This window comes from Primulina eburnea, chromosome 10 (assembly GCF_022965805.1).
Source record: "Primulina eburnea isolate SZY01 chromosome 10, ASM2296580v1, whole genome shotgun sequence".
Classification (NCBI taxonomy): Eukaryota; Viridiplantae; Streptophyta; class Magnoliopsida; order Lamiales; family Gesneriaceae; genus Primulina; species Primulina eburnea.
Window position 1 is genome coordinate 8,185,115 of NC_133110.1, and position 72,089 is coordinate 8,257,203.

General features: G+C 37.8%; 4 protein-coding genes across 4 annotated transcripts; 2 read left to right on the top strand and 2 right to left on the bottom strand.

The window, feature by feature from the left end:
- The first annotated feature begins 13,117 nt into the window (after positions 1–13,117).
- LOC140803695 (EG45-like domain containing protein) lies at positions 13,118–14,194 on the top strand. Its single transcript, XM_073159588.1, has 3 exons — positions 13,118–13,364; positions 13,653–13,929; positions 14,057–14,194. The coding sequence occupies exons 1-3, from the start codon at positions 13,262–13,264 to the stop codon at positions 14,061–14,063; spliced, it is 387 nt and encodes a 128-aa protein (XP_073015689.1). The 5' UTR covers positions 13,118–13,261; the 3' UTR covers positions 14,064–14,194.
- A 21,317-nt stretch (positions 14,195–35,511) lies between these two features.
- On the bottom strand, positions 35,512–36,036 carry LOC140803979 (EG45-like domain containing protein). Its single transcript, XM_073159826.1, has 2 exons — positions 35,909–36,036; positions 35,512–35,796 (listed from the first exon to the last, which is right to left on the bottom strand). The coding sequence occupies exons 1-2, from the start codon at positions 36,011–36,013 to the stop codon at positions 35,512–35,514; spliced, it is 390 nt and encodes a 129-aa protein (XP_073015927.1). The 5' UTR covers positions 36,014–36,036.
- A 1,593-nt stretch (positions 36,037–37,629) lies between these two features.
- Positions 37,630–40,920, top strand: LOC140842852 (uncharacterized). Its single transcript, XM_073211045.1, has one exon. The coding sequence runs from the start codon at positions 37,630–37,632 to the stop codon at positions 40,918–40,920; it is 3,291 nt and encodes a 1,096-aa protein (XP_073067146.1).
- Positions 40,921–65,205: 24,285 nt separating this feature from the next.
- LOC140803021 (VAN3-binding protein) lies at positions 65,206–67,713 on the bottom strand. The gene is made up of 8 exons (XM_073158696.1): positions 67,254–67,713; positions 67,092–67,163; positions 66,724–66,792; positions 66,291–66,648; positions 66,005–66,172; positions 65,874–65,923; positions 65,690–65,747; positions 65,206–65,590 (listed from the first exon to the last, which is right to left on the bottom strand). Exons 1-8 carry the CDS (start codon positions 67,446–67,448, stop codon positions 65,373–65,375), a joined length of 1,188 nt encoding a protein of 395 aa, XP_073014797.1. The 5' UTR covers positions 67,449–67,713; the 3' UTR covers positions 65,206–65,372.
- Between the last annotated feature and the right edge of the window lie 4,376 nt (positions 67,714–72,089).

The window sequence follows — 72,089 nt, forward strand, 5'->3', positions numbered from 1 at the left end:
TCTAGGGTTGAGGAATGCCTAAGGTTGTGGTTAAGGGCTGGAGGCGGGAGGGGTTACATGGACTGCAAGGGTCAGTGCATAAAGCTTGGGGCTCGCAGTGTGCAGGCAAGGGCAGCGGCTTGGGGGTAGATTTTAGGGACGTCCAGAATATGATGAGATGTTGAGGGCTCGTCCAGGGGCTGGTAGGTGTCTTAGGAAGGTTCTTAGGGCTTGGTTGTGTCCGGGTTCGAGTCGGGAGGAGCTAGAGCGAAGGATATATGCGTACGGGTCGAAACAAGGCTTGGGCGGTGTAACGTCTACTCGTTTTAAAAGTGCTGAAATGTTTTTTTTTTTTTTTTTTTTATAAAGCTAAAAGTTCACATTTTGGAAATAACATTTAAAAATGATCTTAAATATTTGATAATAAAAATAGCGCAGTTTAAAATAATCAAACTCATTCAAAATCTTACGTAAACATAAACGAGTAAAAATATTAAATTCATCATCGTAAGAAAATGTTCATCTCCTCTCAATTTCATAAATCATAATGCGGAAAACATGTGGTCCTCGGGTCATGTCACCGCACCAGGTCTGCCTACTCAGAGTTCGGCACCTCAAGTATCCTCATCATGAAGCTCACCTGCATCACACATGCCTAGTGAGTCTAAAGACTCAACACACCTGCACCGTTAATAGCAAATACATATACATAGCACACAGCAGTGAAAAATATCATACTCAATATACCTTTCATGAACTTAAAAGCATTCGTGTCTGCAGTTAAATCATATATGTAAACGTGTCCTTTCAAAACATGGTAATAATCATGGCATGTCATATCATGTCATCATATTCGTAAACGTGTCGTGTAAAATCATATCGTATTAAAATCATGTCATCTCATGTCATCATATACGTATACGTGTCGTGTAAAATCATATCGTGTAAAATCATGTCATCTCATGTCATCATATACGTATATGTGTCGTGTAAAATCATATCGTGTAAAATCATGTCATCTCATGTCATCATATACGTATACATTTTCTTTTTAATTGAATTCAGTTCATTAGCTGTGACTTTCGTATCATCATGTCATCATGTCAGTCGATGGATCCATCTACGTGTAACCGTGGTACCCGACGGCGGGGGACATCAGCGACACTCTCACCCGTCAACTGAGCCCGGGCCTATCATATCATCATATCATGTCAATGGAAATACGATCGTCGGGCTCCCTCTGGGGCCTTTTCCCGTAAACGGGCTCCCTCTGGGGCCTTTTCCCTCACGATTACTCCAATCATATCATCATGTCATCGTATCATCGTGTTAGTCACAACTAAATCACTTCCTTCAAAACGTCTCATCATATTCATCACTTAATAAAATCATGCATATACGTAATTTTTTTCCTTTAAACCAAGCATGCAACGTATTTATCATAATTACGTAAAAATCGTAAACATGATGCATAATTGCTTAAAAATCGTAAATATGATGCATAATCATTTAAAATATCATGAATTTGTGCTCAGGGCGCTGCCAAGACCAAAATCTCACCCGAGTGCAAAATGACCATTTTGCCCGTGGAAACCCAAAAATTACCGTTTTGCCCCTAGACGTAAAATTTCACCTTTTTGACATTTTCTTAATTCCATTGACCCTAACATGTCCCAAATAATTATTTAAGCCTACATGAACTTTCTCATATTTTTATTTGGCTTAAATCTATGACTTTTAAATTAATCTTTAACTATAACATATTAATGCGTTTTAATCCCGAATTAAACCAAACCTTAGCATAAAATTCCCAAATTAAAAATTTAGACTTCTAATAATTATTTGAGGCTAAATATAATTCCCATTATTTTTATTAAGCTTAAATCTAGACGTTTCCATTAATCCTTTAATTAACGTTTCGTGCGGCGACTAAATCCCGGATAAATCCAAAACTCATTATTTTCATCCGAAACTTACCAAACTCATTAAAATGTCCCAAAACATAATTAAAAGCATTCTTAGACGTAAACCCGAGCTCATTTCATAACTTAACCGAATTGTTTTAAAACTTGGACTGGAGTATCAGTTTTAACCCGAATCGACTCGAAACTAAACCAAATTTTTCCCACATTTGTTACCACTCTTAAATCACTCATTGCAGCCTTTAAATCCTTCATAAAGCTCCTAATTCTCGGTCTATCCTACTGCCTTCCATAAATTCTCGGCCACCCCCACTTGCCACATCATTTATCCAACACATGGCTCCACCCCTTCATTCCTTCGGTCCACTCTCCTACCACCATAATTCAGCCTTTATGACTCACCAAGGAACCACCTAAACCAAGCCTAACCGATACATTTGCTGCTGCACAAAGCCATTTACAGAAAATTATCGAATATTGCCTACACAACTCGATCGAGCTACCCTCCCAATGATCGAGCTCCTCCCTCAACCACACACCCATGGCTCACTCCTAGCATATTACTAGACCCTACTGGACCTACATGAATCACGGTTACAGCCCAGTGCAGCCTAGACTCTGCCAACAGCCGCAAGTCTCCAAGGAAGCACTACCCGCGGCGGTTTTCTACGATACCCGATCGTTTGGCTTTATGGGCAGTTCCAGCAACGTTTGAGTCATCCTAAGCCATGTCTCAGACCCACCAGGGTCTGGTCTAAGGCTCGGCGAAGTCCTTGAGTTGCTGGCCGACCCTTGCACGCTCAAAACCCAAAGAAACGAGCCACCCTAAAGGAAACTCTCCTCTCGTCTTTCCCTTGCAGCGTCCAGAAACCCTTCTAAACCTCAAGACAGCATCTTGACATCACCAGCAGCCCCTAAACAACTAAAAACAGCAGCCCCTTGCACCGTAGAAAACAAAACGTGAGATGTATGCAACAACATACGGTTTTCGTGCCAACCAAGATCATAAAAGCTTTGCTATGCCAATACCGAAAAATGCATAAACATAACACACATGACAGCACATATATGACGTGAATGATGCAGAAATAATGATACAATGCGTGCCTGATAAATAATTTGCAAGATAACCGAAGAACGAGTATCGTGAATTAAGCCGGAGAATTTTCTTCTTTCCAATGAAATGATCACCGAAGCTTGGATGTGGATGGAAGGCTGAAACCGATAGGATTTTATTGGGGAAGGGGGAAGGTGTCGGCTAGTGGGAGTGAGGGTGTCGGTTGGTGTAAAATAATAGATGTAGGGTAGCTTTAATTAGTTATTAATAAAATAGCTAATGGTCTTTAAATGTTTTAATTAAAAGCTTAAAAGAGTTTTAAGTCCAACGAGCTTAAAAATTGGCTCATTAAATCCAAACACACTCCCGAAAAATATTTCGTGTTGGAAAGTTTTTGAAAATATTAGCCGAACCCTCAAAAAGTCTCCCGATTTGATAAAATTTACGCATCGTTAAAAATTAAAATCTTGTGGGTAAAAATATCCAATAAATCCCAATTTTTTTGTAAAATAACTTTAAAACATCTTATATTAATTAATAAAAATTAATCGTGTAATTAAAATAATTTTCTTGAAAATCTCCCGGTCTCCGCTCCTCGTTCGTACGCAAAATGAAACTTAAAAATCAAAGTGCATGAACTTTTAAATTTCATGAATTAAATCTTATCATGCAATAATAATGCATAAAATACATAAGAATAATTAAACACAATTTAATAAAATAAGAATACATTTTATGATTTATTATAATGCGGAAAACATGTGGTCCTCGGGTCATGTCACCGCACCAGGTCTGCCTACTCAGAGTTCGGCACCTCAAGTATCCTCATCATGAAGCTCACCTGCATCACACATGCCTAGTGAGTCTAAAGACTCAACACACCTGCACCGTTAATAGCAAATACATATACATAGCACACAGCAGTGAAAAATATCATACTCAATATACCTTTCATGAACTTAAAAGCATTCGTGTCTGCAGTAAAATCATATATGTAAACGTGTCCTTTCAAAACATGGTAATAATCATGGCATGTCATATCATGTCATCATATTCGTAAACGTGTCGTGTAAAATCATATCGTATTAAAATCATGTCATCTCATGTCATCATATACGTATACGTGTCGTGTAAAATCATATCGTGTAAAATCATGTCATCTCATGTCATCATATACGTATATGTGTCGTGTAAAATCATATCGTGTAAAATCATGTCATCTCATGTCATCATATACATATACATTTTCTTTTTAATTGAATTCAGTTCATTAGCTGTGACTTTCGTATCATCATGTCATCATGTCAGTCGATGGATCCATCTACATGTAACCGTGGTACCCGGCGGCGGGGGACATCAGCGACACTCTCACCCGTCAACTGAGCCCGGGCCTATCATATCATCATATCATGTCAATGGAAATACGATCGTCGGGCTCCTTCTGGGGCCTTTTCCCGTAAACGGGCTCCCTCTGGGGCCTTTTCCCTCACGATATCTCCAATCATATCATCATGTCATCGTATCATCGTGTTAGTCACAACTAAATCACTTCCTTCAAAACGTCTCATCATATTCATCACTTAATAAAATCATGCATATACGTAATTTTTTTCCTTTAAACCAAGCATGCAACGTATTTATCATAATTACGTAAAAATCGTAAACATGATGCATAATTGCTTAAAAATCGTAAATATGATGCATAATCATTTAAAATATCATGAATTTGTGCTCAGGGCGCTGCCAAGACCAAAATCTCACCCGAGTGCAAAATGACCATTTTGCCCGTGGAAACCCAAAAATTACCGTTTTGCCCCTAGACGTAAAATTTCACCTTTTTGACATTTTCTTAATTCCATTGACCCTAACATGTCCCAAATAATTATTTAAGCCTACATGAACTTTCTCATATTTTTATTTGGCTTAAATCTATGACTTTTAAATTAATCTTTAACTATAACATATTAATGCGTTTTAATCCCGAATTAAACCAAACCTTAGCATAAAATTCCCAAATTAAAAATTTAGACTTCTAATAATTATTTGAGGCTAAATATAATTCCCATTATTTTTATTAAGCTTAAATCTAGACGTTTCCATTAATCCTTTAATTAACGTTTCGTGCGGCGACTAAATCCCGGATAAATCCAAAACTCATTATTTTCATCCGAAACTTACCAAACTCATTAAAATGTCCCAAAACATAATTAAAAGCATTCTTAGACGTAAACCCGAGCTCATTTCATAACTTAACCGAATTGTTTTAAAACTTGGACTGGAGTATCAGTTTTAACCCGAATCGATTCGGAACTAAACCAAATTTTTCCCACATTTGTTACCACTCTTAAATCACTCATTGCAGCCTTTAAATCCTTCATATTAAGCTCCTAATTCTCGGTCTATCCTACTGCCTTCCATAAATTCTCGGCCACCCCCACTTGCCACATCATTTATCCAACACATGGCTCCACCCCTTCATTCCTTCGGTCCACTCTCCTACCACCATAATTCAGCCTTTATGACTCACCAAGGAACCACCTAAACCAAGCCTAACCGATACATTTGCTGCTGCACAAAGCCATTTACAGAAAATTATCGAATATTGCCTACACAACTCGATCGAGCTACCCTCCCAATGATCGAGCTCCTCCCTCAACCACACACCCATGGCTCACTCCTAGCATATTACTAGACCCTACTGGACCTACATGAATCACGGTTACAGCCCAGTGCAGCCTAGACTCTGCCAACAGCCGCAAGTCTCCAAGGAAGCACTACCCGCGGCGGTTTTCTACGATACCCGATCGTTTGGCTTTATGGGCAGTTCCAGCAACGTTTGAGTCATCCTAAGCCATGTCTCAGACCCACCAGGGTCTGGTCTAAGGCTCGGCGAAGTCCTTGAGTTGCTGGCCGACCCTTGCACGCTCAAAACCCAAAGAAACGAGCCACCCTAAAGGAAACTCTCCTCTCGTCTTTCCCTTGCAGCGTCCAGAAACCCTTCTAAACCTCAAGACAGCATCTTGACATCACCAGCAGCCCCTAAACAACTAAAAACAGCAGCCCCTTGCACCGTAGAAAACAAAACGTGAGATGTATGCAACAACATACGGTTTTCGTGCCAACCAAGATCATAAAAGCTTTGCTATGCCAATACCGAAAAATGCATAAACATAACACACATGACAGCACATATATGACGTGAATGATGCAGAAATAATGATACAATGCGTGCCTGATAAATAATTTGCAAGATAACCGAAGAACGAGCATCGTGAATTAAGCCGGAGAATTTTCTTCTTTCCAATGAAATGATCACCGAAGCTTGGATGTGGATGGAAGGCTGAAACCGATAGGATTTTATTGGGGAAGGGGGAAGGTGTCGGCTAGTGGGAGTGAGGGTGTCGGTTGGTGTAAAATAATAGATGTAGGGTAGCTTTAATTAGTTATTAATAAAATAGCTAATGGTCTTTAAATGTTTTAATTAAAAGCTTAAAAGAGTTTTAAGTCCAACGAGCTTAAAAATTGGCTCATTAAATCCAAACACACTCCCGAAAAATATTTCGTGTTGGAAAGTTTTTGAAAATATTAGCCGAACCCTCAAAAAGTCTCCCGATTTGATAAAATTTACGCATCGTTAAAAATTAAAATCTTGTGGGTAAAAATATCCAATAAATCCCAATTTTTTTGTAAAATAACTTTAAAACATCTTATATTAATTAATAAAAATTAATCGTGTAATTAAAATAATTTTTTTGAAAATCTCCCGGTCTCCGCTCCTCGTTCGTACGCAAAATGAAACTTAAAAATCAAAGTGCATGAACTTTTAAATTTCATGAATTAAATCTTATCATGCAATAATAATGCATAAAATACATAAGAATAATTAAACACAATTTAATAAAATAAGAATACATTTTATGATTTAAAAGAATTTAATAAAATACCAAAGAATATAATAATTTACATGCATGTGGTTCACATGGACTTTTCGATTTTCGAGACGTTACAGGCGGAGTCGTTCATCGTCGAGTCATGGGCTGTGTCGAGTCGTGGGCTGTTGCAGTAAGTGTAGATGTGTTATAGGTTGTATGGTATTGTTTAGAGACGACACGGGTAGAGGTCGAAAGTATAAAATCAATAAATGTAAAGTTTAGAGGTTTTAGGAAACATTCCGAGCAAATTATATAATCCCACTTTACATAAGCAAGAAAGATTCGAATAGTCTCTAATATGGCCATTGGAGCAAAGACCTCGTCATAATTAATTCCATATTCTTGTCTGAAATCTTGTTCAACCAGTCTAGCTTTGTTCCTGATTACAATGCCATTTTCATCAAGTTTGTTTCTGTAAATCCACCAGGTTCCAATTACTGTCTGATGAAACTGTCTGGGTACCAAGTACAAAACCTCCTTCTTGGGAACTGATTTAACTCATCCTGCATAGCTTCAATCCAACTATTATCTTATAAAGTTTCATCAATTTTCTTAGGTTCTAATTGTGAAATAAAATTAGCATGCAATAATTCGTTAATCATTTGTTGTCTATTTTTGAGAGGTGCAAAAGGGTAACCAATCACCAGTGAAGGTGGATGAGTCTTACTCCATTTATAACTTGGTCCAAGTTGATTATTTTCACTACTGAATTGAATAGAATCAGTTAGATTCTTCTCATTCTGGTTCCCTTCAGCTAGGTTCTCAATGGTTTGACTATCATCATCTTGGATGACACCAGTCTGGTTCACGTCAGCTTGGTTTAGATTAATTTGGTTCATCAGTTTTTCATTCTTTTGTATAGCTGATTGATATGAGATTTATGGTTCATGTGACTAATGAATCCTCTTATTTACATTGATTTCTCCTTCACTGTCATCTGTCATATCAATAACTTTCACTAATTGCACAAATTATCTAGATTAGTTTTATCATCGATAAACTCATTTTCATCAAAAACCACATGAACAGTTTCTTCAACATTTAAAGTATTCTTATTGAATACACGGAAAACCTTACTGACAGCTGAATAGCCAAGAAATATTCCAACATTTATTTAACATCAAAAGCATAAAGATGATTTTTCCAATATTATGAATGTGACATTTACAGCCAAATGCTTAACAATATGATAAGTTACTTACTCTCATTCTATATTCATATGGAGTTTTACCAGCTCTTTTTTTTATAATAGATATGTTCTGTGTATTATAACATGTATTGATTGTTTATGTCCAAAATCTTCGTGACATACTAGAATCTGCAAGCATCGCCCATGCAGCTTCCTTCAGAGTCATGTTCCTTATTTCAACAACTCTATTATGTTGAGGTGTTCTTGTTGGAGAGTATTCATGCTGAATTCCTTCTGATAAGTACTCATGCAAATATTAGTTAGTAAACTCAGTACTTCGACCACTCCTGATATTGATTACTGGGGTTGATTTCTCATTTTGAACATCCTTAAGAAATTTAATCAGTTGGGTACTAGTGTAATTTTTACTACTAAGAAATATCACACAAGTAAATCGAGAGAAATCATCAACAATCACAAGTGTATATCTCATTCCTCCCAAACTGATTACATCTATTGGCCCAAACAATTCTATATGCAATAGTTCTAAGCACTTATTAGTCAGTTTGCCTCCTTTATTCTTTAAAATCAATCTAATCTACTACCTAACTGACTTGGTGATCACACATGATTTTTAACAAATTCAATGATAGATAACCCATCAGCTATGTTCAATTTACGCAGATTATCAATAGATCTGAAATTGCGATGGTTAAGTCTTTTATGTCATAGCCACTATTTATCTTTATTAATATCAGCAAAATAGGTCGGTGAGACTAAATAATTATTATTCCAATCAATTTGTAAGTGTTACCGTTTCTAATTCCAGTTAATAATATTTGATTACTACTTGATTAAGAAATTGTTTAAACAAAATTAAACTAAACAGCTATTATCACAGAGTTGATTAATACTAATCAAATTATAGAAAAAAATTTCAACCAATAAATTACCATTAATTTTCACATTTCCATAGGCAATATTACTCTTACCCATGGTCTTACCCTTAGAATTTTCTCCAAAAGTGGTCATGGGTCCTTCATAGTTGACTAAGTTAGATATCAGTTTGTCTTTACCAGTCATGTGCCTTGAACATCTGCTGTCCAGGTACCAACCTAAATTTTTTAGTTCATCTCGTTCATTGTTCTGCATTCACAAATTAAATCAACTGGTACTCATTCCTATTTGGGTCCAAAAGAGATTAATCTCTTGGGAACTCATAGTTGGATCAGTTTGTGAGCTTGGCATCGTCGTTTGTTCTTAAGGCTTGTGCATTAACATGAGTGTGCAATGCTTGGTGTCTGTGTAAAATGGAATGTTTTTTAGTATTTCTGTTTCCTATATCTCTTTTGAACATGCTTACAGTTGTATTAGTGATAGGGTTTAGCAATTTTTGAGTTGTGTCTTGCCTGACTGAATCTGTGATCAGACCAGTTGTGCTTGAAAAATGAACTCTCTGGTGTATACCTAATACCAAACTTTTTGTCTTTCTCAATTAGTTCGACAAGTTTCTCAACTTGATTAGTTGGCTTCTGATGTTCATATATCGTACTAGACTTTACAAATTGAATATATTTCCTTTTGCACATGTTCAGTTTCAAATGGGTACTACAGTCAATAGGATTGCTATCATTACCGCTGAAGCCGAGACCAGTTTTGTCTCCTGAGTGCTTCTGCGGCTCTTGAATTTTTGAAGACTTACTGACGACTTATTCCAAATGTTAATCAGTTAAGCTAGTTTCTTATTTTCAGAAATAAGCCATTGATGATCATTCAGTATTCTTTCATTATCAGTTTTCAGCTTTGCAATTTTTTCCTTAAGACCTAATACTTCAACTAACTATCCCATTTAAACTCAACATCATTGTCAGTTGGGCTTACTTGCTTTGTTTTCACTTCTTCGAATGATTGAGAAAGTCTCTTGTACTTTATTACCATGTTATTGAGTGCATTGATGAGATCATTTTGTGCAAAATCATTTGAGCTAAAGTCAAATACCTCATCATAGGTAGATTCCAACTCAGCATCAGCCATGAGACACCGTACCACCTCTTCATCACTTTCACTAGTGGAGCAGTCTGACTCTGATGAATCAGTCTCAGAGTCAACCCACTTGGCTTTGCTATCTTTAGCAATAATATTTGCTGATTTCCTTTCTTTCCGAATGACCTCTTGTCATCCTTGTACTTTTTGTTCTTGTCATGAAGTCGACCTTCTTTGTTAGTTGGCCTACTCTAATCCTTCAATGGCTTGGGATAGTAGGCTATGAAATGCCCGTCTTTCCCACAGTTGAAACATGCTTTGTCCTCACTAAATTGCATCTGATTAGGCTTTGTAAGTTACCTTGATTCTTTCTTAAGAACTTCCTAAATTTCTTTAAAAATAGTGACATTGTATCACTGAATTGCTTAGCTGAGTTATCTTTTGAGGCACTTCATTCAGTTGCGACAACCAGAGCCTTTATCATTTTTATTGAAGATTCATCACCAGTTCTTGTTTCCAATTCAAATTCATATGCTTTGATATCTACAAACATATCATGGAGTTCAAGCTTGTTAAGATCTTTTGATTCTCGAACTATTGTTTTGACATCTCATTCTCTTGGGAGTGCCCTCATAATTTTCAACTTTATTTCTCTATTTCCATATTCCTTTCAAAGAGCAGCCATTTCAATAATAATATTGGTCACACTTTCATCGAAGTCCAACATGGATTCTCCATCCTTCATCTTGATACTATCAAATTTTTGGATTGCTAGAGACAATTTATTCTCCTTTTTTTATCATTACCTTCGCATAATTATATCAGTTTATCCCAGATATCTTTGGTAGTGAGACACATTTTGATCTTGGTCTTCTTATCCAAAGTTTCTTATAATATGTCCTTGAGCACTTTGTCCAGATCTGTCTTTTTCTTGTCCTCACTTGTCCATTCCATCCTTGGTTTTTCAATCATCTGACGAGCACCATCAGAAATGACAATAGCAATGTTTGCTTTCACGATCCTCATTGGTTTGTCTATGATATATCATCTTGAACAGCTAGATGAGTCTATATCCTGATCTCTCAGTCATAAAAATATTCTTTAGAGAACATTGTTGTCTTGCTGAATATTCCATGTAGAATTTTGTGTTCAGAGACAAGAATAAACTGCTTTGATACCATTTGTTAGGATCAAAAATAAATTTACAGAGGGAGGGGTGAATAAATTATCTCGAAAGTTTTTCGGTTGGGTTTTTGAAACTGGTTGAACAAATGACTTATTAAGAAAATCAGCTGGGTTTGCTGGTATGTAGAAAGGTATGTAGACTGAAAAATAAATAAGCACCATCTTGTTTTTGAATTTTCAGAATTTTCAAAACTCTGACGTCATCCATTCTTCTTCTCGGAAGGTTTTCACTAAAATAATTTGGTAATTACAAGAAATTTGAAATTACCCACTTCAGTAGGACTTAACACTGCACAACTAAAATTCTTAGTAAAACTTCAATCTAAACACTTTGAGCAGTAAGAATTCTTACTCTCAAATTACACAGATTTCACATGAACATTTTGAGCAGTAAGAATTCTTACCCTCAATTAAACATGTATCATCATGTGCTGCAATTTAATTTTGGCTCACAGAAAGCTTTTTCAGATAAAATCATTTTTTTTTATAATCCAGATATAGATGGTTTAACTGTGTAACCTTCATATCTTGTTCAAATGATCTATCTATAGTTTAATCTGCAATACTAATCTTTTCAAAATGTATCTGTTTCCAAATACAGATGTCGTTGTCATGTCATCGTCCTTTATGACATGTTTTGGTAGTGCGCCGAAATCTAACATTCTGTTAAGGTTTAGTGAATGTTAGTACGAAAAGTTTATCCGCTATTTCAGCTGGGCTATGATTTTTATTCACAGGTTATACTGCTTTTTCAAGGAATGTATAGATATGGACTGACTGATCAACTGGATAGACTAACAATTGGGCTTCATCAGTCAATGTTGAATCGGTTTTACTATCAGTACCTTCTTATGTTTTAGCTTTATGGCTTTGTAATCAATTAGACTTCTTAAGAAACTTTTTCTCATGAAAATTCATTTTTCCTCCTCAAATTCAGTTTGGTTAGGTTCTGTAATTATAAGTTGGATCAACAACCTTGTTCAATCATCAAAACTTAAAATGTTCCAGCAGCGCCAATGTCCATAACTTTTGAACCATAAAACGTTTTTATAGAATAGTTGTCCAAACACATATTTATTCTTAAAAAAAACTTTAAAAATATTTTATAATTTTTTGTAAAAAATTTATGTAAAAACGTTTTATCAAACTTGTCCAAACGAAAAACTTGTCCAAACGAAAACTTGATTTTATAAAAGAAATTCTGTCACATTCGAGATATTTTTGTTTTGACTTTAGTTTGAACCCATAATTCTCTTGTTTGAGAGAATTATATCACTATATCATTAGCTATAATGACATTTACTAACATTTGCAATGACTAAGTTCTCATTTTCATTGCATAAATATTTAATTTAACTAGTAATATCATATATTAAAGTTATTTTCGACTGTTCGCTTAAATTATTTAATAAGGTGAAAATAATTTCACAAACAGACATCATGCGTTCGTTTTAACACACACATAAAACAATTGCCAAAAAGTAAAATATTTCAGGGTCATATTTATCAACTTATATTATTTTATAATCTATTATTCTATCCCTTTCTTGTAGGCTCACAACACAAATTTACCGATTAAAAACAAATATGTCCCCTTTTCTCGCCATTCATAGTTGAATTTTCACCACGATATCATGTGCAAATTCTAGACCTGAAAATTCTAGTTGAATAATCAGTCCTCTTTGAATCGATTGAAGCAGAGAATTCCATACGCAATTTATTCCCGGTAAAAGAGGGCACTGATGGCTTTTTCTCCTTTTCAAATCAAACCATGCAGCCTGATTCTATTAACCCAAACAGGGAAAAAAATTATTTTGCAAAATAACTCTTTGCCTTTGTAAGGAATAAAAATATTCAACGTTGAATAATCTAGAACTCCTGTTAAAAGTTCACGATATTATTAAAGGGAAAAACCAAGACAACGTGCGGGGACAGTTAACTGGGTGGTTTCAAGTGCTGAAGTGGCTATAAATAGGACAGTATTTCTATGTACTAGCACACAAAACATTGCCACATTTCTGTAAGATCAAACACATACACACAACTAGCTAGCATAAATTTCATATATCTTCCGATGGCGATCGAACGAGTTATAATCTTGGCGCTAATCGCCGCTAGTTTAATCTCTGTGGCGTCGGCCATCGCTGGAACTGCGTCATACTACACTGTTTATGTTCGTAAGTATCTTTTTCTTAGCTCAGAGGGTATAGGGTTGTCTTATAAATTGCTCTTACGAAAATTTGCCTACAAGAAGAGAAGCGCGATTTGGCTTGTGTTGTGAAAATAGCAAAGCCTTAACCCCAACCCAATAAATTAGCTAGAAGTTACAAAATTTTGACATGGAATATATATATATATAGATACGCTATTCTTGGTAGATGTTAGGGTTCAACTGCGACTATCATCATAAATTTTCGAGCTTTTTATATAATCGTAAACTCGTTACTCTTTGTAAATGGTTGCAGCATCTGCATGCTATGGATATCAGGACCAGGGGGTACTGGTAGCAGCTGCTAATAGAGCCCTTTACAACAATGGTGCCGCATGTGGAAGATTCTATAACGTCCGATGCACCGGTCGCACTAACCTAGGTGTACTACAGCCTTGCAAGGACGGTGTAGTCCGGGTTAAAATCGTCGATCTTTGCCCGGGATGCGTCGATAATCAGCTTGACCTTTCTCAAGAAGCTTTCTCTACGATCGCAGACCTCAACGCTGGAAAGATCCTAATCGATTATACCCCGTGAGCTGCTAACTTAATATTATACTAATATAGTTATAATCATCATTGAATTTCTTTGTCTTTATTTTAATTTAATCAGAGTTTATTTTTTTTTTATTGATGATATTCGTTTTGTATTAAATTGCAGGGCATAATATGGAAGTTTCAACAGAGAACAAATACATATGTCCGCACGTTGAATAAATGACCGAAGATAGAAATTAGTACTGTCTTGGCCTTGTAATATATACTTTCTTCAGAAATAAAACAATCACATTTGCTTGTTTATGTTAAGCCTACCTTTGGTGCCAAATTATTTAAATGATTTCAAGAGAAATAAATACAACAAATAAGAATGTAAAATATATATTTCGAAAACACGCACACATATATATTTACAGAAATTTAAAGACAATTATCATGAAGTCAAGATGAAACAATTTTTAATTGAAAATAAAAAAAATTAATAACAAATGAAGCTGCAGTGTAACAATTGATCGGTCTTTTAAATTCAATTTTATTCGGATTTTCTATGTTTTTGAGGAAAAAAGCTAAAGCTTCCTCACACTTTCTTTTAGTTTATCGGTGGAAGAATTTAAAGACATATTTTGTTATGAAAATATTGGTTTTCTTGAATTCTGGATCAGTTCGTGGCAGGGCCGTCTCCTAGGCTATATTTTAGGAGAAGGTCTTATATAATTTTTTTAAATATAAAATATTAAATATGAGCTGATAATTAAATACACGTAGTTATCAAAAATATCCAATATCCTACGTACATTTATTAAATTATTTAAATACACATATAAAAAAAAAAAAACTTAATGAATTAACTCTCTGGGCTTAATCTCACGAGTCATAGATGAATATTTAAATACACATATAAAATAAAAAACTTGATGAATTAACTCTCTGGGCTTAATCTCACGAGTCATAAATGAATATATGTAAAATACAAACAAAATAAGAATTATTAAGATAAAGATGCATAAATAATTGATTTTTGTCACAAAACAAATTTAATTTAAATATTAACAGATGCAAGAAATAACTATGAGTGAATTGATTAAAACAAAGTCCACGAGTCAAATAAGCAAATTACAAGATTATAGAATCTCGGACACAAAAACCAAATCAATTAAAAACAAAAAACCAAAAAAAAATCACATTCAATAAAAAACGGCACGATATATAATTGACCCGATTTGAGAAACTTTACTTAACTGAATAGAGCAATTTAACGAAGGAGAAAAGTTTTTTTTAAGAAGAAACAATATTCTTTCGCTAAGAAAAGAGGAGCAACGTTTGAAGCTCTTCCACCTCAAAGGAGGATAGTTTGAAAAATGACCTCGGTCAAATGTTCCTTATAATTATTAATCATTCTTCAATTTTTTTAAAAAAAAAAACTAAAATAACCTTAAAACATATAGGGAAAAAAAAAGACCAAGTAATTGTTAAAAATTGAGAAGGTTATATTTTAGAGAGAATAATGCTTTTTTGGTCCGGTGTGTTTGTCTATTTGCGATTTTGGTTCTTTATGTTATCAAATTTCAGTTTTAGTTCGCTGTATGTTTTTTTGGAAATTTTAATCATTTTCCAAATTTCTTTTGACGTGAGACCAATACAGTGTTGAGGCGGTTTTCACGTGTATATTGACACTAACGTGTATATTATCACATCAACAATCCTCATGAAAAATGACTAAAATTACCAGAAATCAGAAAATATATAAGTAAAACTGAAATTTGATAACATAGATGACTAAATCGTAAATTTACAAAATAAATTGCCATAAATGTATATGAGCACCAAAATATATCTACTACATGTGTCTAAATCATACCAAAGATAAATAATTAACCTCGCATAGCATCAAATTTAAAAACATGTTTTATTGTGCCCTTTAGTTCCACATAAAAATCTCATTCGGTTTTTTTTTTTATGTGCTATATATGCAGCTTACTTATTCTCAATCATTTATATTTAAATTTCATTGTAAGATATACTTGTCAAGAGCACATAAAAATTCAACCTCCAAACCTCTTTTCAATATCCTTAAGGAAATCATTAACAATAGTTATATATATCTTTAGAAATATTGCCCTAATAATTCCTGAATGACTTTCTTTATGATCATCACACTTGAAATTTGATTTTCCCCACCTCTACATATCTCTCTTTTCATTAGAGATACTTTTATTTGTTAGAGGTGCAAAAGAATCAATTCTTAGTACAATTTCTTAGATCAATTACTCCAAGAACTATCAAGATATTAGATATTGTCTTTTCCACAACTTGGAAGTAAGAACCATTTTAATATAATAATATTGTTTATTTTGGCAGCAATAATAATAAGAGTATTCACAGCTGAACAATAAAACTATCAACAAATTAAGGACACATGTTGACCAAGGTATCTACCCGGAAAAAAAAACATGTTGAATATTCTCTTAAAATTAACTGAGGCTAGTATGTCTGCTCGAGCTTCGATGATTAGATATCGATTCATTTGATTATGATACATGCTCGGTGGATGAGCAATTGACCTGATAGATCCACGATATGCATGCATTTAATTTTATTTCATGTCATATATTATTTTATAGATACATGTTGTACTTATTATAGTTGTTCGTATTCTGACATCCCCCCCCCCCCCCCCCCCCCCCACACCAAGGCGGTTTGTTATTGTCGTCATGTGTAAACAATGACAAATACCACGTGTTATCATGAGATTAGAGAGGGGCTTCTGGAGGAAGTCACATATGAGTTGAGATTGGGTCGTCTATCCCAGTTATATATCTATATGATTGGATTTTCTATCCACTGGTACACAGTATATATTGAGATATGTCATATGTCTCGGAGATATTCGTTATTTATATGTATTTGATTTCAGTCATATGTAGGCATGTTTTATACCTTGATGTATTTAGACGAGATTTTATCATATACTATTTTTAGTATTATAATCATAGTTTTTTTACTCACTTTTTCGGTGTAGTTAATTAACTAATAACAAATTACATGTTAAAAATGATTAGAGTTAAGGAAACATGTTGGTATTGATTGTTTTAAATTGCAGGGCTTAAAATTTGGAATGAAAGATCGAAAACAAATAAAGTTGATCAAGTTAAGCTTTGATAATTTAGCATTTTCCTGGAGGAAATAAATAAATGTGCCGTACTTGAATTAAAATGCAGGGTACAGAAATTTATCTGCTAACGTTGTGAGATGTATCATTACGTTGTAATACTTCTCTGACAACATAATCAATTTAATTGAGCTAGTTAAATATTTGACGATTGTAATTTTTTTAAGGGTAACTTAGGTTTCAGTACCCAAAATTTTTCAATTTTGGTTTTAGTACCCAACTTCCCAAAATACCCTTTATGCTTTAATTTAAATAATTGATTTTTCTTTTTAAAATAACGGCCCATCATGCTTCCGTAAAATAAATTAAATCTTATACCTCTTTGACCGGAGTACCGCCGGGTTATATCCACCGTATTTTACAGACTGCTCCTCACAGCCCAACCACGCGATCGCAACCGATGGTTACTGACATAGATTCCTTCAGCAGCACTGAGCACAACTCTAATTCGTTTCCTACCTTAGAGTGTACAGTATAAAATAAAATTTTGAAAATAATACATGAGAGGGGCTAAGAGCAAAGATCTCTTTTATTCAAACACAAACATTTATTTATTACATAGTAACCTCCTGTAGAGGAGGAGAAACTTGTTTAGCTACTCACAGTAGTTGAACTTACTACACACATAAACTTGAAAGAAATATTACAAATGAGTTGAAGAAAAATGAAGAGGTTGATCGATGCCTTCATCTTCCTTCTGCCCTTTTATTTATAGAAGGCTTTCTTCGGATTTGAAACTCGGACTTCAAATCTTGATAAGTCTTTACAGCTTGCATATGGACCATGTAGTGGTTGAGTGGTCCTTAAGATGGTCCCTCCATCTTTCTTGATTTGTCTTCTTCTAGATTATTAATCTAGAAACAGTCTTTTCTTGCAATTTTATCTGTCTGCATAAATAGTTTATATGCACCTGGATCAGATCAGCTTGTATTTCTCTTCCTGTTTCTTTGAGCTTCTTTTGATATTCTTTGAAATTTTTCAGCTCTTTTCTTGTTCCCTTAATCCTTCTCCTGGAAACTCTGAGATATGCAAAATACATTTTGTTTCCAGGTTTGGTTTAAGTCTGGTGTGAGTTACTGGTTCCCATTTGGTCTTATTTATAGATTTATTTGGGTCCAGTTTCTCGTCCTTTTATTAGATTTCCTTTATCTTTAAAGATAAGGAATCCATTGTCTTTTGTCCTTATCCACCGATTATTGGTGGTCCTTGAATTCCACTCATATGCTTTTTCACATGGTGGTTCTTCTTTTCTTGGTTAGTGGGTAAGTCACATGTCCACTATTAACTTTGTCGAGGAATCTTTGGCTTTCGGTTTCCTCGAGGAAAACGTGAAAGTGGTCCTTCCCCACTTGTACTGGTATCGGTAAAGTGTTTCCGATCAGATCTCGGCTTGAATCCTTTACCGAATTCCGGTTCCTTCTGGTTTTGGCATTCTGGACAGATGTTTTCAGACCATCTTCCTACATGTGCCATATTACAGAATTTCCGACGAGTTTCTTTACTTGCCGGCAGCTTGCTATTCCACAAAAGATTTCTCTTTTTCTCGAATAAATCTTCTGCAAAACTTGTTGTTTTTCCTGTCATGGTATTTAACAGGAATGATCCGTTCACTGAATGATTATAGAATTTGAACGGAAACTTGACTTTGTCCATCTCAGTTAGACAGACCCATAGACCCCAAGCTCTTCTGGTAGAAATGTCATCTTCAGTGATTGAAGCAACCAGGGGTGTTTCTTCTGTTGGAGATCCTTGATGAATTTTTGGACATTTGTATCCGGCCTCCTTAGCTTGATGAAATGAAAGGCTTCGTGAGAACCTTTCCCTGCTGGTTCTGGTGCTGTACTAAAGAAGTATAGCTCCAAAACATCTCCTTTGGACAAATAATCATTGTTTGCCCAAGTCTCGTGAACAGCTTCCTGGATCCATTTTGGTAGACCTGATATTTCCGGAAAGCTGGGTGATGTCGTATAAACTGAGGCAAGAGCCCCGAATTCATACCATGCCTTGACCTCCTTTGGATATGAATTTTGTTTCATCCATACCCTTGGATATTTTCCTGAAACATCAACCCTATTGGTAGCTGGGTTAATGCCAATTCGTGTTTTTAATTTCTCCCAATTCTGCTGATAGACCTGAAATTGAGAAATTGTTGGTTCGTTAAGACCAACCTTAGATTTGCCTTTGTCAATACGAGGCCTAAGGTTGATCTCTCCCTCTTCAATCCCCGAGGTGAAGGGTTGACTTGATGACTCAAGATAATGATCAGGAGTCTCAATTTTTGTTTCAGCCGACTCATCTGGTGATGATCCCGACTTAACACTTGTGCAAGGGGTATTTGAATCCCCCGCTACAGGTATAGAGTCCTGTACTCGAAAACTTTCCATTTGGGAAACCAGTGGCTTCTCAATGCCTTGGAGGATAGACCTTTGCATTACAGACCATAACTGAGTATATGCCTGTAAACAACCTGTAATTCGATCAGAGACAATTCTCTTATCAGCTTGTTGTAGCCTTCCCGCAACTTCTGCGTTAACGGCCAACTTGTTAAACTCGGTTTGAAGCATTTCAAGGTGTTCCCTCAAATGCCTCTGCATCTTGATAATAGCATCAATGTAAATGCTGTCCATCTCTTGTTAAAAAATCTGCAAGAATATTTTCATGAGATTTAATTATCACAATATCAAAAATATAATTCTGACATAGTGCTTGCCATCGTAATAATCTAGCCTTCTCAGGTTTAGACTCAATTCTATTCCTTAAAAAAGCTTTAACTTGAGTGTTATCAACTTTCAAAGTGAATTTCTTTGCAAGTAGAAATAATGGCCATTTTTCAAAAGGCCTCTTTACTGCATAAAATTCTTTTCGTTGATATGCCATCTTATGACTTCTGCATCTGAGAATAACCCACTACAATATCTGCATGGTTGTTCTCCATCTGTGGTGAGCTTAGTAAGAACTGCTGCCCACCAATGATCACTGGCATCAGTATATAACACCAGATCATCTTCATCTTGAGGAATAGCCATTTTCGGAAGATTTTTGCAAACCTCCTTTAAATGTATAAGTCCTTTTGTGTGTTCGTCTGTCCATATAAATCTAGCATCTTTTTTCAACAATGGACTGAACACCTTCCTATGTTTTGCTAGGTTTTTGATAAACATCCCAGCAAAATTAACAACTCCTAAGAAACTTTGAAGTTGCTTCTTGTCTTTGAGATTTTCTGGAAAATTCTGCACTTTCTCCACTATGTGTTCTTGCAGAATTATTCCTGACTCATCGATTTCAATTCCGAGGAATTCAATCTTTCTTGTAGCAATGACTGCTTTCTTTTCAGATAAAACCAGTCCTTCTTTCTTGCAAACATTAGAGAAAATCTCCAAATGCTTAACATGTTCATTCATATCTTTAGATGCTATTAAAACATCATCAATGTAAACAAACATAAACTTAAAATAATCTTTAAAAAGATTATCCATTTTTCTTTGAAATATCTGTGGTGAATTAGCCAATCCCATTGGTAATACCTCCCAAATATAATGTCCTTGAGGTGTGGAGAAAGCTGTGAATTTCTTGCTTCCTTCCTCCATCCGAATCTGATAAAATCCGGACTTACAATCAAATTTAGAGAATATCTTTGCATTGCGTATGCAACTGATTAGATGTTCTCTGCTTGGTATAAAATACCCATCAAACTCCAGAATTTTATTAATTTCTTGATAATTAATAACTAATCTGGGTTTACCTCGTTTAATCTCACCATGATTTCTTACCAGAAAACCTGGACTGCTATATGGTGACATACCTGCTTTGATCAAACCAAGGTCCAAATGCTCCTTGATTATTATCTGCATATCCCTTTGATCAATGATATTCATTGGGATGGGCTTTGCAACGGACAAATTCATACTCTTTGCCTTCCTTAATCTTAAGGCAAGCTCTGAGTTGATTTCTGTCCCACCATGCCAAGGGATCTTCATTATAATTTTCTTTGATCCTTTTCTTGACATCTTCCAATGATACCTTAGCTTCAAACTCTACTTCATTTGTCTGTAGAGTTATCTTAAGGCATTCTATATCATCTGGTTGGAGTTCTTTATCTGCTCTCAACTGGAGCATTGTTTCTCCAAACCGTCTTGAATCCTTCATTTTTGGGTTCAGAAGTTTTCCTGAATCACCACGCTTGCTGCGAAACTGGATTGGCAGTTTTCTGTAAAATGCCTCTCGTAGTCTCTGGACTATGATTTTGTGAGCACATGGTGTTGTGAACACTAATCTCCTAGTCTCATTTTCTTGTGTATAGGACTTGAACATTTGTAGGAAATTATTTCCTAGCAAAATGTCAGCTCCTGTATCATGAAAATAAATTGGTGGTGTCTTTACCTTGTACCAGGTGTTTGTCCAGCACCTCCAATCATAATTTCAGTCATCTTAATCCCTTTACATAAGATTAAGATTCTTCTGGAAAAATCTCTTCCAGCAATCTTTGGTAATTCTTCCTCCAAATTATTTGGAAAAACTCCTCGTTTTGCTGTGCAGATTCCAGCCCCTGAATCAATATAAGCAGCAAAATATTCTGCCTTATATTGTTCATATAACATTCCTACTGGAATGTATATGGAGAATGGACTTGTGGTCATTGTACTTTCCACATCTTATCCTCTGCCATAAACTCCATTCCATACTCTAGACGTTTCCAAGGTTTGTGTTCCTCAAGAAACTCTAGTCCAAGAATCAGTCGATCTGATTCTTTACCTGGAATCCCTTGGATATGGACTTCCAATTCTCCGATATTAATCATTCCTTGGTAAGTTCCTATCGTAGGCTGTTCCAAATAGTATATTGAATTACTAGGAAATTGATTCCTTTGCTTTGTAATGTCAAATACTATTTCTACCTCTTTCCACCCATCTGGGCATCTAAGTTTTCCTATTGTAGAAAAACTTTTTGGCTCCTGTTGGGTTTCTAAGACAAGCGTCTTTCCCCACCTGTAACTTGTTATTCTATCTCCCTGAAAAGATAGTCTTCTTGATTCCAATCTAATACTTTGATTCCTTTGTAGAATCGGTTTGTCTTGTATTTGGATATCTGTTTCCTGTATTAACGGAAACTCTACTCGTTCTGGATAAATTGCCTGAGCAACTTTTCCAAATATCTCAGGGATTTCAATAAACTCATTTCTAATAAACAGTTCAGAATGATGTGTATTAGATAGAGCATATGAAATTTGATAGGTAATAGAATATGGCCTATTACCTTCTTTCATCAGCCTTTTTTCCTTGAAGTTCTGATGCAATGTCAAGGCTCGACTGAAATCTCGATCTGCCAGGTTGTAGGCTATCCTTGGATAGATTACTCCTACAATTTTTCCTGCACAGAGGTTTCCTGAGATTGTTCCCAGTACTGAATCTTGTAGATTCCCCATTCTTTTGTCGCATATAGCAATATCGATTGGTGAATCTATCCCTTCTTTGAAAGTAGCCTTTATCATAATCTGGATTGCTCCGATATGAATCCAGGACATAGTCCTTGCTACTTCTATCTTGAGTTTTTGTAATTCCTCCTTAATTTCTTCGGAAGGAATTAACTGCATCTCCATTCTATTTCCTGTAAGTTTCATTGGGATTGCCATTTCCCTTCTAGAAACTTTATAGATTAGATGATGCTTTCTGTTTCTTAGGCCAAGACTTCCTAAGAATTTTTCTACTTGTCCTGTAGAGAAACCTTGATATCTCTGTAGACTCGGATTTTCTCTCATGATTCTTTGAACCATGTTATGAGATATTGTAGTCTGACTGAAAAATCCAGACAGATCTTCGTTTGTTTCGTGTCGAAACACCTCGTCTTCAGTCAGATTCCGATTCTGTTCCATCAGATTCTTCTGACTTAAAACTCTTCTTCTTCATATATACTTTCATCTGAGGCAATATCCTCAAATCGGTATACTTGAATAAGATCTTGGTAATAAACTGCTTCTTCAATATCCGGGGTAGGATCAAAGCGTTTAATACCTCTTTTTCATTTTCTGGACAGTTGGTCGAGATATGTCCTCTTGCTCCACATGTCCAGCAATTGCAATCCTTGAAACTTTCATTGGCTCGAGTATGAGCTCTTCTGAAAGTTTTCTTCGTAGGTGTTCTTCTGTGCTTCGAGATGTACTCGATGCTTGGGATGATATCCTACTTCTTGATGGTCCGCTTCTTTGTCCAGATTTATAAGATCTGGCTTTCTGTCTAGACCAAACAGTTCTTGGTTTCCAAGAACTTCTTCCACTTCGGGCATAAGGATGAGTCCTAAAACTTTTCCTCTTATGCATTTGTGGTTTACTTCCAATAATTGTTGGAAGATCATTTTCTTTACAATACAAAGGAGTTCTTTTGTTGATACCCCTTAATCTTTTGTAATTCTTTTGTAATGCTGCCAGGTGACACCATTCTGCCAATTTTCCTTTAAGGAAAGAGGCTCTTCTTGCTAACGTATCTGGATTACCAGGTACGTATTCCCTTATGAGCATTTCTCTCCAAGGGCTTGGCATTTTCGCGAAGAAAAGCTGCATAGCTATATCTTCTTCGACTCCTGAATTCCATCTATATTTGGTGAATAACATAATGTATTCATCTACCAAACATATATCATGTAATTCAAGACTATACAGAGCTTGAGTATATTTCTTCTTCTTCTCTGTATCTTGACTGTTGAAATAGTCTACTCCTATAAAATGTGCTTTCAATAGGGTAGCCATTTTTCCAGCGATCTCACTAAGAGATTCACTAGCTAGGACTGACTCCTTCATGTCTAATGAAGTCATGTCCCAAGCAATTTTCACTGATCCCATAAGACTCATTTCCAAAAGTTTAATGAATCCTTCTTTGTTGAGATCAAGTGTTCCTGCTGCAATTCTCATAGCAGATGTCCAATCATCTATGAGATCTTCCCTGTTTTTGAAGTCTAATACATCAAGGTTAAGCATAACCCCGTAAGGATGTATAGGATCTAAAACAGTTTTCCATAGGGTGTTTGGTGCAAAGGAATTTGAGTTCTCCTTGCCCTTGTCCCTGCTGGATGTGATCCTCCACCAGTATGGAAATCAGATTGAGCTTCTCTCATGTTTACATTCTGAGATCCCACACTTTCCCTGGGTGGTTCCTGAGAAGATGACCAGGTTATAGCAGATGGTGTTTCACCTACTGCTGTGTTCATCTTTAGATCTACTACTTTGAGATTTGCGAAAGATTCCGCAAGCTCTTGTAGATCCTCTAAACTAATCCTTTCTAAAGTTGTCATCAGATAAATTTCTTTTCTGAGACAGACTTGATTAGATTGATCATTTTTTCTTCTTCAGTCAAAGGTTTTGACACCACTCTGGCCTTTCCTTGTTGATGTGTAACAAAGGTTCAGTACCAAAAGATGGTGGTAACCAACCTCCTGAAGTTCTTCTACTAGAACTTGGTTGTTGTTCTAGTTTCTGAATTCTCGTTTGTATATCCTTTAATATTCCAAGAATTTCTTCTTGGGTTTCAAGGATTTTCTCAACTCGTTGTGGTACAAAATATAGCATATTGCCATAATTTTGGACTGTCTTCTGAATTTCTCTAAGATCTAAAGAGAGCTTAGAGGAATCTGGAACTATCTCCAGAAACTTATTATTTTGAATCATAAGTTTACCTGGATTTTACCTGAGGGTGCAGTAGCTTCCCTTTCTGTTTCTGATATCTAACAATAGTTAGATGTACATGTTTATATTCCAAAATATTGAATATTCCTTGTAAATTATTTTCCTTGAACCGAAGTTCAGATCCATAATTTTTTCGATATTCTCCTTCTCATACAATTAGTTACTAGTAATAATAAAATTTGTGTTTGAAATAAATCAACCTTTGGCTCTGATACCATTTCCGGGAGCGCGGGGATCAATTAAAATCAAATAAAAGACAAGGGCAATTTTGTCAATTTTAAACATATTTTCTCTCACCAGGTACCAAATCACAAGTCTTTTTATATTGGGTACTGATACCCAATTAACCCTTTTTTTAATGTCTTTATTTGACATTTTGATTAATGACATTTTATTTTAAAAGAATACTAAATGTATGATGATTTTTTGATGGAGAAAATTACATTTTTTGTTATGTAATTTACATTTTTTCCATTTTACTAATTGTTTGTCACGAAATTTCGCGGACGTGCTAGGCACTTGTTCGTGCCAAATGTGAATTAATCTGACTTCGTTTTACCAAGCGTTGCGGGTCTCGATTCGGTCGTTGGTTCTAACTCCTTCGAAATGGCTCAAAAACGTAAACACGAAATAAGGAATATGACAAAATTATAGAAGGAATCCATTAACAACATCAAATTTAATTACGTTGCTATGAATTTGAACGACGTTATCACAAGAAAGTTGGAGGAATATGCGAAATATGAAGAAACTAAAATACTGGAAATTGAAAAATGAGCGTGCAATTGACGATAGAATTCTGCAGAGCTTTTACTGTTGATTTTTTTTGTGTGTAGTTGTTGAGCGCGTTTTCTGATCGTCTTCACCCACTTTTGTTCCAATCTGTACGACAGTTTTCCCTTCCCCCGTCACTCCACGTTCGTCCACTTCCTTCCACGTCGGTCCGTGGCAGCGAACTGCTATCACGTTTCTTCATTGGGCCACTGTATTTTTACTTGGGCTTTTTCTCTGTTTGGGCTGTATCTCTTGGGCTCCCAAGACTTTGGCTAAATTACTACAAGTTGGGTAATGGCCCATCTATTTGGGCTAAACAATTGCCCCCCGTAGCCAATTTGGCCCATGGGCCAATTTGGCTATGTGTGTAATAATTCCAATGTATTAGCTCATTTATAAGTTGGGTCCAAGTGCTAATACGATATATAGGATGAGGAGGCAGATGAGGAGAAAAAGAAAGATAGCAGTGTGGTTTACAGCACCATTCCTCCTAGACTTCTTCCTTGCCTTCTTCTCCCAAAATCATCCAATTCTTCTTTGCTTCTCACAACCGATCCTCTTTCACTTTGAGAAAACTAATCAACCCCTCACGGAGATCCCATATCCCACATCAACCAAGTTTCTGAAAATTGCCATCATCAACATCATTCCCATCAAGCCATACTATCTCAAGGTAAGTATATTTCACCATTTTTCTCAATCCTCCATCATAAAAATATTGTAGAATATGTCACATTTCATATTGCACTCAAGGTGTTTGTGCATATGTCTGAGTGAGATTTTTATGAGAAATACCTTGCAACACCACTGCATGATATCTTAGATAATATGCCTTCAATGTTTTCAGCTTTTCAGGATTCAAGCCTCACTTTTTCGAGACATTGATTCAGGTGCAGAATTTCAGGGAACAAAAGAGAAGTTGGATGGCATGCTCGCTGACCGCCATGTCCACTTTACATCAAAAAAATTCTGAGTTCGATGTGAAGGAAGGACTGGTGAAAAAATTAGAGATGGAACTCGCTCAACACAAAGTCGACATGGTAGCCCTTCTACACGAAAGTGAGGGTCTAAAAGCTTCCTCTGATAGACTCAAGACCGACATCCAATGCTTGGGCGATGATTTGATAAATCAGAAGCAGGCCTATCAACAATGGGAAGATACCTTGAAGGCTGCTGAATAGATCCGAGCCGAGTGCTTGTCCAAATGGGAAGAGCTACGTCAACTTGATTTCTCTTGAAGACTCCGTCTCATCTTTATGGCAATCTTGGTTTATGCTTTGGTATTTTGTGGAATTTCTGGAACGCTAATGTAGTGTTTTCTTGACATGTTACACTTGTTTGCCATGATTTGGCTTGTTCTTTTTGCTTCGTGAATGTTGATGAATGACTAGAAACTCAACTTTGCTGTTGGAATATAATGTTGTTTGGATATCCATTGCTTGGGGTTTGTTTGCAGGTATTCACATTTTTGGCATACTACATTTACAAGGAAAACTCATCCAAAATTTTTCTAAAAAGTGAACATCTCATAACGACGCAAACCAACACGAATCAACACATATTCTCAATGAACGGCCAAACCATATTTTCCCATTAAAGTTCAGTGAAGTTTCAAGTCCTGCACTAAATGAACTTCGCTTTGTCACCAATTTGGCCAACTAACATAACAAAAATTCCTCTCAAAATACATCAACTACAGTGAATTCCATGAGCAATCATTTTATTTATTCACAATGCTCCATCATTATTTACAAACAACTTCAGCAATGAATGGCTTAAAAGCCTATTCCTCACATATTTACAGAAACTTCTTAAGAGCCAATATGACAAAGCTAACCAAAGTGGCCATCTAGCCTACTTTGTACAATACTTTTCATCTATTCCATCTTTATGAACCATCTCCGGCTGTTGATCTTCCATCCGAGCCAGAGCTAACATTAAATCATCCATTTGTAACTATTCTTCCTCGCTACCTCCACATTCCTCCTCAAATACTACTTCAGCTCCATTGATATCCCACAACTCCTGAGACTGCACTTCGTTCACCAGCTGCTGCATTTTAGCTTTCCACTCGGAAGTTGCAGCGACTTCCATCTCTTCTTTAGTGAACTTAGTCATCGACCTCCTCGATAATAGGTCGGACCATGGGTCTAGGAGAGACCATGGCAGTAGTTTTGAGAATTTTTTCAATTGCTTCTCTCACTTTTTCAGTATCTATGTAGACTGCACATTGCTGTCCATTCACCTTGTAATCACGAATTCTGATAGGTCTGAAGGCGCCATCATAGTATCTAGCTTCTACTGCGTTGGAGTTTGACTGGTATGGCTGTGAATCAGCCTGTACCACTTCCACCTTATCTCCTTTCCACATCAACAACAACGGGTGCATGGATGATGGCACACAATGATTGGTGTGAATCCAATCCCTTCCTAGCAAAGCGTGGAAACTAGCACTGGAATTTACTACGAAAAAGGCTGACAACGAAGATCGGGACCCTACAGTGACGTTTGCTGGCAACACTCCCAAAGTTTTTATAGATTCCCCGGTAAAAGCCGCCACCGAGACTTCGGTAGGAATCAAATCTTCAACATTCTTGCCCAATTTTTGAAGGATTCTGTAGGGTAGAATATTCACAGCCGACCCATTATCTATTAGTACTCTAGACAATGGTTTTCCATTCACGTGTGCTACAATATAGATTGGCTTGATATGCTTAGTCATTTCGTTGGTGGGTCGCTTCATCAATACTCTTTTCTCTTCATCGACAAGAACACCAATGCTCTCATCCACCATATCAGCTTGAATGGATTATGTACCATTTTGATCTCCAATAAATACATCGGTCTCACATGTCCTTTTGCGTTTAAACTCCTCTGGCAACATCAACGATCCAGTGGCACACTCAAATGAAACGAGGATCTGCCTCACCTTGATAGCAGCTTTCTTGACCTGTTTACTGTCTTCTTCTGATAACAGATCGTCATCTTCTTCCTCATTGTCTTCAGTAGCCTTCCTCCCAAATTTTTTCTTCTCGTTAAATGACTCCTCTACCCCAGCCCTACGTTCAGCAGCTTTTTCTCTCAACAAACGTCGTTTTTGGGTTCTAGAAAGAGGCTTTGGGAATTTTGGATGTTCTACTCGCCTCCATACACCATCAGGGATTGCTCTGGGAGGAACAACAAAGCGGGAATTCCTCTCATATTTTTTTTTATCAGTGTTCATAAGAGACGGCCTCTGTATTATCTTATGAGATGAATGCTGGCCACTTCTTCTCTCGTTATTCATCGACCAAGAATATGGGCTCCTTCTGAGGTACTGGTTCACCGGCCTTATGGCCATGGATTCCCTGTAATACCTCATATTCCTTCCAGTATAATGCAGATCTTCCTCACTGTAATAGCGGTCTTTTCCATGACAAGTTTCTGATTTCTTCTCTTTAACCTCAAACATCATTTTCCGAGGCACCCAACACTTCTTTACAGTAATTCTTGGCCTAATGGACATGTCCCTGTTTCCACTCCTCCTCCTCTCATTAATCAAGAAGCGCAAGTCAGTACTGCTCATGTTCACATTGGCTATCGGGGGAAAAGGATCTTCATCCACGATCATTGCTTCTTTTTTCTCGGGGAATTTCAAGATCCCCTTGTTGATTCTTTCAGTAATCTCTCCCTTTCAATTCCTCCCTAGTGGGCAGCTTATGGTCTGGGGGGAATGTTATAAACTTTTCCTTCACTAAATGATCAAAAATTTCCTCCGTCCTTGATGCATCGAACGTATAGGGAGTTTGCGCTGGAGGCATGTTTTTCTTGGAAAATTCTTCATTCTTGCGCTTCAACAAAGGGACAGTGCGTGATCCGGAATCTGCTACTTCTGCCAACGCAATTTCCTCCACTTCCTGGAAATAAGAGCCCACTGTAGACTTTCTTTTATGACTCTCCTCTCGTAACAATTCCTCATACTCTGACACTTTGGCAGCAAGTTCATAAAAATCACGGAATTCCATCCCTTGGAACTTCTTTCTAAGTTCAAAATCAAGTCCTCGCTGTGCCATCTTCATGTACTCTGATTCAGGGAGGAAAACTCGGCATCTGCTTCTCACCTTCTTGAATTCGCAAATAAAATCATTAGCAGATTCCCCCGGTTTTTGGACCACCCTTGACAATTCCGCTATACTTTTCTCCGGCATTGTTCTGAAGAATTGTGTATGGAACTGACGTTCCATATCATGCCAAGTCATTATAGAGTTCCGAGGCAGCGTTGCATACCATGTGAAAGCAGTGCTGGTCAAGGAATTGGGGAACAAACGTAACTTGTAATTACAAAAGTTCTCCAAATTTGCCAATTCCCCGCACTGAATTGTAAACCTGGCCACATGTTCTACGCTGGACTGACCGTCTTCCCCGGAGTATAACGTGAAGTCTGGAATGCGGTATCCTCTTGGATAAGGGTTGTCACGATCCACAACATCAGGATACGGTTTATGGAATTCTGGTCGGTTAATTGGCCTCACTCCTGGGCCATACAACTCTTGAATAACATCACGTACCATCTCAAAATCCACAACTGGAGTTTGTCGTAACTGGTAAGGAGGATAGATTGCCCCCCGAGTGTTATTCCCTGAACCTGGCGCTGGAAATCCACGCATTCCCCCATCACCATACATCCCTGGATGTGAGTTAGGAGACGTCACGGAGAACACATTACCAGCCATTTGTTGGCCATTGTTGCAGTTTTGGAACTTCAATCCGAATTCTTCATCCCTCTTGTGCGGAGGAGTGTATCTCCCTCCCCTGGCAGATTCTGGAATTCGTGTTTCCCCCAAGCGGCGATTTTCACCTGCTTGAGAAGTTCCTGATCCTTGGCCTCGATCTTTTAGCAATTTAACATCAGTTTCTTGGAGTTCAGCATTTTCTGGTGTAACAGCCTCTCCTCTTACAGATTTCCTCCATTCCTTCATTTCTGCCACAAATTCCATCATAACAGTAGAGAAAGTTTGGGTCATTTCCTTGAAATCACAGCGGATATTTTTCTCCATAGCCAACATAAAGTTCAGCGAAGACCCGTCACCACCAGAAATAGCAATTCCTTCTTTCATAGTTTCTTCCTCGAACTGGTGTACAAGCCTTTCAACCGTTCTTCCTTCTACATCAGTTTCTTCCTCCTGTGAACGATGATTTTTTCCATGTGATGGAGGAATTCCTTCATTCTTCTCAGTACGCTTTGGAGGCATTTGGTCCCACCGGACGTGCCAACTTGTTTGTCACGAAATTTTGCGGGCGTGCCAGGCACGTGTTCGTGCCAAATGTGAATTAATCTGACTTCGTTTTACCAAGCGTTGCGGGTCTCGATTCGGTCGTTGGTTCTAACTCCTTCGAAATGGCTCAAAAACGTAAACACGAAATAAGGAATATGACAAAATTATAGAAGGAATCCATTAACAACATCAAATTTAATTACGTTGCTATGAATTTGAACGACGTTATCACAAGAAAGTTGGAGGAATATGCGAAATATGAAGAAACTAAAATACTGGAAAATGAAAAATGAGCGTGAAATTGACGATAGAATTCTGCAGAGCTTTTACTGTTGATTTTTTTTGTGTGTAGTTGTTGAGCGCGTTTTCTGATCGTCTTCACCCACTTTTGTTCCAATCTGTACGACAGTTTTCCCTTCCCCCGTCACTCCACGTTCGTCCACTTCCTTCCACGTCGGGCCGTGGCAGCGAACTGCTATCACGTTTCTTCATTGGGCCACTGTATTTTTACTTGGGCTTTTTCTCTGTTTGGGCTGTATCTCCTGGGCTCCCAAGACTTTGGCTAAATTACTACAAGTTGGGTAATGGCCCATCTATTTGGGCTAAACACTAATAAATGTGCATTTTTAGTTCTATAACTCAAATTTTTTTCTATTTTTTTGCACTGTACGATGATTTTCATTTTCAGTCTCGTAAGTTACATACGTTTTTTTTTTTTTTTCATTTTTTGTCTTTAATTTGTATTTTTTTTTTCATTTTTGGTATTTTTTTAATAGACCAAAATGAAAACATATACAAGTTACAAGAATAAAAATGAAAATTCACCGTAACATGATCAAATTTTAAAAAAACAAATGCAAATTATCGAGTTAAAAATGCAGATTCGCTGTTAACGGGATTAAAAATAGAAAATTTATAAATTACATTTTCAAAAATATAATTTTATATATTATAATGTTATCCTATAAATCCATAGTTATAAACGTGGGATAATTTTTTAAAAATAAACAATCATATATATTTTAGATTGATTTTTTTAAAAAAATTATATATTAATTTTTCTTTGTCTATACTCTCAAGTCTCAACATTAATTATTTAAATAATGCCTAACGAGGAAAATGTAATTAAAAAATTGTTAACAGCGAAGTCTGTTTTCATGTATTTTAGGAGATGTTGGGTTAAAAAAAATTAGGAAATTGTTTAAAAAAAATTATGTTTTCTCCACATATATTATAATTGGATGCATGAAAATTGTTTTTTTCTAGTATATTTGTCTATTTGCGATTTTGTTCATTTATATTGTCAATTTTAAGTTTTAATTATCTTTGCTTTTTTGACAATTTTAATCATTTTCCGACGATGCGTTGAAGTGGTACAAAAGCAGTTCTGACGTGGCGCTGACATGTATTGTGGGGACCCGGACGCTAATCATGTTTTTAATCATCATTGGGACTAATTAATCAATTATAATAAAAAGGGTCTAATTTTTTTTAAAATGCAAAGCGGAAACGTAATGTAATTTACTTCAAATTACATAATAAACATAAACAGACAATCGAGTGTTATCTACAAGAATTCAACTAGGTTCAACTACATATCCGTGCTAAATCCTAAGTTGCTTCGAAGCCCGGATTTCCACTCTATCTAGTCCAGCCTCGTTGACCCTGAACCTATCCCACATGTTGTCATGTACACATACAGACAAGACCACAGCCGGATAATTCCGGTGAGAATAAATCCCAGTATAAATCAACGAAACATGCAATCATATGATAAACATAAAAGTATAGACAGATAACAACAATATATATCAAAAGCTGAAACATAATCAATATCAAACTGTCGACAATGCTCGTGACTCTACAACTCAGACTAGACCCAGTCCTAACCTAGGGATCCTGGTTTCCAGACATTGGCATTCCATATCAACAAACAGTAATAGAAAAGACTCTAGTTCTATCCACGTCGATATAGCATCGATCACCAGTAATAGAAGAAGCTCTGTTTCTATCCACATCGGTATAGTATCGATCACCAGTAATAGAAGAAACTCCGATTCTATCCACATCGATATGACATCGATCAACAGTAATAGCAGAAGTTATAATTCTATCCACATCGTTACAGTACCGATCACCAGTAATAGAAGGAGCTATAATTCTATCAACATCGATAGCCAATTATCCGGTGACAGACTATGGCACTACCGCCAATACACTATCTCATGACATCGTGCAATGTGCCCGTGGCGATTCCACCACTAACGGCACTTCTGTCATAATATTACTTCTCTAATACCTGCTATCTATAAATCAAGAGAACAAGTAAATCAATCAAATTAATGCAAATATCAATGCAATAAAATAAAGTATGTGATTTAGGGAAACTCAAGTCTAAACCGACTCAAGTCGATCTCCCAATACACATTGACTTATACCTTTATCTTCTCGCTCTCACGAAGACGAAGTTCCGAAGTCAATTCTGTCCATTTCCAATCTGACAATGACAATATCAAACAAGCACAATATCAATATCTAACTCAATTCAATACCTGTTCTGATCAATACTCAAATCACAACATAATCTGCTCAATGCCAATCGACATATGGTACCACAATACAATCTCAACCAATACCGAATCTGATCAGTATCAATTTATGAATGTTTCGATGGCATAACAATACAGTCACGAAAACCCCGTCAGTCCAAACATCACAAATATAATACCAGACTTCGTAATCAGTATCAGTACAACTCATACTCTCAATAACAATACACATCTGATATGAAATCTCAATCAAATTGAATCCAAAAATCATAACAATTCCATAAACAGCCCGTTCTTTATTCTGACTTGAAATATACGATGTCTACTGTATCAGGAACACCATATATGATTTGTATTCAATTCTAACAACATCATATTTTCAAATCGTATCTAAACGTAACAAAACTTACGTCCAATTGTAGCCTGCGTCGACAGGAACTTAGTACTATACTCAGATTGAAAATCAAACGGACAGATCAAAATAAAAAGGCGTAAGGATTCCTGGTAAACCTCCTCGACCCTTTTCTCGATTTCTTTCTTCCTTCTTCTCAATTCTGAAATGAATTCATACGTATACACATATATATATATATACTTACATATATACACGTTGCATATAGAGACCAAGTGTCAAACTTTCCTTCTGCATGACTCGCGCATATGCGCGCTCAAAGTTCGCGCATATGCGCCGGAAGCTTTATCCGGCTACTGGACTACTCGCGCATCACGTCGCGCATGTGCGCGATCACACCTCCTTGCACATATATTTCACGTCTTTTCTCACCTTTCCCGGTCCACTCCGTTCCGTCTATAACTACCTTGATTAATCAATAAATCATTTCAGATTAATCTCAGATTACGATAATTATACACAAATCATTTCAGATTACGGTAATCAAATTCTCGGGCCTTACATGTATAGTGTCACATCAGCACTCTTGATAAAAAAGTGACTAAAATTGGAAAAAAAAAACGGAAAATTCAAAAATATAACTAAATTTTGATAATACAGATGACCAAAATCACAAATAAAAAAACATATAAGAAAAAAAAATCCCTTAGATATACAAAACATGTTTTTGTCCTATGTTTTTAACAATATACGTGTGAACACATTAATCCAATATCGTATGTATATTATTATCGTGTGAGAAACAAAGAAAAGGTATTTCACTATGTTTGGACGTTTCATTTTGAGAACAAAATGCTCGGGCATCGTTTCCTTGTGTATATTTCATAAAAAAACAAACACTAAAACACACACTTTGTGTGTCAAAATAATAAATAGATAAAAATTTATGTGTACCATTTTAATGTTTTTTCAAACTATAATTGATGTGAATAAAGTTTATTTTTATATAATAGGATGATATAAAATAAATTTAAAAAATGATGAAATATTTAAAATATAATTAGTTAAAAATTACTTATTTTTAATTTATCCTCAGTTAAATAGAATCGAAAGTTTTTAAAATATAGTTACTTAAGGAAGAACAGAAAATGTTTCACCAATAAATTTATATAGAAATTTTTTACAAATCATTCGGAAATTAGTTACTATGAAATTCTATACCTTAATAATATAGCATAGACAACGTTGATAAACAATTAATGTAAAATAATATTTTGGAAGTTAGTTGGTTCATATTTACGGTGCAAGTTATTTTACATTTGAGATTCCATACGAATAAATTATGTAAACATTCACGATATATATATATATATATATATATATATATATATATATATATATATATATATATATATATATATATAAACACACACACACACACACTTTAAAACTTAAACGATGGTACATAAACACACTTAATTAACAAAGCACAATTAAACACTACATAATATTTCACACGAAATGCAAATTCTCACATTATTGATATTGACACGATAGCAGCAGCCAGTCCTCGTTACTAAAACACACACAGAGAGAGAGATATATATATATATATATATATATTATTGGAAGAAACTGCTCAAATTGTTATTATTTCATAACAGGCATGCATCACTCTATGCTTCGTATGTACGTCTTCAGCAAATTAATCCTTCAAACCCTGAGAAAACAAAAAGATGTTACAAAATGTTTGTATTAATATTGTTAAATAATGATCCACTTTTTTCAAATATACATTGAAAAATATAAGACTATATATTATGTGTGTGAGTGTGTCAGTGTCATGCTTACTCATGGAAATCGACGTAGACTTTTCCAGCATCCGGATTCGCAATAACCGAAAAGGCTTCTCGAGAGAGGTCAATCGTGCCTCGACAGCCCGGCGGGCAATAGTCTACTATAGTAACCACAACACTCTGGCCTGTGCAAGGGTGCGGGACTTCTTTATTTGTGGCTCCTGTGCATGTAACACTGTATCGTCGGCCGCACGCTGCTTTGTTGCCATAGATTGCGTCGCTCGCAGCAGCAATCATCACCCCATCATTCTGGTAACCATGGCATGCATGCCGAGGCTGTCATAAGCAGAAATCATGTTACATCCAAAATATTAATTAAGATATCAACCTCAACCATATTTAGTATTATTAACATTAACATTATATGTTGCATAACGCACTTACGAACATAAGGTGGTGTATAATAAGTCGCAGTTCCCTGGTCAAAATAGAGAAAAGAAAATAGGCTCATCGCCACCATCACCATAGCCAAAACTCTAATATTTTCACGCATTTTCCCAGACTTATAAAATTGAAGAATTTGCTATACTAAGTGTAATTTCTCAGTGTGTAAAACATGAAAAGAGAGACTACTATTTATAGATGAATAGATACCCGAAACAATTATCTTCACCTGTTAACCACTTCTGTAAATAAATAAAATAAGAATACTATTTTTTTAAAAGCGACATTAAATTGTTAAATGTATTGAATTTTTGTTTATATCGTAACCATTTGAGAGTTATGTCCAAATAATAAGACAAGAAGAACCCGAGAGCTAGGTATCCCAGTACTCACAAAATCTCACAGATCATTTAAATAGTACCCCATTGATGCCCCCAAGGGAACCCGGGCCCGGGTATAGACCCTGACCCGAAAGGTTTTCGAACTCGGACAAGATCAGAACGGAGAGAAGATATCAAAGTACAATTACCTTCAGTGAGCCGGTGTGAAAAAAGGATCCCGGATCTTCAGACGCCCGGCGAGTCCCACTGAACCACTTGGCGAGCCACCGCCCGGGGAGTAATTAGCCAATGCCCGGGATAAAAACTTCCCGGTCCGAGAAGTACCTCAGAGGCACCCGGACGGGAAACACCCGGGAAAGAGACACATTCTCTCCCTGATCAACACGTCTTCCGGACATCGCGGAACCCATCCCCCCACGTTCCAGGGCCAGGTCAACTCTTAGTACGTGGCCCACTACTTTGCAACGTGGCTCATGACCCCGAATCATGGACCACTATCCGAACTTTGCGGGCAAGTTATCTACCAGCTTCATCTATAAATACCCTCCGTTGGTATTGGATCTTCTCTTTTCTTACTCACAAGCACTCACTAATACTCTGATTTTCTCTCCAAGTTTTCCTTTGCATGCATTACTGACTTGAGCGTCGGAGTGGATACGTCGGAATAACTTCCGGCGCCCCCCCTAACGTTCTGTGATTTCAGGATTACTACGCAAGTCATCTCGGTCGTTACCCTCCAGGTAACAGGGAACTCAACTGGCCCGGATTACTAGCAACTTACACTGAAAAATATTCAATTACACGTACATCCACACATCCGACTTGGCAAGTTGCACACCCGTCTACTACCCGATTTGCCCGGTTCACATCATTGGCGCCGTCTGTGGGAACTTTAGCTAAAGACGTAGATATGGTTAGCACTCGTAAAACTACTGGAAACCACTCTGGTCCTCAAAATCCGGAAGGAGGTCAAGAAAATCCATCGCCCAGTCACCTCCAAGAAGAGTTGGCTTAGTTGATAGCTGCTGCGGTCCAAAAAGCCCTCGCAGAAAGGGGCCTACCTGAACCCAGCCAGTCAAAGGAAAATGAGGCAATGGGAGAATCTCCTCCCGAGAAAGAGAGAGACAGAGAAGAGAATTCCCAGGCGTTTTCCAAGGCTCCTACCCTTACTATGGCCCAGGAGCTAGAAGATTTGAAGAAGAAAGTGAAAGAGTTGGAAGCTAAAGCCGGGTCATCTCAGGTTTCAACCCCGGCTGCTTCCCAGGGATGCCCCTTCTCCCTGGAGATTGTAAGTGATCCCCTCCCTGCTCATTTCAAAGCTACCAAAATACGGGAGTATGATGGAAACTCAGACCCTGATTAGCATCTCACCCGGTTTGAGAATATGGCCATGTTACATTGTTATTCTGACAAAATCAAGTGCAAGGTGTTCCTCACCACCCTAGTGGACTCTGCCCAGAGGTGGTTCGAGAAGTTGAAGCCCCGGAGCATACAATCTTTTGCAGGTTTCAGAGACACTTTTTTGCACCACTTTAGCAGCAGCAAGAGGTACAAGAAGACTGCTTTTAGCCTGTTCGAGGTAAAGCAGTCAGGTGATGAGTCTCTTCGGGCGTACATTCGCCGGTTTAATAAAGCATCCCTGGAGGTGCCGGCTTGTTCTCCTGAGACCAAAACTACAGCGTTCGCGCAGGGACTCAAGGAAGGAGATTTTTTCAGGTCCTTGGTAAAGAAACAGCCCGGGAATTTTGAGGATCTGCTATCCCGAGCAGAAAAGTACATAAACATGGAGGAAGCACAGCGGCAGAAGAGGGAGTCCACCCGCAGAGAAAGAAATGACCGAGTCGGGAAAGTTGAGGACAACGCCCGGGGAAATAATCTCGGGCGTTTCTCTAGATACACCCCCATGAAGCCGCACCGGGGTGAAGGAGTCCATCTTTGCAACGGTGATCAGGGACCCAAATTATATCGGTCACCTCCAAGCCTGCCACACACTCCCAAGATGTGCTCCTATCATGGAGAATGTGCTCATAGCACAAGTGAGTGCCAAAGACTGAAACGGGCCCCTTCCCAGTCGGGCCTCGGTGAGCAGGCACCGTTAACAAAGAAGCCCCGGGGACCCCCGTGGGTAAATAAAGATGCAGGGTACAGGCCGGGGGACAAAGGCCAGGTCAGACAAGAAAAGAAAGATAACACCGGTCAAACGTCTCGTGGTCGGGAAAACAGAGACGGAGGAGGGTCGCCCACCCTTGGAGTGATTAAAATGATCTCGGGGGGATCAACGGATGGAGATTCCAACCGGGCCAGGAAAGCACATTCCCGACATGAGAGTTTTGGAGTGGAGGATGTAGTGAGGGATGAGGGGCCGGTAATCAGCTTTGGTCCCCGGGATCTTCAGGGAGTCAGCATCCGCCGGGTTTTCATCGATTCTGGAAGCTCGGTGAACATTATTTTCCAGGAGGTCCTGGACCAGATGAATTTGGAGGGCTACCAGTTGCAGCCAGTGGAAACGGATTTATTCGGATTTGCTGGCTACACAGTTTACCCCCTGGGGGAAGTCACCCTGCCCCTCACAATAGGAGCTGAGGAGCTCAGGAAGACGGTGATGACGGTTTTCACGGTGGTAAGTGCTCCCACCTCTTACAATATCATTTTAGGCAGGCCGGCTATGAACGCTCTCCGGGCTGTAGCCTCGGCTTACCATCAGAAGTTAAAGTTCCCGGTGGGGAACAGAGTTGGAGAAGTAAGGGGAGACCACCCCTCCTCCCGCAAGTGCTACGCAGAGACCGTCAAGGTTGAAAATAAAAGAGCCCGACGAGGCGGAGAAAGTAGGAGGCCAGGGAAGGAGGAGGTGCACTCTATCCAGCACGTGCGCATGGTGGAAGGGGATGAGCAGGAGGAAGTAAGCATCCTGCCCGGACAGCCCATGAAGACAACAAAAATAGCCCGGGACCTTGAACCAGCCACCAGTGCCCAATTGTTACAGTGCCTAGAAAAGAATGCGGACATCTTTGCATGGTCTTCATCAGAGTTGGTAGGGTTCTCCCCCCACGTAGCAGAGCACAAGTTAAATATAATCCCGGGTTCTCGGGCAGTACAGCAGAGGAAGAGACACTTTGGTCCCGAAAAGGATAGAGTAATTGCCGATCATGTGGGGGAACTATTGAGAGCCGGACAGATCAGAGAAGTCCAGTTTCCCACCTGGCTATCCAATGTAGTCTTGGTACCCAAATCAGCCGGCAAATGGAGGATGTGTGTTGACTTCAGGGATCTAAACAAAGCCTGCCCAAAAGATTGCTACCCCCTACCCCGGATTGATCAGCTGGTGGACTCGACATCGGGGTATGAATTGCTGTGTTTCATGGATGCCTACCAGGGGTACCATCAGATCCCCTTGGCCCGGGAAGATCAGGAGAAGGTCAGCTTCATTACCTCGGGAGGAACCTTTTGCTATGTGGTCATGCCCTTTGGGTTAAAAAATGCCGGGGCCACATACCAAAGATTGATGGACAGGATATTCACCAAGCAAGCCGGGCGGAATATCGAGGTTTACGTGGACGATATCTTGGTGAAATCTCGGGCGCACACTGAGTTCATCCCAGACCTCGAGGAGACCTTCTCTACTCTCCGGGAGTATGGGGTGAGGTTAAACCCGGCCAAATGCACGTTTGGGGTTAAGAGTGGCAAGTTCCTCGGGTTCATGGTCACCGAGAGAGGAATTGAGGTCAATCCGGAGAAAGTCAGGTCTATTACTGAAATGACATCCCCAAAGTCAGTCAAGGATGTGCAGAGACTCAGAGGGAGAATCGCCGCTTTATCACGCTTCATTTCCCGATCTGCACACCGGAGCTACCCTTTCTTCCAAGCCCTAAGGAAAGCCAAAGAGTTTGGCTGGGATGAAAAATGTGAGAAGGCTTTCGAAGAATTGAAGAATCATCTAGTCGGGCTCCCTGTCCTTGAGAAGCCTGGACCCGGGGAGAAACTTTGGGTGTACCTTTCGGCCACTGAACATGCTGTCAGCTCTGTACTGATCCGAGAGGAAAGTACTGATCAAAGGCCGGTCTATTATGTGAGCCATGCACTCGAAGGGCCCGAGGTTAGATATACCGAATTAGAGAAGGTGGCCTTGGCCCTGATAATTACAGCACGAAAACTTCGCCCGTACTTCTTGTCCCATCCCATCACTGTGCTGACCAATACCCCTCTCGGGAGAATCATGACTCAGCCAGAGATCTCGGGAAGGCTGGTAAAGTGGACTGTGGAATTGGGGGAGTATGACATCGGGTACCAGCCTCGGAAGGCGATTAAGGCCCAGGCCTTGTCAGATTTTATCACTGAGATGATTGTCCCCGATATCGGGGGAATTTGGAGAATATTTGTAGACGGGGCTTCCGGCAAAGATGGCAGCGGGGTAGGAGTACTACTAATATCACCCACCGAGGAAAAAATACAGTTGGCAGTTAAGTTGGACTTCCGGGCCTCCAACAATGAAGCAGAGTACGAGGCCGTTATCATCGGGATAAAAGCGGCCCGGGATGCCGGAGCTACCCGGGTCATTATTTATACGGATTCGCAGTTGGTAGCCCAGCAAGTAAAAGGAGCGTATGAGGCCCGGGAGGAGAAGTTTGTAAAATATCTGACTATCATCAAAGAGTTATCAGCACATTTCATAGATTGAAGCATAGAGCAGATTCCCCGAGAGAAAATACTGAAGCCGATGCCCTGGCAAAAATGGCAGCTTCACTTTCTGACTATCGGGAGCCGGGTATATCTTACCACACTAGCCTGGTATCCTCAGTGGATACCGGGCCCCCTCAAGCCCGGGAAGATAATTGGGCCACCCCCATCCTTGACTACATCTCCCGATCCTATCTACCCGAGGATGTCAAGGAGGCCAGTCAGATCAAGAAGAGAGCAGCTTGGTTTGTTGTGATCAATGACATCCTATACCGGCGGTCTTTCCAGGGTCCCCTTCTCAAGTGCATCTCCGGGGATGAATCCATTTATGTTCTAAGGGAGATCCATGAGGGCTGCTGCGGAGGTCATATTGGAGCAACCTCCCTGGCTATTAAGGCTTTGCTTGCTGGATTCTGGTGGCCTACTATGTATCAAGATGCTGCCCGGGTAGTCCGCTCCTGTGAGGGATGCCAAAGGCATAGCAACATTAATAACCACCCAACCGTCCTGATGAAGCCTATCCGGGCCTCTTGCCCTTTTGACCAGTGGGGCCTGGATATTGTGGGATCCTTCCCTGTGGCCCGAGCTCAAAAAAAATTCCTGCTCGTAGGGATTGACTATTTCTCTAAGTGGGTGGAAGCAGAGCCCCTGGCCAAAATCACGGAGGAAGAGGTTCTTAAATTCCTGTGGAAAAATATTGTCTGCAGATTTGGGATCCCCCGGAAGCTTATATCTGACAACGGCAGGCAATTCCAGGGGAATAAAGTCAGAGCTTGGTGCGAAGAGATGAAGATTACTCAGGCTTTTACCTCAGTTTCCTACCCACAAGCCAATGGGCAGACTGAGGTAACCAACCGCACTATTGTCCAGGCACTCAGAGCCCGGTTATACGGAGTTGGAAAAGACTGGGTAGAAGAGTTGTCCAGTGTTCTTTGGGCATACCGTACTACACCTCGAACAGCTACCGGGGAAACACCATTCAGCTTAGTGTATGGCTCTGAAGCAGTGCTCCCAGCCGAGATCGGGCAAACTTCAACCCGGGTGCACACATATCCGGAAGACAATGATAATGCCCGGGCCAGTGAACTCGATCTCATTGAAGAAAGGAGAGAAAGAGCGGCAATCAAAATGGAGGCTTATCGGCGTCGGGTGATGAAAGCTTATAACCAGAGGGGTCCGACACCGAGAGTTCCAGATAGGAGACATGGTCCTCAAAAAAGCAAACCCGGCTGGAGATGTTGGCAAGCTTGATGCCCGGTGGGAAGGACCTTACAAAGTGGTGCGCAGAGTCAGCTCGGGCGCTTATTATCTTGAAGATGGGCATGGCCGTCTTCTCAAAAGACCCTGGAATGCTTTCCACCTCAAGAAATACTTTCCTTAGAAGTTGTTGTAAATTTCCTGTGATTACTTGGCAATAAAAATCAAGCTTCGGAGAAGATTATTCTTAAGCCCGGTAGGTCCCGAACCCCGGCCCATATATATAAGGGCCCGGGTGATATCATACCCCGGCTTCCCTTCAAATTATTAAGGGCCCGGGTGATACCATACCCCGGCTTCCCTTCAAATTATTAAGGGCCCGGGTGATACCATGCCCCGGCTTCCCTTCAATAAATTATTAAGGGCCCGGGTGATACCATGCCCCGGCTTCCCTTCAAATTATTAACGGCCCGGGTGATACCAAGCCCCGGCTTCCCTTCAAACTATTATTAAGGGCACGGGTGATACCATGCCCCGGCTTCCCTTCAACAAGTTATTAAGGGCCCGGGTGATATCATGCACCGGCTTCCCTTCAATTTATTATCAAATCGGGGGAATTCAAAGTCTCGGTTGCCTAAGTTGATTGATCCTCGGTACCTAACATTACTAAATGTTATCATTCAGATATTATCATAACCAGGTTATCTTCCAACACTGGGTAAATTTTTCTTATTCACAAGTTAGCACGAAGACGCCAGGGTGAATGGAAGAAATTTCATTAGATTCAGAAAAATTGTTACAACTACCAGAAAAAGAAAAAATGCTAAATGTCTAAGCGGCAGGCTCTGGCTCTGAGTCCTCCTCCGCCTCGGATTCTTCTTCATCCGGGATGTCAGCACCATCAGCCGGCAAGGAGTTTACGGCCGGGCCAAGTCCAGCAGGCTTTTCTTTTCCGGGGGTAGAAGGCCGGCTTCTTTCACCTGTCCCTTGCATTTGTTAAAGCCCACCTTGAAATAAGGAAAGGCTTTATTTGTCACTATCTGCTGAAATTCTGCAGTAGCAAGGAAAGAAGCTCGCCACCCCTCCTCCTGGGTGGCCTGAGCTGCAAGAGCCGCCTCCCGAGCCGCGAGAGCCGCCTCCAGCTCGCCTGCTCTCTCGGTGGCCAGCCGAAAATCATCCAGGGCAGCCCGGACATCTAAATCTAGCTTCTCGGCCCGGGTCTCTGTCTTCTCCAGCTGAGCCTTTAGTGAGATGACCTCTGCCCGGGCCTCCTCAAGCTGGGCCTGCAAGCAATCTATTGTGGTGCCCTGACCAAGGATAGCCTCCGCATGGAGGTCTTTAAGCTGAGCCAGTTGTGCCAAGGCGTCATCATGGAGAGCTTTGGCGGAGGCTGCCCGGGCCTCTGTGGTCTTTTGCAAGGCGCCCATTTTATCGAAGGCAGCTCTAGCCATCTGCCCGCCCTGCAAATAGCCAGAAAATACGTAAGGAAGAGAGGATAATGATGGAACGAAGAAACAGAGGGAGAGGAAGAAAAATACTTACAGCCAGAAGGAGACTGAAGCTCTCCATCATGAGATCCCCTGCTTTCGAAGCCTGAAGGATGGTCTCCTCGGCAGGAGTTGCCACCCGCTTCAACGTTTGAAAGCCCATCGTTGAACTTCCAGCTGAGAATATGGTCTCGGGCATTGCAGGGGAGGGGGAAGTAGTGCCATCAGTAGACATTGGCGGGACAAGCCCAGACCCCTGAGCCACCCGGGTCACCACCCGGGGCTCAACACGGACAAGCTCTTTTGAAGCTTTCCTTTTCTTTGTGGTCTGGAGGGGTCGGTCCGGGGACTCGTCCTCCCCTTCGATTAGAATAACCCCTCGCTCCTTGGGCTCGGTGGCCTTGGCAGTCTGAACGCTCAGAGGGGTACGAGCTTGCCCGACCTCAACAGTAGCCGAGGTCTCTTTTCCAGGCACCTGGGATACCGGCTCCTCCTCGACCCGGTCTTCAGTAGCCACCCGAGATGAAGACCCCTGTTGCTCCCGTGCTTTCCTTTCAGCAGCAGCGGCCTTCCGGGCAGCCTTTTTAGCCGCTTTTTCTTCGGCCAACTTTTGGGCAAAGGCTTCTTTCATCTCGGCGTCTGCAGAAAATAAAACAGCCCATTAGAAACAGATAAAGCGGAAAGGAAATACAATAGAGGCTAGCAGAAGAAACCTACCGGGGCGGAAGGCATCGAACTCTTCGATGATGCGATCGGTAGATTCCTCCACCCCGGGGCTCAGCCCGTAAGTCACCAGTAAATTTTCACCGAGGAGGGCAGAGGAGCTATACACCTTACCGCCTACCACCTCCTCACACTGGGTGTAAGAGTCAAGGGTGCGGTAGTTTTCAGGAAGACCCGGCTGAGCAGGAAGGATAGAAATAAACCCAACCGGGCATTCAGGGAGGTTAGCAGGACGAATGTAAAAGAACCGGCGTTTCCAGTCCTTGACGGAAGAAGGAATATCTCCGAAAAGTTTATGGTGAGACCGGGTCTTGAAAGAAAAGGCGTAATCGCCAATGTAGCAGATAAAGAAAAAATTAAAAAGGGAGGGCTCGAGGGGGATATCGGGATGCATGGAGATGAGGGTGAAAAAACAAGTCATCATCCTAATGGCATTAGGATGAAACTGGTTGAGAGGAATGCCAAGAAGGGAAGATATCCCAATGAAAAAAGGGTGAAGGGGAAACCTGAGGCCATTGGTAACCTGGTCTCGGAAGAAGGTGGTCACTAGGGCCCGGGATGACAATAGCATGGTCAGCAGGGATGGAGCCAAGGAGGCGGATCTCCTCGGCAGATTTGGCTCGGAGGGAGCTCACCATGGTAGAAAACCATGGCAAGGGGCCAGAATCAGCAGCCCGGGCGGGAGAAGGAACAGCCCGGGCTGAAGGTTTCGAAGAAGTTGCCTTCTTCTTTTTCTTCTGGGGGCGGGAGGGCCCAGCCCCGTGAGAAGTTTTGAATTTTTTGAGGGGAGGAGGAGGAGGAGTTGGATTCTGAGGACGAAAAGTGGAAACAGGGGAGGCAGAAATCGGTGGACTATCGCGCAGGGCCTCTGACTCGAATTCCATGGAGCCCTGGTAGATATTACCTGAAGTAGAAGAAGTACGGGAGGAAGACATAATGGAAAAAAGGGGAACTTACGCGGTGTTTGGAAGAGAAGTGGTGGTGTGAACGCCGGGGACTGATCGGAAATATGGCAGAGTTGCAGACGCGGAGGCTTAGTGAAAATTGGCGAAAGTGATGAAGGGTTGGGGAAGGAGATATATATAGGAGTAGAGAAACGATCTGGGCCGTAGATCTAGCCATGATCCAAAGGTCCACATGGGTACAGAAAAATATACCCGGATCACGGATCTCCGCTGTTGATCTCGATGGATATGAACGATCAGATTCGCATCGTAAGTCGTACCAGGCATGTGAAAGAACGTGTAATCATGAAGGTGTCAGACTTATCGGATCCTCGGAAGACGGAACGCTGCCGACCGTTGGAAAGAAAATAAGGGGGCACGTGTCATCATGGCGGCGTGCACATTATACAAAGAAGATAGCCGACATGTTATATTAAGCCCGGGATGTTTGAGGCCCCGGCGTATTATTTTAAGCCCGGGAGGTTTTAGGCCCCGGCAAGTTACTTTTCGCCCGGGAGGTTTAAGGCCCCGGCACGTTATATTAAGCCCGGGAGATTTGAGGCCCCGGCGTATTATATTAAGCCCGGGATGTTTAAGGCCCCGGCACGTTATTTTAAGCCCGGGAGATTTGAGGCCCCGGCGTATTATATTAAGCCCGGGATGTTTAGGGCCCGGGCGTGTTATCTTAAGTTTTGGGAAGTTTTAGACCCCGTTCTTTTATCCTAAGCCAATAAACTCAAGAAAAGTAAAAAGCAAAATACGCGAAATAAAGTATTATTAATGGAATCGGCACCGTATTACAGCTGCCATCCTAGAGTCTACACGAGCTTGCCACGCGGACATCCAGTTATGCAGGTCAGGGAGTGGGAGATTGGCAAGGGACCCGGTGGCAGCGAGCTTGTTCAGCTGATTCCTTTCCTTCCGCAGCATTGCCTGCAGCAGAACCTGATCAGTGGCCAGCTCGGCCACACGCGCCACGTGAAATTCCCGTTTGTATCTCCTCGCCAATGCTCTCTGCGGCCTGGTGAAGGCCAGGCCCTCCTGGTGGGAGCGCACAAGATCATGAATCTTACGCCGAGTGGACATGACTTTCAAATGAATAAACTACTCGATGGTCCTCTTCAGCGATTCTAGACGAGCACGCGTTGAAGGGGGCAAATGGCCATAGGGGCTGCTGCAGACAGTGGATTCGCTTGAACTCGGCATATTGAAATGTTGTTTTCTCCTCACCTGCATCTGCTTATTTATAGGAAAATGGTACTGAATACGGGGGAAGCCGAAGAGTTCCCGACCATACCAAACGACTGCGCATTTATGCAGCGAAAAAGTTAATCGCAGCCGTTGGTTTGAGAATACGTGTATGATCAGGAACCGCCTCGTAAATTGGTCCGAGTAATCAAAGGGACATGAACAAATATCAATGCCACAATGTCATCATAGCCTCGTGGAATGAAACGGCCCCCGGCAGGATTTTCGTGTCGGAAATCAAGGTCGTGTGTGGTTGCGATACTATACCAAAGGTCGGGAAAGCAGAATTTTGCGAAGCCCAGGAGATTTTAAGCCCGGGAGGTGTAAGGCCCCGGCATGTTATTTTAAGCCCGGGAGGTTTAAGGCCCCGGCATGTTATGTTAAGTCCGGGATGTGTAAGGCCCCGGCATGTTATTTTAAGCCCAGGAGGTGTAAGGCCCCGGCATGTTATGTTAAGCCCAGGAGACACGAGGTCCAGGCGTGTCATTCACGGCCCGGAAAACACGAGGCCCCGGCATTTGCGTTAATGTCTCGGGAGGTATTAAGTGCGGGAGTTCTAGCGAGTCATTTCATCAGATAATTGTATACAATCTGTGATATACATGTCAATTAATGGATTTAAAATGGTCGTAGCCGAGCAGTGACAGAGGAGGAAACTGAGATAAATTTTTATTTAACCATATACATTAGCACGTACTACATCGTCATATTTCTCTTCTATGACAATTATGTGTATCTTCAACCAAGCAGACAACGGGGGAGTGAAGCCTTGCATAAAGCTGGGAGAACCGAGAATGTTCTTCAGGAGCTTCAATTCCTTCCGAAGCATCAGCTGATATACATGGCCATCCGTGAAGATGTCCACCCACTCAGCTATGTGTAGTTGTTTGCGCACTTTCTTTAGTTTGGGTACTAGAGCAGGGGTGGCGGTTTCCCCAGAATCATGGAGAAGTTTCAGTTCTTGAAGCTCTTCCCAATAGCCGAGAATTTCGTTAAGCACTTCGTCTTCTATGATGGATTTTTGGACGGCCAGGTTGGGCTCCCTAAGGGCTTCGGTCATACCTGGAGTTCTTGAGCTGCTTGCACCGGCCATGTCTATTGAAGTAATCAACAAGGGATAGTGGAAGGGTTGGAGGATACCATATATATATGGGAAAGAGAAGTGTATCACGATCGTTGTTTCTCGAATATATCAACAGTTGGGGTGAGTATTGGAAGTTGCACCAAGCAGGCGAAAAGTCAGGCGTAAATATCGAGATATCATAACAGTCTTCGAAACGCGAAACATTGCGGATCAGTTTGAATTTTAGGGCTTACGACAGCATCAGCAATGGTATCCACATCTGTAGAACTCTAGAAGACTCCGCTATCACCAGGAAAACTGTTTTTTACTAATCGGGCAGCGAGATAGACTCTAGCCCGACTTTTTTAGGAGGGAGTGGTGATGCCCCCAAGGGAACCCGAGCCCGGGTATAGACCCTGACCCGAAAGGTTCTCGAACTCGGGCAAGATCAGAACGGAGAGAAGATATCAAAGTACAATTACCTTCAGTGAGCCGGTGTGAAAAAAGGATCCCGGATCTTCAGACGCCCGGCGAGTCCCACTGAACCACTTGGCGAGCCACCGCCCGGGGAGTAGTTAGCCAATGCCCGGGTTAAAAACTTCCCGGTCCGAGAAGTACCTCAGAGGCACCTGGACGGGAAACACCCGAGAAAGAGACACATTCTCTCCCTGATCAACACGTCTTCCGGACATCGCGGAACCCATCCCCCCACGTTCCAGGGCCAGGTCAACTCTTAGTACGTGGCCCACTACTTTGCAACGTGGCTCATGACCCCGAATCATGGACCACCATCCGAACTTTGCGGGCAAGTTATCTACCAGCTTCATCTATAAATACCCTCTGTTGGTATTTCACAAGGGGGATCTTCTCTTTTCTTACTCACAAGCACTCACTAATACTCTGATTTTCTCTCCAAGTTTTCCTTTGCGTGCATTACTGACTTGAGCGTCGGAGTGGATACGCCGGAATAACTTCCGGCGCCCCCCCCCCCCCCCCCCCCCTAACGTTCTGTGATTTCAGGATTACTACGCAAGTCATCTCGGTCGTTACCCTCCAGGTAACAGGGAACTCAACTGGCCCGGATTACTAGCAACTTACACTGAAAAATATTCAATTACACGTACATCCACACATCCAACTTGGCAAGTTGCACACCCGTCTACTACCCGATTTGCCCGGTTCACATCACCCATCATGCACCGTGGCATCTTAATTACATTTTTATTATTATTTACATCACATGAATCATGATGAAATATGCCTGCATAACGCATATGTTATTATAATTTCATAAGTTATATTTTGATATAGAATTTAAAAAATATATGTTTTTCATTGGAAAACTAGTTTAATAAGGAAATAATTTTGTTTTGGTGTTTCTTATGTTTATTGATTAATTAATGTGCAGTTTTTGTTAGATGATATATATAGATATTGCTGCAGTTTTGAATTGTTGTGTCCTTGTATAACCCAGCACTATCCTTGTATATCAATGTTTAAATTAGGTGTTTATTTATGCTCATTTATGTCACGTCCTGAGACAGGGGTTAATCGACACGAGCATTGTTCAACGATCACATAATCGTCAAACAACAAACCTCGTAATTGAGTATAAACCAAAACTAATCTATTTCATAATTAACTCAAAATAATCTTGTCTTACCACGATAAATTCCCAAAACGAACTAAAATGTACAGAAGCATTAAACAACTTGAATCAAAACTTAAGAAAACGTAAACGAGTAATCTTCATGTCTCGAAAATTCATCACCAACCCCAAAACATGTATTGCTCATTCTCGTCCACTTGATCTCGTTCTTATCTGAAGAGAGTAGAACAAGGGGAGAGTACAGTGTTTGAAGAAACACTTAGCAAGTAGGGGTCTGATCTAGTTTATTTTAGGTGTTTATTTGTGCTTATCTAGTTTTGATAGGAACTCAAGACAATTGTATATATATTTCTGTTAGAGTAGATGCCCTGCAAGCCAACGGTTGGCTAGAGAATTTATTGACTCAAGTGAAATAAACAATCTTTATTTTAATATAATTTAACTTTTTATGGTCTTGTTATACTCTATCTGTATACCCATGCAAACAGCATAGATAAAGTCCTTGATTATGCTTTAACACAAATGAATCTTAATTCGATGTTGAAACTCATTTGTAAACACTGCATATTCTAAATTTGTTCCTAGTCGATTCAGCCGCCTAAAACATGGATAAAGGTCGTTTGAGCTCGAGACTAGCATCTGTGATGTTGTGTACTGCGTTTCCTAGTAAGGACATGAAGATGTCCAAACATGCAGATGGGTAGTCATATGATGATTATAACGAACAACCCTCCATCGGACTTTCCAAGTAGTTATCATTCATCGAGAGGATAAGTCTGTGGTTATGATTGTACACCATTAGTCCTTACGACCCGAGACAACACTGAGGCTCTATATGCTAGGGCTGTGCTTTGACTCGTTTATCGGCTCCAGGAGAGTCATCAGGTGGCGAGGTTGGGTACAGTTGCGACACATATAGGAGCCAGTGCGTTGTAGTCGGAGATTCACCGCTCACCTTCGGGTGTGGATATCCTGTGTGATCTGATTAAATAATAGTGCATGAAATCTTTAGCCAGAGTATGAGATGTACGTTAGAGAAGGAGTTCTCAAATAATACACGCGATGTCACTATTATAGTTAGCACATAGTTATCGAATTATTATGCAACCCTCGATGAACCAGTGGTTGTAGATTCGATCGGGATATATGAGATGAAGGGACCGTACTGTACGTTAATCATAATCGCACTACATTGAAAACGCTAAACGTCGTAGGCCATTAAAAACTGTTGTAACTGAGGGTGTTGTTGAAAGTCCGTTCAACGACAACGGTTTTTATCCGATGTGGTAGGAAGGCTTTGCGACGGTTTTTTAAACCCGTCGCTAAATATTTAGCGACGGTTATCATCAAAACTGTCGCTAAGTAGCGACGGTTTTAAACACCGTCGCTATAGGTAGCGACGGTTTGTAGTCCGTCGCTAAATGTAGCGACGGTTAATAATCAAGCATGTCGCTAATTTTAGCGACGGTCATTAAATCATATTTTCCGTCGCTAATTCGTTTCGAAAAATAAAAAAAATAATTTTAATAATTTAATAAATCTAAAATAATTTAACGGGCGAAACTAAAATCGTGTTAGAGAGAAAAATTTTAAGTATTGTGAAGTAGTAAAATCGTGTAAGAGAGAAAAAATTTTAATATTATGAAATGGTGAGAAAAACTTTAAGAGTTGTATGAAATGATAAAATCGTGTAAGAGAGAAAAATTTTAAGTTTTATGAAGTAATGAGAAAAATTTTAAGAGTTGTGTGAAGTGATAAAATTGTATAAGAGAGAAAAATTTTAAGTGTTGTGATGTGTTGGGGAGAAAAGTGGAACGAGAAGGGAACTATTTATAGAACATTTGCGACAGTTTTAAGAACAACCGTCGCCGATCTAAATTTAGCGACGGGTTTATATAACCTGTCGCTAATATAGCGACCGTTTTAACAAGCCTGTCGCTAATTTCAGATCGGCGACGGTTTATGTCCGTCGCCGATCTGAAATGAGCGACAGACTTGATAAAACCGTTGCTATAGTGGCGACAGATTATACAAACCCGTCGCTAAATTTATATCGACGACGGTTGTCTTAAATCTGTCGCCACATTTACCGACGGATTTAGAAAAGCCGTCGCTAAATATGGCAACATTTTCCTTAAACCGTTGTTATTTGTCCACATACCATGCTAATCGACCACGCTTTTTTAAAAACGTTGTCGATTTTCAAAAAAATCTAGCTACATTAGCTAAATTTTGCAACGTTTTCCAAAACCGTTGTTGTATGTCCAATAAACACGCTAATAGACAACGGTTCATGAAACCGTTGTCATTGACCCTAAAAAAACGCTCAAAGACAACAGTTTTTTAAAACCGTTGTCTTTGACTATAAAAACCGTTGTCTTTTGACCCCCAAAGACAACAGTTTTTAAAAACCGTTGTCTTTGACCCCCCAAAAACAACGGTTTTCACTAAAATCGTTGTTAAAAACCATACGACAACGGTTTTTAACAAAACCGTTGTCAATGTGTGTTGTTGTATGCTGAATTTCTTGTAGTGTCGACTGGTTCTTGCAGACACTATCAGTGATACCTAGGGGATCATGGGGCTCGTTCTTACCATGATCTACTATGATCTCTTGTGGAACCTCAAGTAGTCGAAGATGATTCTTCACCTCTTTCATCTAATTTTGTCCGACCTTTGGATCGGAGCTTCCATCGAAGTTTGGAACTCTTGCTCTTCTGAGAGACTCATAGTGTTTCTTGATCCCATTCTGAGCTGGAGGTGGTAGTGGTGGCTGATTAGCATTATGGTTCACTAACCCTTGTAGCGTGGTTGCCACAATCATGGCTATAGCCATCGAGTCCACCTGACTGAGGCCAACCGCTGGTGGTTGTTGTGGGGCTTGTTGTGCATCTTCATCATTGCGGTTGTGGTTGCGGTTTCCTATATCGAGGATTGCGATTGTTTCTAACTGGTCGTCCGTCCATTTCCTACAATTACGAAAGTTCTAAAGTTCATAGCAAAATAGAGACTAAACAAAGGAATCACAATGATCGACTCCAAAAATTAAATATGAAACCAATTGATAGAAATAAATTTTATTGATTTCCCAAGAAAGTGCAATTACAATGAAACTTCGAAAATGAAAACAAAAATGCAATGAAGCAAGTGTTGTTACAAACTACTACTGGTGGTCTAATCTATCACTTCTCCCAAATCCAAATCAATAGGATCATCTTCTACTTCTTCTGGATCCTCTTCAGGTTCATCTTGGTTGACTATCACTGCTTGTAGATGTTCAATCTGACCATGCAGAACTGCATTCTGGTCGTTAAGAACTTCAACAGTGTCCTGCAACTCTTGAACCTGAGCATCAGTATGTTAACTATACTGACTATGCTGGTGTACGAGTTGGTGATTTAGATCTTTAAGTACTTGGATCTTCTCTGCCAAGGTATCATGCACGTAACCCGATGAACTTTGCAACAGTCTCTTGGGAGGTCTCAAACTCTTCTTGAGCCTTCCTATTCCTCTCTTCTGCTTCATGCAGATAGTGAGCATAACGTTGAACATCACTTCTCAAGTGTTTTGCTCTATGCTGTAACTTATCTTTGTCTAACTCCAAGCAGTAGTTATGCTCCTTGTGTTTCTCTAGCTTCCTCTATAATCTTTTAATGTAGTTATTTTGGTCAGTCATATCCTACATCCAAACATGAGAGTCAAGGTTCAGAAGTGATCTCAAAAGTATAGGTCAAGTTATAGACAAGTACTGGAATGAACAGAATCAGTAAGCCTATAACATTCAATAGCAGAAAATAGCTCAAAATTTTTCGATCTCATAATTGCGTGAATATTTTACTAAAAATCCTTCATATCAAGAATATGAATGGTACCAAATTTGGTGGAAAATTACTAAGCCGTTTGGAAATGAAAATTCTTCAAAGTTTCGAAAAATTGGAAAATTTCGGAGAAATGATGATATCACTATCTAAACGAAATATTTTGGGGTTCGTCGGCGGTGCTAGAAGGAAAATTTTGTTCTAGGTTAGGTTCTCCTGGTCGAGAGCTTTCGAACACATAGTTTTAATAGTAAAAATTCCTCCTAGATCAAAACTTGTGGTCGTTTGAAGTTTGCGCGAAAAACACCTCAACTTCCATGTCATTTGCAAGCTCTACTGCATGCGCTTGCTGGAATTCACTTCCCACTGAAATTCTGCTGCTACGACTAAGTCTGCTGCTTTCCACCATTATGTCTGCTTTCCAGCACTATTATAACTAGTCTGCTGCATTCCGAATCTACTGACCCGGTCTTCTGCATTCAGACCTACTGGTTCCCTTCTGCTGGTTCCGGTTTTAGACTACTGGTCTGATCCTACTGTTTTTCGTCTACTGGTTTTGGTCTACTGATTTTTTTCCTACGCATTTTAGTAGTCTACTACAGTAGCTTATTTTCAGTAGTATATTACAATAACTTTCAGAACTTATTTTCAGAAGTCTATAAGAACGTATTATTTCTAGTTCCTCCTCCCCAGATTATGAAACCTAGTTTGCTCTGATAGCACTTGAATGCCACACCCCGGGACGGGGGTTGGTCAACACCGGCGTTGCTCTCCAATTTACATTCGAAAACAACAAGCCTCAGAAGTACACAATTCAGAAACCAGTCTTTTTATTCATAAATAATGAATATCTCAATGTCTGATACAAACTCAAATGTTTTACAGCGGAAATGTAAAACCAAACATAATACTGTCTTAACAGATACAGCGGAATCCAATTACATAAATCAGAACTGAGAAAAATAACAGTCTTCTTCACCAGCTCCAGAACTGATGATGTTCTTCTTCTTCTAACAATTCTTCCTCGCTCTTATCTGAGATGGATTTGGTGGGTGAGTGATATGGTTGTCACTCAGTAAGCGGGGGCGGGAATAACTCCCAGTTTTCGAAATCATTTTCATACAGAAACAGTAATATGAATAATATACAGAAATTCTTATTTTCATAACAGAAATCAGTATTCAGTATTCCGAAATCAGTAATCAGTAATCAGAAATTTAACAAGTAAGCACTGAGCACGTTCGTGAATTTAATGGCTAAACTTATATCAGTCCCCTATATGTTCTCTCCTCTAAGGAGTGAGGCCAGTAATCAGTAATCAGTAATATTCAGAATATATATTCTTACCATTAGTTCACTAAGTTTCAGTGCTTCAAAAATCAGATATCGGAAATACTTAAAACATGAATTATCTAACCGATTTCAAGATATTTATACATAGCCCACTTACTGTAATTTGCTTAAAGAATTTCGGTTGAAGTCTAGAAATCTGCTTGCCTCGCTACTAGATTTTATAGCTTCGAAAAATGCACTCTCTTAGCTCTAATTTCAAGTGATAACTCAAGATTTTGGTAACAACAATTTCAGATATTGAGGGTGCTATTTATAGACCAAAATCTGACTGTTAGCCTTCCAATTAATGATCATACAACCTTTATTCCATGTTAAATGCTTCAATTACAAGTCTTGAGCAGAATCAGTAGATATCTGCTGGAATCTCGCTACTGAACTCTTCTGCTGCTGGATTCTGTCTGCTTAATTTTGTCTGGAAAATACCATCTTCTGAAATATGAGTTTCTGCTGAAATTGTTATCTCCTGCTGAAATTTGCTAACTGCTGCTACTGCTGGAATTTCAGGTTCTCACATGCTTGCCTCATGCCGCAAAGGGAAATATAATCTTTCACATTATTTGGACGTATGTGAGGGCGACTTTAAAACTATTTACATCTAGTAAACGAAAGGAGTGATCTTTGAGAAAGATAGGCAATGTTCTCGAGGTCGGTTAGGCATCCGAGCTTGACGATAGGCGACTTGGTTACACAGGAGAAGGTACGTGTCTCTATATCCCATTAGTACGTACAACAAGCCTCATCTAGCACGGAGGAGGAGGAAAGTTTGAGAGAGGAAGCTCTATCTAACTCAGTCCGAGAGAAAGCTCTTTCAGTCAACTCTTTCTTTCCTATATCATCTCAATTCTAAACTATAAGGAAGAAATATATAATAGGAAGAGATCGGTCTCGGACACTGAAGCTCTATACTAAGAGTAAGAACACTATAAAAAGAAGAGCCTCAGTTGAAAGGTCAAAGATTGTTCGTGTTGTTCCGTATATATAGAACACCATCTCCGGTTCTTGAAAACCCTCCCCTTTTCTTCTTATCGCTCTGCTTCTAGCTATTCGGATAGACCACACCTATTGGTTGCTTAGCAGGTCAGCAGTGTTCTATCACCACCAACGGGAGCTCACCTCCATATTTACAATCAGAAAAATGCATATCCTATTTTTAGTGAACAACAAATTATATTAAAATTTACTATGCCATCCAAATTTTGTTTATGATCACTAAATTTAGTCCGCGTCCGATCAAGGGGTGATTCTCAATGGACATTTACACTCCAGTCCAATGATGTGAGGATAATTATTAGTGCTTGAATGACGAACCATTTATTCGACGCTTGGGAAACATACGAATTTTGTCTAGTCATTTGTCCTCTTGATACGAAAATTATTTTAAAATCTCCATCAGTGAACTGATTACAGCAACATACATGTCCGTCGGTATACCCAAAAAAAAAAAAAAGACAATTAAACCATTGTCGCTTGCAAATATTGGTGCCGATAGGTAAAGTTTAAAATATGACATGCATGGATTCCAAATAAAATAACATTTGCAGATGCCTATTTTGGATCAAACCCTCGCTCCTCTTCGTTAAAGTCAATTTGTGCAAGGATCCATAATTTTTTTATTATTATTTTTGTCTGGCGACCGATATCACTAACTTCGGTCCTAAAGTTTAGACCGAAATTATTGTCGGTCTCAAATTCAGTTACAAATCTCCGTTTCCAATAAAATATGGTAAAGTCGATTTGGACTTTGTCTTTTTATGGATAATTTTCCCTACACAGGATATGGTGTGTGTAAAATATGACCAAATTTCTTTCAAGACACGACTTATAACTTGTGTAATAACGACGATCTTTAGATGTGTTTTGAACTTTCTCTTCGGACAGAAATAAAAATAGAATACATTTTTAAAAATGTAATTTGTAAATACAGTTTTGGTAGCTGACCCCGATGGTTTCGTGGAGTCGAAAGGTTAATAAAGTGGGTCAATTATTTTATCTAAAAATTAAATTAGTAGGTCAATTATAAAATACGACAATCTTTACTTGAAATTCAAGAATGGCCACTCATGTAACAACGTTCAAACAATGGCAGTTTAATGTAGTAATCCCAACATTAATGCGCACTAATTACGATAATGGATTAATTTTTTTAAAAGAACTTCGGATTCATTTTCCTATATGTTTTTATAACAAGTCTTTTGTCAGTTGTCTCATTAATTTATTACGAATCAATCTGTTCTATATTTAAAATAAAAAAAAAATTAACATAAAAATATTTTCATTCACAAAATGATCTTGTGAGACCATTTCTTACAAGAGGTTTTGTTATGTTTTTAATTTGAAAAATTACATTAACACACAAAAATAACTTGAGTAATAGTTGTTATTACATATGATAACATTATTTTATAATAACATAATATTTAAGAACATATATTCCATCTAAAGTTGGTAAACAACATAAATTACAAAATTAACCAAAAGTCCAGAGTAGATCTACAACTAATTTATTGTAACTCGAATATGATTTCAACGTCAAATTTATACTCTGTCCTTGACAAATAAAATATGTATATAGGAATTAGGAAATCAAATAACGCCTGAATAATCCATGCTTCTTGTTTCTATCCAATATTACACCGAATATTTTTCAATATTCCACATATAATTTCATTGCACAAAACAAAAATAATATTTTCCATATTCAATGTTATAACTGCATTGCACAAAACAAAAACAACACGTAAAATCGTCCATTCCAATTAATTTCAATAATGGCTCGTGAAAGGGGCAATAATTTACAATATTTAGATGCATAAAAAAAATTATCAAAATACATAACATTTTACAACAAGATGAAGAGTACCAGAGAAGCTCAGGAGGGTAGTCGATCCAAAAAAAAGTGGAAGGTTTGAACTGAACAAAAATAAAATCATATAATTTTTAAAATGAGACAAAATAAAAAAGTAAAAACCAAGCAAAAGAAAAGTCTTGCAAGGTCAAGAAAAAATACTATAGTTTTTTTTAAAATAAAATTATAAAATACTTTTAAGCTCAGCGAGGATAGCACCGTAACAAAATCACCAATGTTCTAATCGTTCAAACGATCTGTTCATCGCAGATGGTCGGGTTCTCGGCCAAAAGAAATCCATCGGATGTTTAATCGATGGATAAACTCCAGGTGACCTAGAAAAGACAGCCATGAAGAGAAAAAGGTGTGTTGTCGAACGATAGAAAGATGGCAAATAAGAGTACTGTGACTTCGGAAGGAATCGATATCCCTGATTAGTTTATATATAGAGGGGATGGAGTCCGAAAGAAACAAATACATAGCTAATAGGAAAAGGAAAGTACTTATTCCATTTTCAAAATATAATTTTAACTAAAATTTGTTGCAAGTGAAATTACTTAAATTAAATCAAAATTGAATGAAATATATTTTATATAATTTTATTTATTATTAAAATGAGTTTTTTTTACAGGTGAATCTTATATATTGATTTTTTTTTATTAAAATGAATATTTTACGTTTGGGAAATAATTTTTTTTTAAAAAAAGAACATTATTGTCAATAAAAAATTTAAATTTTTTAATTTGATTATAGCTTTACGGTTGAATAAAATTAAATGAGAAAGGGTAATTTGCAAACAATACTTGCTTTCCATAAAAAAACATAACTTTTCGATATCAAAAAATTATAAAATATTTATTTTGTAGGTTGGATTTTCTTTTCTGGCATAAAAAAGTATACAATAAAAATATTTTATTTTTAAAATTACATTTACTATTGTATTAAAGAATTTAAAAACGAAAAATGGCAGTGAAATGAAATGTGACCTAACAAAACTAAAGAAACAGCATCTGTCTCTCAAGTCCGGCAGGAACACATCTTTTATCTCCTTACTTACGTTATGCATCTGAAAAAAGGAATATGGGTTAAATTATTCTACACTCTTTAAGTTTAAACATAAATTATTTGTCAGTTTCTGTCAAAAAAAGTATTTGTTTATATTATCTGATCTATAATAAAATGTTATTGTACTCTTTAAGTCTACCTTTATTTTATTTTTTTATGAAAATAAGTGCAAATTAAAACATTAAAAATATGGTATTAATATGTGATATTTGAGTACTAATTGTTTCGGATCTGATATTAATATTTGATTTTTGAGTACACAAACATGTATAGAAAATATTGGTATTAATTACAAATTTTTTTTCGGATGAAAATCGATACAAAACATATATGTTATTTGTGTACCAATTGTTTCAGATATAATATTAATACATGATTTTTAAGTATTTAAATATGTGTAGCAAATTTTGGTATTAATAAAGTTGTTTTAATTTTATACTCAAAAAATCTTTGGTATCATATTTAAATAGTTTGTATCCAAACATTATATATTAGTATCATATTTTTAATATTTTATATCGATTTTCATCCGAAAAAACATGTCATTAATATCAATATTTTTTATGTATTTTTTGGTATTCAAAAATCATATCTCAGTATTAAATATGAAACAATTGATATTCAAATATCATATATTAATATCACATTTTTTATATATTTTACATTGATTTTAATCGAAAAAAATAATTGTGAACTTAGGAAATACAGAAATATTTTATTGTAGATCAAGAAATGCGAAACATATTTTTCTGATACACGAGAGCTGAAAGTAAATTTTTTTTTGCTTTTGAAAATTTTTGAACAATTTGGCGAAAGAATATCCTGTGGAAAGTACTTACATAAATGCATAGCATGGGAACAGGATATTTTTTTACAGCAGATTTTAACAGTGACAGTGTTGTAAACTAATTAATGAACTAATTAAAATGGAAATATATTTTACTCTTCACGGAAATTAATTACTGTCTTTGACTATTATTTTATGTAACGTTGTTTTCATTTAAATGCTTTGCTTCTGCCTCTTGGCTTCTGCCGTGCACTGTTGCTTTCCGTAGTTTATTATATTTATTTGGATGATATATATATATATATATATATATATATATATATGTGTGTGTGTGTGTGTGTGTGTGTAATAACTTTTTTGAAAATTACCATTTTTAATTTGTTGAATTTATTTGTGTTTCTGAGTATTTAATACGCATGCTTGCAGCAAGTGTGGGATGGGTTGTCCTAAACAATCTATATTTAGTGAAGAAACTAGATATAATACGTTGTATTTCTTTTAGTCACCAGTGAAAAACCCAAATAAAAACACGTAATTTAATATGAAATCAATTATCTTTTAAAATTGTGTGATTTATAAAAAGAGAAGCCTCAAACTTCTGTAAATGATGAAAATTTGTAAATACACAGGGTTTCAAAATACCTAAAATTTTATATAAGAGTTTCATACTTTTTTTTAGATATATTAAAAGGGTATACTAAATACATTTACCTTGAAAAAAATATTGGATAGGAAATATCCATGCATGAAGTGAAAATGTTTTATATAATTAACTTCCCAAGTACAAAATTTCGAATTCCCTTTTCTGATTTACGTAGAGGGTAAGAAAAAAAATACGTACGTACATAAAAAAATAATAATAAATAAATAAAAATCGGGTTTTGTATTGTTAATTCATATTTCGTGTTGTTACTATCAAAGTAGCAGTAAATATGGTTTGATGAGAAAGGCAATTATTCCAATAGCCGCAGACCTCTGCTGTTATCTATATATTTATTTTTGTATATATCCTACCAGATCTGTACCTCATAAATGCAATTCCTTTAATTTAATATCTGAAAGAACAAATTGCTCTTTTTTTTTTTTTTGAGTCACTCGAACAAGTACGACTATTCATTCGGATGATTGAAACGTTTCTATGTAATGTAACACTCGACCTAGTTTAACTAACATAAAACTTGTCTAGATAAATAGAAGTGAGAGTACACAGAATTTGGGTGGTATGAAGTATTAAAGTTATGGTTAAATAGTAGCTATATCCTGAAATAATTCGAAATTGTTTGTGAGCAGCAAAACTTATGATATTTTTAATATAATAGTAATATATATATATATATATATATTAGTATCGAAAATGTATTTAGATAGGTTGAATAAAAAAATTTAAAATTTTATAGATGATTTTGCAAATCAAGCTAGGTTAGTAGCTCGAGTTAATTTTCGAGCAACTAAAAATATATAAATTAAAGAGAAACAGCTCGACACACTTATAGTGACTAAGTGTACACAAAATATAAACGCATAGGAATAAATAACAGAAAGTAAAATGAGTCGAGAGTTTGTTTAGGAAAGTTCGTAGACAAAGTTTTATGTCTTTTTTTTATGTTTCCACAAATATTGTACTAAAAGATTTGATTAGTATAACCATTTATACCCACATCTAGATACCTAGCTTTAGTATTCTTTGAGGGTGTATTACTAAATGAGTAGGTCTCTTGTGAGACGGTCTTACGAATCTTTATCTATGAGACGGGTCAACCCTACCAATGTTTATCATAAAAAGTAATACTCTTAGCATAAAAAGTAATACTTTTTCATGGATGACCCAAATAAGAGATCCTCTCACAAAATACGACCCGTGAGACCGTCTCACACAAGTTTTTGTCTTACTAAAATACGCTATAACTGCCATGGAATTGGCGGAATCATTGTTGATTTTTTTAGAAACGTGTATATATAAATATATACACACACAAAAAAATTAAGTTACTCGATCATACCAATTGTACATTCAGTAAACATTTTTTTATCAATATTTTAATTAACTAAAATTGTAAAGCCCGAAATTTTGATTACTGTAATCTGATGTGATATGTGGATAATTATGATGTGATTATAGACAAAACGGATCAGACCGGGAAAGCGAAAAGAAGATTGAACTATGTGCGAGGACTGGACCCCTCGCGCATATGCGCGACATGAATCCGCGCATGTGCGCGAGGGTACCCGAGAGTTGTGAAGAATGAAAAAGGGACTCGCGCATATGCGCCGAACGAGGGCGCATATGCGCGACGGCGCATATGCGCGAGCTGCCGTGAAGGATATGCGCCGATACATTATGTCTCGCACATATGCGCCGACGAGGGTCGCGCATATGCACGAGACGTGTTGCACTAAGATGAAGCCATCTAGCCTTCCCATGCAATATAATGTGTAAAGTTCCTTCATTCCTTCAGATGAACAAGCAAGAATTGAGAAAGCTTCAGAAAAGTTGTTGAAAATCCTTACCCCTTTATATTTCTATCTGTCCGTTCGGTTTTAAATCCGACTTTGGTACTGTGTTCCTATCGACGCAAGCTTCATACTGATGTACGTTTTGTACGTTTCTGATGTGATTTGAAATTATGATATTGTCAGAATCGGATATGATTTATATATGGTGTTTCTGATATGTTAAACATCGTATAATCAAATTCAGATTGAAGAACGAATACCGTATTAAATTGTTATGGTTTTCTGAATGGAGTTGATTGAGATGTGATATCAGAATTGTATCATATGGTTTTGAGTTGTGAGAATCGATATATGTGGAGTTGTATTGCTGGATATATTGAGATTGTACAGTTATGCTGTTGAAACAGAATTTGATTCCGTTCTGATTATATCCAGTATTGATTGAGGAAGGTATTGATATTGTATTCATCGTTATTGTTATTTTCAGATTGAGTATTGACAGGCATTGAATCCGAGACTTCGACCGAGTCAGATTGATATAAAGAAAGGTATAAATCAATGTTGATTCGGGATTGCACAACTCGAGTTCGATTTGACTTGAGTTTCCCTAAATCACATACTTTACTTTATTGCATTGATATCTGCAATTACGAAATTTATGTGTGGTCTATTGATTCATAGACAGAGCGTGTATTGAGTCATAGGCTGATTCGCCTAGTTTTTGGCTGATTCGCCAAGTCTTCGGCTGATTCGCCAAGACACTGGACGTTTAGTTTATATCGATCGATGTCGCTTAGGGGTTGATTCATTCCTATCACTGAGATTCAATACATGAGACAATGTCCAGAAACCGGGATCCCTAGATTATCTAGAGATGAGTCAAGTCTTAGATGACGAGTCACGAGTGATTTACAGTGTTATATCAGTTCATGTTTTCCGATTTTGATACATGTTATTGATACGTGTTTCATGTTCTTATATATGCTTTTATATGACTGCATATTTACATTATTTATACTAGGATTATATTCTCACCGGAGTTACCCGGCTGTTGTCTTGTTTGTATGTGCATGACAACAGGTGGGCTGGATCGGGATCAGGAAGAGGATGAGGGATTCAGAATTAGCGTTGAGATCCGGACTTAAAGTAGATTGATTTCAGTACTTTATGTAGTGACTGAATTTTAGTCTAGATAAACATATATTGTACAATATTTGTACCTTTGCATAGTTATGTATATCGGATCGAGTACATTACGTTTCCGCAGTTGTTATTTAAAAAAAAAAATTATGTCCTACATTTTCTTAATTGTTATATTGTTCCTTAATAATGATTAAGAAAACGAATTAAGTCCTGGTCCCCACAAAAATACTTTTCCAAATATAATTAGACATGGATTAGAAATTTTTTTAAAAAAAAAAATCTTAAAAAATGCATATATTTGGGATGTTCAACTACGGTTGACTAAGTTTTAGATAAAAATTAGAAGAAAACTAAATTATATCGTTTTTACGAAATTTCAAACTAAACTAAATAATGAATTTTTTATAACAAAACCATAAACTTCGATTTGGTCTGATCTGATTTGGATAACTCATTTTAAATTATGAATTTAATATTGAATCAATATATGAAATATTTTGATTATAGCATTTGTGACTTGTGACCTTGAAATTAGTGAGAATTGAGAATAAGTTATGTAATAACTTCCCCGTATGATTATTGGGTCATGTTTCTGACTTGGGTTGCTCCTTGAATTTATTGCTTTTGAACTTTTACTGTATTAAATCCTATTGTGACGTTTGATGTCCATTTTCTCGGTTTTTGAAATCAAAATTTCAATATATGGTAGTGGACGTGGACCCGGTTCTAAACACTGGATTATTTCACCCTACCCACTGTCTGCAGGAGTACATCTAAAGACCAGAACAATTTTTTTTTTAAAAATTTTTTTATTCCCCATGATATGAATCTCAACCCTTGATCCTGGGTGTGGGCACTGCCCCCACACCCAGGATCGAACCTTCCACAAACACTTAGCACACATCTGTTTTATGGTAATCCGTGATCATTAACTGAATTAATCATGATTGGTCATATCTTATTTTAAAGAATAAAATTTAATGAAAATAAAAGATGCTGCCATGCATGCACGAGAACATTAGCAGTAGACCAGACGACGTGAAATGAATGCAATCTCTGCGCAAGTAACGTGTCCGAGCGTTTTTCCCAGGTGAGTGAACAATTTGGGCTAAGCCACTTTTTTGGCAATTTAATGCACAACCATCCATTTTTGTGTTGCTTTTCCTTAAAAAAAGAATAATTAAAGTTTGTTTATTAATTACCCAAGGATGTTGATTTTGCATATGGTAATGACCCTTTTTTTCAGCGTTTTTGGGAGCCGTGAATTGTTTACATTTGGTTTTTCGAATCGTGTTACGTTTTGCTCGGACAAGCTTCGTTTGAACAATTTAATATAAACTACACGCACTAAACACCATGAATGAACAAAACACAGATAGTCGTTGACAAAACATTCGATTCATTATTTTTAAAATATTTTGCTTCTACATATATTGTACATTTGTATTTTGAACGTCGAAAAATTAATGTAACTTTAACATTCATCTTAAAGGTGTCAATTCGGATGAGTTGAGTAGGTTGAATCACGTTGAAAAATAGTACTATTCAAAAATTACTCAACCCGAAACCGATTTTTTTTTTTACTTTTTTAAAGAAACTTAAATAAAATTTTAAAAAATATATATTTTAATTTAAACACATAGTTAAAAAAATATCTCATATATATAATTTAAAATTGTAAGTTTAATTGTAGCAAAATAAAATAAATTTACTAAATTAAATAAACAATTGTTTAAAAAATAAAAAATATTCAAAATAAATATTAAATTATGAAATTTTTTGATATAAATACATATTTTTTCAGGCATATAATATATAAAAATGTAGACAATATTTATTAATTATATTTTTTTAAAAAAATTAAAAATTTCAACGCGATCATTTTTTTCAGGTCAGCTATCAGGTCTGATCCGATCTGACTCGAACACGAAAATCCCAAACTCAAACCTGATTTTTTCGGGTTGAACCGTGTCATGTTGGTGGGTCGTATCTGATTTTAACACCCCTAATTCATCTCCTATGTATTTGAGATTTACATATTATCATTTTTGCTTATAAAAAGATTTAAATGTCAAATACATTAAGTTACTGTTTTCAAATGTGATTTTTTTTTTATAAATTTGTAAAATAAATTGTAAAATAAATATTATCTAAATATAAGGACGATAAATAGAAAAAAAGAAACCCGAAAATCAATCTGTTGGTTTTTATGAGAAGGATAGGGGTTTCTCATTGGGCCACGGGTTGATGGGCTGGACCTTAATGGAGCCCATATTATTCATCCCCGACCCATAGTGGACAGTGGGCAATCTCCTTCACCCGTCAAATCTGAAATCACCACCCCCTCAAGAACTCTTCGTGATAATCGCAGATGCCCGTACTCCATATTGGATGGGATACTAATGAAATCAAAATTTTATTTTCTTTTTGGGTTTTTGAGATTGCTCGTTACATATTTTACCTGTCACATCTTGATTCGGCAAGATTCTTGAGCTGGGGTGATTGCAACTGCTACATTTTTACTCTTTCAAGTTTAAATCTTGAGCTGGGTGATTGCAACTCTGTTTTAGTTTTTATTATCTCAGAATCAATAAATACAAAAGATTAAACAGTCAAATTCGTTTTATGTATGTAACTCAATTCGGCAAGCACGGAATGACAATATTTATGACATGAAATAGCATAGCACTTGAACACAGACTGAATCTATATAGACCTCAGCTTCTTTGGAATTGGAGCTCATACTTTGTGAATGAAGTAGAGAGCATTAGCATGTGATTTATAGTCGAGGACCATGTCCAGTAACGCTCATAATCATTCTTCATGTCTAGCTTGATTATCCCCTTATCCGTCGTCAGTACAACGAGGTAGCCAGCTTCCGCGTCCCTGAATTCTGAATCCCTGTATAGCTCAGTGTGCAAGTCAAGAATGACACCTGAAACCAACATCAAATGTTTATTTGTATTTACATAGTTGGTTGTGAAATTCATAAGTGATTCTTCTACATTGATCATGTATGTTTGATATTACTTACTTTCTTTTTGTCTTGCGAAGACATTTAGCATGTTGGGCTTTTTGGTTTTGATGATGACCTGTATGATGCAACGATAGGAGCTTAATCAATGTTGGAAGGGAGCGGATAATGGTTTAATAACCAAGGATACTTTTATTGGTAAACTTTCTTGGATTTGTTTTTATGATGAAACTAATTTTAATACCTTTGCTTCATTATTTAGGATCACCACTACTAATTGCAGCAAATACCTTCCTGTTAGGACACCAGCAAATGCAGCTTAAAGAAAACTCATGAATCAATAAGAATTTTGAATGATGTTATGGTTATTCATACCATCTATTCCCTCAATTTTGAGCTCTGCACCTTTGGCTAGAATTGATCTGCACTTCTCAAAGTTGAAGTCGTGGTCATGGTTATCCTCGAGCGGTAGCACTGGGGAGCTCTCATTGAATCTGTTTTTGTACCCTGATCGTGCTTTCAGAGTATCTGAGCCTCTTAGTGCTGAAACAAAGTCAGCCATTATTTGATAATGAGATATCTATTTCAGCGATAAAGTGTAAACAATCATGATCTCAAGAAAAAACTCAAGAACTGATGCTTTAACTTTTTAGTTTATTACATGTTGCTGCCGCAGCCGTGAGAGTTACTATTTCACTTGCACTTGTGCTGCTAATAGCTGAATTTATTACACTGCTGATCTGTTCTCTCTTTGCTCCCATTGCCTCGGCCACTTTTGCGCACTGTGCTGCAATTAAGGCGGTTGCCGAAGCCACAGCCGACTCCTTCGTAGTGTTCTCTATGTAATTTTGCGACTTTTCGGCCGCTATTGCCGCTAGAGCAGCTGCGACCCCTGCGATAGATAGCGCTGCATGAACCTCTGCCTTTTGTAACCTCTTCTCCTCTTTTCGCCTCTGTTTTATATCTTTCAGCCATTTTTTTATTGGGACATTTTTAAATGGCATGATTTTCCATGGCATCTGCATTCATATTGTTATATGTCGAATCTGTATATCAGATATAAATATATAATGTTAGTTTAGATGAGAACTTACCCATTTCCTCTTGAAGTAGCTGCTGTAGTTCAATTCTGGGTGCATTGCTTGTTGCATCCATATCCATGACTGAAGAGTTGTCAGTTAATTGTTGCCAAGGATAATGTCTGTGTTGTATATAAGTGCATCTAAAATCGTTGTTCCATCTTTCAGTGTCAATGGGAAGGGGTGGCTATTGGGATAGTCACACCTTTCTTCTAAATTTTCTATGGCCTGTATGTATTTCTATACAAACATAGTGTTCGAAAATTTCTTAAGTTTTCCGAGTCCTGGCTTGGCCTCACAAACACGTGTGTTACAGATTTGGCGATGCAGTACATAATACTATTATGAACTATTTTAACTTCATGTCAATAACATTAAGTTACCTTTAAATCATTGGTTTTCCAAGGAGGCACAAAATTCTCTCCATCATCTATCTTCACACTCTTGTCCATCCCCTGCAAGTTTAAGTCTCTCATTAAATGGCTTTTTTTTTCCGTGTGTGTATATGTTCATCCAATTATGGTGAAGGACAACAATCAACTTACCATTGGAGGAAGTTTGGAATCGTTCTCAAACACCCTTATGGGGCTGTCTTGAACAACAAGTGATCGATCTTGTATCTCTTGTTCAAAAGCTTGAACAGCGAAGTTGCACCAAGCAAGCGAAAGAAAATCCATCGTCTCCGGATGTGCTTGCGAAAGGGTTATCCCGCAATCAGGATCCATCTTGGTTAGTGCCATAGAATTCGAGAGAGAAGGTACTTAAATTCAGGTATACTAATATGCTTGATCACTCTCTTTACCCAAATATATGCTGCATTTTCTACTATATTTGGTCCATAAGTTTGTATAAAGTTGTTGATTTAGAGCTGGACAGTTAAAAAGGTAAACTAAGAAACTGGGGAACAAAAGAAGCCTAGCTTTATAATTACACTCGTGGGATCACTCCATTTAGTGCATGATTTTCACTTATATATATTAGACTATTAGTCTCTATTTTAACAAACCTTTACATGTCATGCCCCGAGCCCAAGCTCGCGGCTACGTGACTGCACAATGAGCCCTTATAGCAACTACTTCGTATTCGTCATCGTTTTACGAAAATGATTAACCCAAGTTACTAGAAGTCTATTGTAAGCCATTAATAAACTCATTTTAAGTCTTTCATTTTTAAGATGTGGGAAATGAGTATCACATTACAGAGAGAGAGAGATATATACATGTGTGTTTATAATATGTTATATTTGTGTGTGTGTGATGAGATGCCTTAGTTGGAAAGGGATAATCAATAACACAACTTTGGTGTTTGGTACTAGCAAGAGTGAATTAGATTCTTTTTTCACCTATTACCAGTGTTAATAAAGTATGACATCTCAGATGATAAACAATGTCTCACTTTTACACATTCTAAAGTTGTTGCATAAAAAAGCTGTCATCGTGGTTGTTCGTGGATGTGGGAGTTTTCTCAAAAACTGTAACTTGTTTTTTTTTTTTTTTTCTAAACTCTGATTCTAGAAAAAGTACGAGTTATTCAACGCGATCATTATAACTTGTTCCGGATTTAGTTAATGATAATCCCATAATTTGTAGAGCATATGATTCCCCATGGTGTACATTTGGCTGGACTCCTTGTAATTTATATTGTCTGGGACTCATTGGATGTAGGAGTCACGTATAAACTTACTAAATTCGGTGTAAAGTTCAGCTGTCTGTCTGATATCCCGCATAAGATATTAGAAGCTATACCATTTTGTCCAGTTTTTCTGTTACTTTACATCTATAGAAGAACCGAGATCTTGGAACAATTGGATCTAGATACTTTTATCGACTTGTTACTCATGAAAATTGAATATATTAACTTCTGTTTCTATCAATTATTAGTCCACGTTATTTTATCTTATCGTCACATCGTCCGGGGCCGTTGTTGCTCTCAGAAACATTTCACATTTTGATAGAATGAGGGTGAGAGATTTACTTAAATCTAACATGATCAATATGGAAGTAGATATTTTGATACAATGTAGGTAAATAGATTTGTGGTTTCTAAAGGGAAAAATAAAATAAAAAAGAAAGAAAGAAGGGAAAACCCCAGTTTAGAAATGAGCTGAACACATGGTAGCCACTCATGAGGCATGAAACTACAACACATAACAATAATATAGAAATGGAAAGAAGAAGCATATGGTTGTTCTGGACCCATTCTTTTTGCATCTTTAAGTCTATACCAGAAACTCAAGCTAAGCATTAAAGATTATACTATATATTTTATAAAGTGAAATCATTGAGCACAATATCTGGCTGGGGTTGTATCGGGCCATTTCATTCCTCTCCTAATCTCCAGCCAAACTTGGGGGTGCTCGTTCATCACCGATATTGAGTATACATGTTACTTACTTATCTATCTATCTATCTATATATATATATATATATATGTTGTAGTATTGTTTTCTCACACTCAATACGCAATGAAAATTTGTTCTTCAACATGTAAATCAAGTTCACGATGAGAAACTTTGTTCTTCTCTTAGGTTGCACTAGAAAATTATGAGAAATTTACATTGAGATCAGTGTTCTAAAAGAAAGCCACCTAGGCGGTAGGTGCCCTTCGACCGCCCCTCCTACGCAGGAGCAGTCTGTTTTAGGCAGCCCAAGCTATACAACGATGGGCAGGCAGTCGAGGTAGCGAATAGAAGTGCTAGGTGAGGCAGTCAACATTTTTAAGTTGTAGTCTACAAATTTTAAAAACCTAATCAAAGTCAACTATTTTTAAAATTCAAAATCCTAGTTATTTCAATCACATTCACTTTTTTTTTTTTTTTTTAAAAACTTTTGGTTCTCACTCCTCACTATCAACGATTAAGCCCACCACACAAACTGTCTGACGCGAGCAACAAGAAGCTTTAGGTTATGCATTGTATATTTATTATTTAACATACTTATTTTTATAATATTTCAGATTTCGTGATTTCAAAAATCACATTTTTTTCCTATTATTATTGATTTATTATTGAAGATTAATTGTAAAAATGATAACAACTGGAGTTGGAATTTAAGCCAAAATCTAATAATATTGTTTAGGAATATGTGGTGTTGTATAATAAAGAGAAAGGGATTAGATCACATGCAAGTTGTGGAAGATGGTTATTAAATGAGGAATTTATAGGATGAAAGACCATATTGCGGGTATTGTAGAACAAGTTGAAGAATTTCCTAAAACATATGATGCGGTAAAAAAAAAGTGAGAGACTATCTTGAAAATAAGACATTTGCTAGGAGAATGATTGACATATATTATGCTTGAATGGTTATATGACTTAAAATATTAGAGTCGTATCATTACAACCAATTATAACTTTTTTAGTTATAAAATGATAAATGTTTAATGTTATATGTTCGAAACAAATAAAGCTACTTGATAAACCGTCTTAAAAGATTTCATGTTAGAAATTTTTTTCTCCAATTTCTCCAAAACCTTGGTGGTCTATAATTATCATATTTATACAAGAGAGTAATTTGATCCTGTTTATGTTAGAATCAGGAAAGGTAGACATCTATGTACAGTGACAAACAAAAGAAGAGAAAAGAAGAAAATAGAAAATGTAATAGATACTTTTTAGTGATATTTTTATGAGAAAACTGAAATATCAATCATATATATTTGTATCTCTACGATATTGGTTAATAACATTGTCAAATTTCAGTTTTGGATTTAGTCTTTGTTTGAAATGCTGCTGATGTGACACTATGCAACTGTAGTGTCCAAATTCAGTATACGTATAACTCATGCAATTATTTAACTATTAAAACATTTATTTAATTTTAAATGAGTCTTAGTGATGCATGATTTATTCAAATGCATTATTTTAAATTAATTATGTTTGTATGATGCACGTTAAAATGTTTTTCGAGTTCATGTTTCAGACGATTATTCGAGGCGGGATCGAGAAAAGAGACCGGCGATGAGTTTGGCAATTTTGTTTTAGCGTGGTATTTTATATTTAGGTTAAGGATGAGATATTTTAAATAATTTATTTAGTTTTTAGTATTTTAAAAGCCTTATTTATTTATTTATTTATTTAGTTATTTAAGAGTTTCAAAATTTTAAAGTTAAACACTTGTGTGCAATATTTTACTTTTGGGGTATTAGCATTTCAATTATCTTGTGATTGGTTATTATTTATTTAAATGAACTAATTAGCTCTAATTACCCTAATTACCTACACAAAACGCACGCACACACACTTACACACACACACCACGTTAGACACACACACAATTCTCTTGTGCTCTATTTTCATTCTTTTGAGAGCAACCTAGGGTTCCCGAAAAGAACTGCAGCCGCCCCTACCCCTCTGAAATTCCAGCAAGGTTTTGTTGTGTTTTCTTCAAAGAAAATAGTGTCACGTTCGTCTCGGATCAACCTCGCATCTTTCTCTGCTTCGGTATCGTCGTATCGTGAGTTTTTCACATCAAAGACACGTATATTCTGTTATTTCTGCATCGATCTCGTCGTATTATGCGTTGTGTTGTTATTTATGCGTAAAAATACATGTGTGATGCGTAAAAGTTTGAGCAATTATGGTTAGATCACTTTTGAAACCATTTTCAGATCTAAAATCACGTTTTTGCTGTCATTTTAAATACTGTAATTTTTCGGTCGTGATTCTGAGAAAATTTTCAACACGCGAATTGTAGAAATTTTTGATGCCTTCGATTTGACAGTAAATTTTAATTATTTGGATAAAAATTGAGTGAGTTATGATCATTTTCGTGAGACTGCTCAAACTGCGTGTTTCCGAAAAATATGTTTATTAATGCGTTTTGAAGTTTTATTGTTGCAGGCTTCGTTGGGGATCGACGGGTGATCGCTGCTGCGTATAGGTATATTATTATTGATGTTGGGATGGTTATTGACATTACGTTTCGTGTCGTTAGACACTTGGGAGAAGGAATAGTCGTATATAACCGTTTTGTTGTCAAAGATCGTGTTTACGGGTTTATTGGGTACTTGTGATGCGTGGTTGTTTTGGGGAACTGTATAGACTAAGTTGAAGTAATAGCATCCTAAGATGGGTCTCGAGGTGTCGGTTAATGGTCCGTACAATCGAGTCTAGAATGATAAGCATCGCGTGTATTGAAATTTTGTGAGTTTGCACTTCCCGCACGTACACGGACCCTGACACGAGGTCCGTGCCCCTCCTTATTTTCGGTGTGTTTTTTTTACAGAGTCTACACGGACCTCTACACGGACCTAAGCACGTGGTCCGTGTCTTCCTTTTTCTACACACACATTTTATAGTACCTACACGGACCCCGAGCCGGACCTGGGCACGGGGTCCGTATACTTCCTTTTTGGGAAAAATTTAAGTTGAATGCTTTGAG

What these genes read in the sequence shown, in the direction of transcription:
- LOC140803695 (XM_073159588.1), top strand. Translation starts at nt 13,262, where the DNA reads ATGGCGATCGAACGAGTTATAATCTTGGCGCTAATCGCCGCTAGTTTA. An exon ending in ATACTACACTGTTTATGTTC is followed by an intron (nt 13,365 to 13,652) that starts GTAAGTATCTTT and finishes AAATGGTTGCAG; the next exon opens with CATCTGCATGCTATGGATAT.
- LOC140803979 (XM_073159826.1), bottom strand. Translation starts at nt 36,013, where the DNA reads ATGCGTGAAAATATTAGAGTTTTGGCTATGGTGATGGTGGCGATGAGC. An exon ending in CTTATTATACACCACCTTAT is followed by an intron (nt 35,797 to 35,908) that starts GTTCGTAAGTGC and finishes TGCTTATGACAG; the next exon opens with CCTCGGCATGCATGCCATGG.
- LOC140842852 (XM_073211045.1), top strand. Translation starts at nt 37,630, where the DNA reads ATGGCCATGTTACATTGTTATTCTGACAAAATCAAGTGCAAGGTGTTC.
- LOC140803021 (XM_073158696.1), bottom strand. Translation starts at nt 67,448, where the DNA reads ATGGCACTAACCAAGATGGATCCTGATTGCGGGATAACCCTTTCGCAA. An exon ending in GGAAAACCAATGATTTAAAG is followed by an intron (nt 66,793 to 67,091) that starts GTAACTTAATGT and finishes ACAACTCTTCAG; the next exon opens with TCATGGATATGGATGCAACA. An exon ending in CTTCGCAAGACAAAAAGAAA is followed by an intron (nt 65,591 to 65,689) that starts GTAAGTAATATC and finishes TGTTGGTTTCAG; the next exon opens with GTGTCATTCTTGACTTGCAC.